General features: G+C 40.1%; 1 long non-coding RNA gene and 1 pseudogene across 2 annotated transcripts; both read left to right on the forward strand.

Annotated features, from left to right (window-relative positions):
- Positions 1-3,207: 3,207 nt before the first annotated feature.
- Positions 3,208-57,125, forward strand: LOC132640008 (uncharacterized). 2 transcript variants are annotated; one of them, XR_009582151.1, is made up of 3 exons: positions 3,208-4,651; positions 14,104-14,169; positions 56,803-57,125. It is a non-coding gene; the product is annotated as an uncharacterized LOC132640008 (long non-coding RNA). The 2 variants fall into 2 exon arrangements; XR_009582143.1 differs by lacking the exon at positions 56,803-57,125 and adding an exon at positions 19,954-20,226.
- Positions 21,657-21,774, forward strand: LOC132618989 (5S ribosomal RNA; annotated as a pseudogene).
- Positions 57,126-72,089: the final 14,964 nt, after the last annotated feature.

Below are 72,089 nucleotides of genomic sequence, written 5' to 3' on the forward strand. Positions count from 1 at the left end.
AGAACATGACCAGGACTTTTGAGTTGAGCAATCACGTTAGACATCACCCTAAGGTGTTGCTTGACATTGTGATCATGATGCTTCTTGTAAGTGTCAAATTTGAAAGTCAGTTGTCTAAGGCGGGTCACAGTGGTACCCCCATAAGTTTCTCGTATGTGTCCCCACATAGCATGAGCAGTAGGGTATTCTTCACATTCGTGAATGAGATCATCAACAATAGAACTCACAATAATTCCACGTGCAGTAGAATCTTTCTTTTTCCATGGGTTGTAAGTTTCTAGATCTCTTCTGTGTTGGGCAGCGTAACCCTCTTCTGGGTGAAGCAAAACATGATTAATACCATTCAATATGACAACATGTCTGAAATGGGAATAAGGAAACAATAAGAATGGAAATACCATTCAATATGGCAACATATGCCACATACGTAGAAAAAAAATATCAATGGAGGAATTAAGACGACAAATTTCTATGCTTAAGGAGACAGGGAGTTATATTTAGACCATTTTATAAACATGTACTCACGGCATGCACCAGATAAAACATTCATTCACTTCTAGAATTAATTTCACGCCAAAGCAACAAAAATAGTTTGTGACAATTTTAAGAACAAACCCAAGAAGGATTTTCACAACTGAATATTTAAAATAACGAACACATGGGCTGGAGGCTCTGATGCCATTGTTAGAAATCAGTAACAGGAACGAGAATCGTGTACCTGTTAACAACAGCGGAAAATTCACTGTTGAACTTGCCACCAAAATTACCCCAAGTCGAACTTTGAATCTCTTGGAAACAAAGTTATGTTTCACAAACTAGATGTCTTCTTTAGTGTGTCTTTCTTAAGAAGTAGAAGAGAAAACTCTTCCCTGTAAAAGAAGAAGAATGTGTATTTTTTCTTACTGAAGAGAGAGAGAGGAGCAGTTCCCTTTTTATTTTTTTCAATCCCACACTACACCTTTATTCACTACAAATATAGTGGTTGTATAGGCTTGTAACTTCTAAGGTAACTTGCCTGGTAACTCCTCAATCTTATCCTGTTCTAAATGGGTCGGGTCAGTCCACATGGGCGGAAGTTACAAGTCCAAACTGTCAACAAGTGAAAATCGAGCATCAAAAGCCAGAAGAATTATTGCAAGCAATGGAAATCCTAACTTGAAAATGGGAAGTGATCAACATGGATTTTATTGTGGGATTACCTCGTTCCCGAAGTAGATATGACTCCATATGGGTGATCGTGGACAGACTCACGAAAGCAGCTCATTTTCTTTCTGTCAGAACCACATATTTAGTAGAAGACTATACAAGGTTGTATCTCAAAGAGATTGTGCGACTCCACGGTATCCCAATGTCTATTATCACAGATAGAGGAGTACAATTTACAAAAAAGTTCTGAAAATCTTTCCAAGAAGGTTTGGGTACTCAAGTAAACCTTAGCACGACATTCCATCCTCAAACTGATGGGCAGGCCGAACGTACCATTCAGACCTTGGAGGATATGCTAAGAGCATGTGTTCTAGATTTCGGTGGTAGTTGGGATGACCACTTACCCCTTATTGAGTTTTCATACAGCAACAACTACCATTCCAGTATCCAAATGGCTCCGTATGAAGCTTTATATGGGAGGACGTGTAGATCCCACATTGGGTGGTTTGAAGTAGGAGAAGTACAACTAATAGGCACTTAATTGATTCAACAAGCAGTAGAAAAGGTCAAGGTCATTCGAGATCGGTTGTTGACAGCTCAGAGTCGCCAAAAATCATATGCGGACAACCGTCGATGAGACTTAGAATTTCAAGTTGATGATTGGGTATTCTTAAAGGTGTCACCAATGAAAGAGTGATGAGATTTGGTAAGAAAGGGAAGTTGAGTCCTCGATACATTGGACCTTATAAGATTGTCCGCAAGGTGGGTCAAGTAGCTTATGAATTGGACTTACCCTCGGAACTTGAATCAGTCCATCCGGTTTTTCATGTCTCAATACTCCGCAAGTGTGTTGGAGATCCTACGGGGATTGTTCCAATAGATGATGTTCAAGTGACAGAAAGGTTGGCTTATAAAGAAGTACCCATTGCCATACTAGATAGGCAAGTACAGAGGCTTAGAAATAAAGAAGTAGCCTCAGTTAAGGTCTTAGGGAGAAATAACAACCGAGAAGAAATGACTTGGGAAGCAGAAGAAAATATGAAGTCCAAGTACCCGTACTTATTCCATCCCCCGGAAGAGATCCAAGATGAAACATCAAGATTATGAGGTATGTATGTTTTCTTTTTATGCTTTTGGGTCGTGTGTGGCCAAATTCTATTGCTATTATGTTGTAGCCCTGTGAGGCATTGTTATTATGGGCTGTTGTGACAGGATGGTATTTCCATATTACAGGGAAAACTCTGGCGAAATTTTCGTAGAATTCCTGAGCGCTTAACATTCGAGGACGAATGTTCCAAAAGGGGGGAAGAATGTTACACCTCGAAATTTTTTCCGTTCATGCACAGTGAATAGACTAATGAAGGGCACGAAGTATACAATGTTTCAATAAGTAAGAGATAGCATTTTATGACCCTAATTGAGATTTCAAAGACATTCGAGGAAAGAAAAGAAAGTTTGTCGAGAAAGGCAAGGTATACGTTATGCATCGGAAAGGATTTACAAGTGACAAGTTAGTGATGACTTAATGATGTCTTGGAGAAGAATTATAATGTCCAATATATTATTAATGAGGTGTTAAACAAGTGTTAAGAAGGTTCCATAAGGATTGGAGATCAAACGAGTCGACGAGAACGAAATTCGGAAAGCTGGGCAATATACGGTCCAACATACGGGCCGTATAAAACATACTGGACGTATGTTCTGCCCAGAATGGGGACCTTCACTGGACCAAACATACTGTCAGACATACGGACCATATAAAAGATACGGACCGTATGTTGGTCCGTATGTTCGTGTCGGGACAGATTTTAAGTTGATATATGGAGGACCCAAGTTCATTATTTCATTTCATTTACTCACTCCACACCTCAAGAACCCTCTAGAAAGCTCTCCACACTTCTTCCACAAGAACCCAAGTGAGATTTGTGATCAACTTCATCAAACCAAGGAAACCAAGTGTAAGAAACTCATTGGAGTTCATCCAAGTCAAGAAATCTCATTGGAAGTGAACTAGGGTTTTGGCTCAAGTGAAGTATTTCCACTCAAAGATCATTCCTACACTATTTTTAGGTAAGTTTTATGATCATTCCATGCTGTTTAAGATATTGAGAGGTTGAAAGACTTAGATTATGAAGGGAGATAGAAAGTGGGTTAAGAAGATGAGAATAACGAGATTTTGAGTAGTAGCTTAGGATGAATCATGATTCTTGATATGTTATGATTATGATTATGTTATAAATGATATTAAGGACATGGGATAAGCATTATATGTGAGTAAATATAATAGTGAACTATGACCATGATTATGGAGGAATTGAAGTGAAATTGTGAAATTTGGATAATGTAGAGTGAATGAAGATTGTTGGTTATAATGTTGTGAATGTTATTATAGACGTTTGGGAGTTGATATATGATATGGGAAAGTTGTATAAACAAAGGAAATGCTGCCCAATTTCCTCTAGCTTTAGTTAAACATGTTCATGTGATCGATTAGCTAACGTTAATACGAATTCTCTTGAAGGTAGAAACGCGAGCATTGAAGGAGAATGATCAATCGATAGAATAGCTAAACGAAAAGGTATGTAAGGCTAGTCATTTCCTTCTAAGGTATGACTCCTATGGCATGAATCTTCCTATTTTTCCATGATCTTCTTATATATCGGAAATTATGAGTGTATGACTATAAAGAGCTATATATGTATAAGATAAAGAAAAGAGATACGACACGAGCATGATAATGATGATGATGAGTTTAAGTATAAAGAATCCTAAAGTAAGATATGATGTCCATGAGGTTAATGATCCCAAGTATGGTTCCATTGATGTTCTTCCTTGTGTACACTCACCTTAAATGTTACTTCCTTCAAGGTGAGATATGATGAATATATCACTCCGTAATGAAATCGGGGGTTCTCGACCTTATATCACCCCGATATAAATATAGATTGTCTTTAAGCTCTAATGCATGTTCTATGACAAATGTATGATGGTGAGAAGTTCATGATGAGTATATGATGATATGATTACACCGTGCCTAAATGGCCGAGTTTGTCACCGCGAAGGCGGGCTGTATACGATTCCACCGTGCCTAAATGGCCGGGCATGTCACCGCTAAGGCTAGCTGCTTATGATTAGACCGAGCCTAGAGGGCCGGGTATGACACCTCTAGTGGGCGGCGTATGATGATTGCCCGGACGCGAGTTAACGACGAGGGTGTACGTGATATGATATATGTGATATGATGATATATGTGGTTTCATGATTTATGTGATATGATTAAAAATGCTCACACTTAAAAGTCAAGCAGGTTATATCTATTCTTTACCTTATGTCTTATGATTTCTCTATTATGTTCATTTCATTCATGCCTTACATACTAGGTACAATGTTCGTACTGACATCCTTTTTCTTTAGACGCTGTATTCATGCCCACAGGTAGACAGGGAGGTGATCCAGACTTGTAGGAGCTATTAGCAGGCCTTGAGAGCACTCTATTGTTCCGGAGGTGCCATTGATTTATTCTTTTGTGTATATATGTTTTGGCACGACGGGTCCTGTCCCGTCCATATGTCTAGTACTCTAGTAGAGGCTCATAGATACGCATGTGTGGGTAGTATGGTCTCACGATTTTCCACGTGTATATATATTATTTTGATAGCCAAAGAGCTTATGTACATAAAAGATACTTATGTTTCGAATTGAAAAATGGTTTTTCTATTATTATGAGCATAAGATATAAGAATGACCGCAGGTTGAGTAATAGAACGAGCAGTGCTCGGTGGTTAGCCCCGGTACTCGTCATGGCCCTAGTCGGGTCGTGACAAAAGTGGTATTAGAGCAGTTCAGTCCTAGGAAGTGTCTACGAGCCGTGTCTAGTAAAGTCTTGTTTATGGTGTGTTGCGCGCCACACTAATAAACAGGAGGCTACAGGGCATTTAGGAAAAATGACCATTCTTCTTCTTATGAGATCGTGCGATAAAGCTGTGTTATAAGATTTTCCCTCCCTAATAGTGTGTTATGATTTCAGAGATTCCGCCAAAGAGAAAAGCTACAACCGCCCAGAAGGGCAAGACTATGATAGAAAGGCGGGTAGAAAGGGAGCCGCCAATGAATATAGAAGAGGGTGAACCACATAACGTGGCTCCATCTAATACTTCGCCTACTCCGCCTATTATAGAAGAACAAGAGGGGGCTTCAGCTCCTGCTCCTATGCCTCCAATTCCTCCCTCGGTTACTTCGGGTCAACAAATGATCGAGACTATTCATCTATTGACACAGTTAGTTCCCGCCCAGGCATAGCGGCAGAGTTCGGGTTCCAGTGACAGGGTAGTTAGTACTAGAGCCCGTGATTTCATGAGTTTGAATCCTCCAGAGTTTTTCGGGTCAAAGCCGAATGAAGACCCGCAAGGTTTTATTGATGAGATGTTGAGAATATTGAAGATTATTCATGCCTCCGAAACTAAGTCTGTGGATTTGGCATCTTATAGACTCCGGGATGTGGCGGTCTTATGATATAATAATTGGGTATCATCAAGAAAAGAGAATGTACCTCCTCCCATTTGGCAAGAATATGTAGATGCTTTCATCCGCCACTATTTGCCACCCGAGGTCCGCCGAGCTAGAGCGGACAGGTTCTTAAATCTAAAACAAGGAAATATGAGTGCCCGAGAGTATAGCCTTTAGTTTAGTTCATTGGCTAGATATGCTCCGACTATGGTGGCCGACATGGGAGATAGAGTGCACCGATTTGTGAGTGGTCTAGGGCCACATTTATTCAAAGATTGTTTAACGGCTTCATTGCAAGATGGGATGGATATTTCTAGCATTCAGGCCCATGCCCAGAACTTAGAAAAGCAGCAGTATCCGCTAAGGGGTGAGCGTGATATTGATAGAGGGCAAAGTAAGAGGGCCAGATCCATGGGTGCTGGTAGCGACTATAAAGGGGGATCGAGGTAGTCATATCCTAGACACTCAGGCCAGTCGGCGACTAGTGCAACCCCACGATTTGCAGGTAGGAGATTTGATCGCTCCATTCATTCAGGGCAGGATCAGAGCTCGAGAGCTTCAGGTTCCCAATTTAGGGGTGATTATAGCCAGAGGAGACCACCAGTACTGCGATGTAGTCAGTGCGTTAAGTTACATTCCGGACAATGTCGTCGAGGTTCAGATGCTTGCTATGCCTGTGGCCAGGTTGGGCATATGATGCGAGATTGCCCGTCGATGAGTGGTAGAGTTGGGGTTCAGCGGCTGGTTCTTCTTCTGTGCGCCTGACAGGGCAGACTCCCCAGATTCCAGCAGGTCGAGGTAGAGGCAGAGGGGGAGCATCTACTTCAGGTGCTACTCAGCCCCGTATCTATGCTTTAGCGGAACGACAGGATCTTGAGTCTTCCCCGGATATAGTTACAGGTATATTATCCGTATTTTCCCATGACATATATGCATTGATAGATCCAGGTTTTACGTTATCTTATATCACTCCATATATTGCTGGTCGTATTGGGGTTAAACGCGAGCTAGTTAAACCTTTTGAGGTATCTACTCCGGTTGGTGATCCCGTGATAGCTAGACAAGTGTACAAAAATTGTGTAATTGTGATATCTGACTGCCAGGCTAAAGTTGATTTAGTTGAGCTAGAAATGCTAGATTTCGATGTAATTAGGGGCATGGATTGGTTGGCCTCATGTTATGATAATATTGATTGCCGAATGAAAGTAGTTCGATTTCAATTTCCGAGAGAGCCTGTGCTCCAATAGAAGGGTAATACAGTATCCCCAAGCGGTAGGTTTATTTCCTAACTTAAGGCAAGAAAGATGATAGCAAAAGGCTATATCTATCACTTAGTCCGAGTTCATGACACCGAAGCAAAGCCACAAACTTTCCAATCCGTTCCGGCTGTGAATGAATTTCCGAATGTATTTCCAGACGAACTTCCAGGTCTTCCTCCGGAAAGAGAGATTGATTTCGCTATTGATGTGTTGCTGGACACCAAGCCAATTTCTATTCCTCCTTACCGAATGGCTCCGGCAGAATTGAAAGAGCTAAAGGCACAATTGAAAGCTTTACTTGAAAAAGGATTCATTAGGCCTAGTTCATCACCGTGGGGAGCACCAGTCCTATTTGTGAGAAAGAAAGATGGTTCTCTACGGATGTGCATCGATTATAGGCAATTGAATAAGGTGATGATAAAGAATAAATATCCTCTTTCGAGAATTGATGATTTGTTTGATCAATTACAGGGTGCCAAGTGGTTTTCCAAAATAGATTTGAGGTTAGGTTATCATCAAGTGAGCGTTAAAGAAGAAGATATTCCCAAAACAGCCTTCCGAACGAGATATGGCCATTATGAATTCCGAGTGATGTCATTCGGATAAACTAATGCTCCGCTAGTTTTCATGAATTTGATGAATAGTGTATTTAGGCCTCTCTTAGATCTATTCGTGATCGTGTTCATTGATGATATTCTGGTATATTCTCGGACAGAATCATAACATGCAGATCATTTACGTATTGTTCTTGGAATTCTTTGAACTCGAGAATTGTATGCAAAATTTTCAAAATGCGAGTTTTGGCTGAATTCCGTGACATTTTTGGGTCATGTTATTTCAGATGATGGCATTCGAGTGAATACTCAAAAAATTGAAGCTGTGAAAACTTGGCCAAGGCCTACAACGCCCACGGAAGTCCGTAGTTTTCTGGGATTGGCAGGTTATTATAGAAGATTAGTAGAAGGATTTTCCTCTATTTTAGCCCCATTGACAAAGCTAACCCAGAAGTCATCTAAATTTCAGTGAAATGATGCTTGTGAACGCAACTTCCAAAACTTAAAGGGCAGATTAACTTCAGCCCCAGTGTTGACACTCCCAGAAGGGATAGATGGTTATGTTGTATATTGCGATGCTTCTGGCGTTGGGTTAGGATGTGTATTGATGAAGCACGGTAAAGTCATTGCTTATGCTTCGAAACAGCTGCTGAAACATGAAAAGAACTACCCAACTCATGATCTCGAATTGGCTGCAGTTATTTATGCATTAAAGATGTGGAGACATTATTTGTATGGTGTTCATATTGATATCTATACAGATCATAAGAGTCTTCAATACATTTTCAAACTGAAGGAGTTAAATCGCGGTAGAGGCGGTGGTTAGAATTATTGAAAGATTATGATGTGAGTATTTTATACCACCCTGGGAAGGCAAATGTAGTAGCTGATGCGCTTAGCCGCAGATCAATGGGTAGCCTATGTGAAGCTCCTCCGGAGAAGAAGGAATTAATTCATGAGCTCCACCAACTAGCTCATCTTGGAGTTCGTTTAATTGACTCAGGCAGTGCAGGAATTGATGTCAATAATCCCACTGTTTCATCCTTGGACATAGAGGTGAAAGAGCGTCAATATGAAGATCCTCAGTTGAGCCACTATAGAGACACATTTCATGAAAAAGAGAAGTCTCCATTTGAAGCTTCTACAGATGAAATTCTTAGATCCGAGGCAGGCTATTTGTTCCGAACGTTGCAGAATTACGTTGTCTTTCTTCTAGAAGAAGCTCATTATTCTCGGTATTCTATTCATCCCGGTGCGACAAAGATGTATCATGATCTCAAGTTAATATATTGGTGGGATGGCATGAAGAAAGACATAGCAGAATTTGTAGCTCAATGTCCAAACTGTCAACAAGTGAAAATCGAGCATCAAAAGCCAGGAGGGTTATTGCAAGCAATGGAAATCCCTACTTGGAAATCGAAAGTGATCAACATAGATTTTATTGTGGGATTACCTCGTTCCCGAAGTAGATATGACTCCATATGGGTGATCGTGGACAGACTCACGAAAGCAGCTCATTTTCTTCCTGTCAGAACCACATATTCAGCAAAAGACTATGCAAGGTTGTATCTTAAAGAGATTGTGCGACTCCACGGTATCTCGATGTCTATTATCACAGATAGAGGAGCACAATTTACAGCTAAGTTCGGGAAATCTTTCCAAGAAGGTTTGGGTACTCAAGTAAACCTTAGCACGACATTCCATCCTCAGACTGATGGGTAGGCCGAACGTACCATTCAGACCTTGGAGGATATGCTAAGAGCATGTATTCTAGATTTCGGTGGTAGTTGGGATGACCACTTACCCCTTATTGACTTTGCATACAAGAACAACTACCATTTCAGTATCCAAATGGCTCCGTATGAAGCTCTATATGGGAGGAAGTGTAGATCCCACATTGGGTGGTTTGAAGTAGGAGAAGTACAACTAATAGGCACTGAATTGATTCAACAAGCAGTAGAAAAGGTCAAGGTCATTCGAGATCGGTTGTTGACAGCCCAGAGTCGCCAAAAATCATATGCGGACAACCGTCGATGAGACTTAGAATTTCATGTTGATGATTGGGTATTCTTAAAGGTGTCGCCAAAAATCATATGCTATGTCTTTCTTCTAGAAGAAGCTCATTATTCTCGGTATTCTATTCATCCCGGAGCGACAAAGATGTATCATGATCTCAAGTTAATATATTGGTGGGATGGCATGAAGAAAGACATAGCAGAATTTGTAGCTCAATGTCCAAACTGTCAACAAGTGAAAATCGAGCATCAAAAGCCAGGAGGGTTATTGCAAGCAATGGAAATCCCTACTTGGAAATCGGAAGTGATCAACATAGATTTTATTGTGGGATTACCTCGTTCCCGAAGTAGATATGACTCCATATGGGTGATCGTGGACAGACTCACGAAAACAGCTCATTTTCTTCCTGTCAGAACCACATATTCAGCAAAAGACTATGCAAGGTTGTATCTTAAAGAGATTGTGCGACTCCACGGTATCTCGATGTCTATTATCACAGATAGAGGAGCACAATTTACAGCTAAGTTCGGGAAATCTTTCCAAGAAGGTTTGGGTACTCAAGTAAACCTTAGCACGACATTCCATCCTCAGACTGATGGGTAGGCCGAACGTACCATTCAGACCTTGGAGGATATGCTAAGAGCATGTATTCTAGATTTCGGTGGTAGTTGGGATGACCACTTACCCCTTATTGACTTTGCATACAAGAACAACTACCATTTCAGTATCCAAATGGCTCCGTATGAAGCTCTATATGGGAGGAAGTGTAGATCCCACATTGGGTGGTTTGAAGTAGGAGAAGTACAACTAATAGGCACTGAATTGATTCAACAAGCAGTAGAAAAGGTCAAGGTCATTCGAGATCGGTTGTTGACAGCCCAGAGTCGCCAAAAATCATATGCGGACAACCGTCGATGAGACTTAGAATTTCATGTTGATGATTGGGTATTCTTAAAGGTGTCGCTAAAAATCATATGCTATGTCTTTCTTCTAGAAGAAGCTCATTATTCTCGGTATTCTATTCATCCCGGAGCGACAAAGATGTATCATGATCTCAAGTTAATATATTGGTGGGATGGCATGAAGAAAGACATAGCAGAATTTGTAGCTCAATGTCCAAACTGTCAACAAGTGAAAATCGAGCATCAAAAGCGAGGAGGGTTATTGCAAGCAATGGAAATCCCTACTTGGAAATCGGAAGTGATCAACATAGATTTTATTGTGGGATTACCTCGTTCCCGAAGTAGATATGACTCCATATGGGTGATCGTGGACAGACTCACGAAAACAGCTCATTTTCTTCCTGTCAGAACCACATATTCAGCAAAAGACTATGCAAGGTTGTATCTTAAAGAGATTGTGCGACTCCACGGTATCTCGATGTCTATTATCACAGATAGAGGAGCACAATTTACAGCTAAGTTCGGGAAATCTTTCCAAGAAGGTTTGGGTACTCAAGTAAACCTTAGCACGACATTCCATCCTCAGACTGATGGGTAGGCCGAACGTACCATTCAGACCTTGGAGGATATGCTAAGAGCATGTATTCTAGATTTCGGTGGTAGTTGGGATGACCACTTACCCCTTATTGACTTTGCATACAAGAACAACTACCATTTCAGTATCCAAATGGCTCCGTATGAAGCTTTATATGGGAGGAAGTGTAGATCCCACATTGGGTGGTTTGAAGTAGGAGAAGTACAACTAATAGGCACTGAATTGATTCAACAAGCAGTAGAAAAGGTCAAGGTCATTCGAGATCGGTTGTTGACAGCCCAGAGTCGCCAAAAATCATATGCGGACAACCGTCGATGAGACTTAGAATTTCATGTTGATGATTGGGTATTCTTAAAGGTGTCACCAATGAAAGAGTGATGAGATTTGGTAAGAAAGGGAAGTTGAGTCCTCGATACATTGGACCTTATAAGATTGTCCGCAAGGTGGGTCAAGTAGCTTATTAATTGGACTTACCCGCGAAACTTGAATCAGTCCATCCGGTTTTTCATGTCTCAATACTCCGCAAGTGTGTTGGAGATCCTACGAGGATTGTTCCAATAGATGATGTTCAAGTGACAGAAAGGCTGGCTTATAAAAAAGTATCCATTGCCATACTAGATAGGCAAGTACGGAGGCTTAGAAATAAAGAAGTAGCCTCAGTTAAGGTCTTATGGCGAAATAACAATCGAGAAGAAATGACTTGGGAAGCAGAAGAAAATATGAAGTCCAAGTACCCGTACTTATTCCAGCCCCCGGAAGAGATCCAAGATGAACATCAAGATTATGAGGTATGTATGTTTTCTTTTTATGCTTTTGGGTCGTGTGTGGCCAAATTCTATTGCTATTATGTTGTAGCCCTGTGAGGCATTGTTATTATGGGCTGTTGTGACAGGATGGTATTTCCATATTACAGGGGAAACTCTGGCGAAATTTTCGTAGAATTCCTGAGCGCTTAACATTCGAGGACGAATGTTCCAAAAGGGGGGAAGAATGTTACACCTCGAAATTTTTTTCGTTCGTGCACAGTGAATAGAATAATGAAGGGCACGAACTATACAATGTTTCAATAAGTAAGAGATAGCATTTTATGACCCTAATTGAGATTTCAAAGACATTCGAGGCAAGAGAAGCAAGTTTTCCGAGAAAGGCAAGGTATACGTTATGCATCAGAAATGATTTACAAGTGACAGGTTAGTGAAGACTTAATGATGTCTTGGAAATAGTTATAATGTCCCATATATTGTTAATGAGGTGTTAAACAATTGTTAAGAAGGTTCCATAAGGATTGAAGATCAAACGAGTCGACGAGAACGAAATTCGGAAAGCTACGCAATAGACGGTCCAACATACGGGCCGTATAAAACATACTGGTCGTATGTTAGGCCGTATGTTCTTCCCAGAATGGGGACCTTCACTGGTCCAAACATACGGTCAAACGCAGGTCCATATAAAATATACGGACTGAATGTTGGTCCGTATGTTCGCATAAAGACATATTTTAAGTTGATATAAGGAGGACCCAAGTTCATTATTTCATTTCATTTTCTCACTCCATACCTCAAGAACCCTCTAGAAAGCTCTCCATACTTCTTCCACAAGAACTCAGGAGAGATTTGTGATCAACATCATCAAACCAAGGAAACCAAGTGTAAGAAACTCATTGGAGTTCATCCAAGTCAAGAAATCACATTAGAAGTGAACTAGTGTTTTGGCTCAAGTGAAATATTTCCACTCAAAGCTCATTCCTACACTATCTAAGGTAAGTTTTATGATTATTCCATGTTGTTTAAGATACTGAGAGGTTGAAAGACTTAGATTATGAAGGGAGATAGAAAGTGGGTTACAAAGATGAGAGTAATGAGATTTTGAGTAGTAGCTTGAGATGAGTCATGATTCTTGATTTGTTGTGATTATGATTTATGTTATAAATTATATTAAGGACATGGGATAAGATTATATTTGAGTAAATGTAATAATGAACTATGACCATAATTATGGAGGAATTGAAGTGAAATTGTGAAATGTGGATAATGTAGAGTGAATGAAGATTGTTGGTTATAATGTTGTGAATGTTATTATAGACGTTTGGGAGTTGATATATGATATGGGAAAAGTTGTATAAACAAAGGAAATGCTGCCCAATTTCCTCTCGCTTTGGTTAAACATGTTCATGTGATCGATTAGCTAACGTTAATACGAACTCTCTTGAAGGTAGAAATACGTGCATTGAAGGAGAACGATCAAGCGATAGAATAGATAAACGAAAAGGTATGTAAGGCTAGTCCTTTCCTTCTAAGGCATGACTCCTACGGCATGAATCTTCCTATTTTTCCCTGATCTTCCTATATAACGAAATTATGAGTCTATGACTATAAAGAGCTGTATATGTATAAGATAAAGAAAAGAGATACGACACGAGCATGATAATGATGATGATGAGTTGAAGTATAAAGAATCCTAAAGTAAGATATGATGTCCATGAGGTTAATAATCCTAAGTATGGTTCCATTGATGTTGCTCCTTGTGTACACTCACCTTAAATGTTAGTTCCTTCAAGGTGAGATATGATGAATATGATCACTCCATAATGAAATCGGGGGTTCTCGACCTTATGGCACCCCGATATAAATATAGATTGTCTTTAAGATCTAGCGCATGTTCTATGACAAATGTATGATGATGAGAAGTTCATGATGAGTATATGATGATATGATTACACCGTGCCTAAATGGCCGGGCATGTCACTGCAAAGGCGGGCTGCATACGATTCCACCGTGCCTAAATGGCCGGGCACGTCACCGCTAAGGCGGGTTGCTTATGATTACACCAAGCCTAGAGGGTCGGGCATGACACCACTAGTGGGCGGCGTATGATGGTTACCCGGACGCCGGTTAACGACGAGGGTGTACGTTATGATATATGTGATATGACGATATATGTGATTTCATGATTTATGTGATATGATTAAAAATGCTCACACTCTTAAAAGCCAAGCAGGTTATATCTATTCTTTACCTTATGTCTTATGATTTCTCTATTATGTTCATTTCATTCATGCCTTACATACTCAGTACAATGTTCATACTAACGTCCTTTTTCTTTGGACGCTGTGTTCATGCCCACAGGTAGACAGGGAGGTGATCCTGACTCGTAGGAGCTATTAGCAGGTCTTGAGAGCACTCCATTATTCCGTAGGTGCCATTTATTTATTCTTTTGTGTATGTATGTTTTGGACACGACGTGGTCTTTTCTCGTCCATATGTCTAGTACTCTAGTAGAGGCTCGTAGATACGCATGTGTGGGTAGTATGGTCTCACGATTTCCCACGTGTATATATATTATTTTGATAGCCAAAGGGCTTATGTACATAAAAGGTACTTATGTTTCGAAATGTAAAATGGGTTTTCTATGATTATGAGCATAAGATATAAGAATGACCGCAAGATGAGTAATAGAATGAGCGGTGCTCGATGGTTAACTCCGAGTACCCGTCATGGCCCTAGTCGGGTCGTGATAGATACAAGGGCACTGTCTAGTAGAGTCTTGCGAGTGGGTACGAAGAGCTCTGTATCTATCTTCGAGAGACTATAGGACATTTAGAAAACTTCTATACTTTCACTCCTCGTTGTGCGTGTTTCATTCGGTTAAGGTCTAAACTTCATTATTCTAATTTCTCACTAATGGTGTGGACACGTTCTCGACATGCGAGCAGCTAGATGTGATGTCGCCTGGTATGGTTCGAGATATGCAACTGTAGTAGGGACACGTGATCAACTCCAGATTTCAGCTATGATTTGAAGACTTGATAGAGTGGGATTATGATTCAGATTCTCTGGTTCGGTGACATCCCTAGGAAATGGGAGTCAAGGAAGCACATTTATCGTATATCAAGTGATGGGAAGATAATGTCGATTCTAAAATAGTACGGTTAGCAGAATAACCATGTGATAATTTTTGTGGCTTTGAAGATTACGATCGAAGGGTTTCATCAGGACATAAAGGTTTCTTAGGATACAACAAGATGGGACATGTACAAATACTCTGAACACAAAGGAAAATTTGGAAAAATCAGTTGATTAGGAAAAAAAAAATAGCTGATGAGGTTGTGAAGAGAAGTTTGGAAGGCTTATAAATAGGAAAGATGACCTTTTATGGTAAATTATGAGGATTTGTGGACTTCGTTTTTGGATGCGTGCGGAGAGTCTTCAGCTACTTGACGGAACAGGGACGTAATTCGAATGGATCATTCTCAGTTATAAGACAAGCATAAGTGGTGGATGAGCTCGTCTGCAAATGGTTACTATGGGTGACTGAATCTTGTGGGAATAGTCGAGTATCATCTTCTAGTAAAGGGTTGTGTTTGCCGGTTCGATTGATATCTCGGGAATATGGTAACAAGGAGGAATTATTGTGAGCTTCGAGTTGGTTGATTATGTGAGACAACTTTCATTTATGAAAATATTTCTAAAGGATCATGGGTTAGTTGGTACGTGAGCTATGTCGTAGACTTCTGGGGGTAACAGTGGTCAACTAACAAGAATGAATCTAATGATGGATGAGTGTGAGGATTTGACTTCTAGGAGAGTTATTAATTGTTGCAACTAACTTAAAGAAAATGTGGATTCTGTAATTTTGGCTTTGGCACTACGGGTTCTGCGATTAGTAGCGGGTGTCAAATAATTCAAGTCGCAAAGTACATTTGAGCGGTTAAATTGAGGATCAGTGGAAATAGTCTAGGCAAGGGCAGTCATTTCACCAGAGGACTTTGGGTATTCGTGTGGAGTTGGTAAACACATGAACCAAGATGGAAGAACGATTCGCCTGTTAAGGAATTTTGACAAGGAAACTAGTGTGAGCTTTATGAGGTCGTAGGTAGAGAGTTATGTGTATTAGTCAAAGATCACCGACAGATTATGGACCACCTCATAGTGTTTGAGATGTTGCATCGGCAGTGATCAGTTTTTGGGATAACCAGCGTTGGTCAGGTATTTTGTGGTAGGAAGGAATCGTGAGGAATGGTATATGTGATGTGTTCGACTTAGAGGAACTGTTTGAGTGAGGCAAAGGAAACTCTCAGACTCTCTAGATCGGGGCTTACTACTATCTCTATGATTGATTTGGATATTTTATAATATTTATGATATTTCGATCCACCCCTTAGTAGGTTTGAGTAATTTCAGATTGATGATGATAAACTTGATCTTGAATGAAAGATAGAACTAGAGATTCGGGTAAAGGGCATCTTACTATCGGCTTCGAAGGATTTGGGTTCATAAGAATTGGATTGGTATCAGCGTGACTACTTAATCATGTTCAGGTTATGGTGGCATTATGTTATCCCATTCGGTTGGGTGGGGAAATGGTAAGTCTGATTGAGGAAGCCCGTGTACGATTTGATTTAGTGACTGGCAGGTGCCAGCGGGACCTTGTGATTAAATATTGATGAGAAGGTAAATTGCAATTTACCAAGAGGGGTATTTCTATAGCATACTGGAATGGACAAGTAAGAGTTGATTAATAGAGGGAAGTCTCTACGATGGAAAGTTGGAGTCATGATTTCGAGGTCAGACAATGTTAGCGGTAGTAGACGATATCGAAGTGTTGATGGTTAGGTAGTATGATTGAGTATTTCAAATATGGATGACTTGAGGGTATCATGCGAGGTAAGACTTATGGATTGTAAGATTGATACTTTGGGAATTGTTAATTGTTAAGAGCGTAATAAGTATAGTGCTCAGAGATTTTAGGGTTATGTACTGTGGAATATTTGAAAGGATGAACAAGTTAGTTGAAACATAATGAAGAGAGAGATCGATGTAATTAGATTCTTTAAAGTTTATCATATATGGGGTGAGTAGTGCGAGTTGACAGATATGAAGAATTAAAGTCTTAAGGTATAGCTCGTGGGTATTTGATTGACTACTTCGGCAAATCTCAGATTTTGAGGTTGGAAATGGCAGCGCGAGGTTGAGGAATCAGGAACAGCAGATTAGAATGGATCACCACAAACTTATGAAAAGCTTACTGTTCAATTATAGAGATTTGATAACGGTTTGGCTGATTATTGGTGACATTCAGGGTATGATGCATTTTAATCAGGCCAAGGCTGTTCATGTAATTGAGGGGACTTATGGATGTGTTACCAGGATATTTATGGCTATTCGAGTAATCTGTGTCTAACGATTTGATGGTTTTCCGTTTTAAACAGAGGTATCTCAGGTTGCCGAGCGTGTGCAGATTAAAAAGTGGTTTGATAACATTTGGTAACGGCGGCTTATGGGCAAATTTTATCGGTCTACGCAGATGCTTAGAGATGTTATATCCCAGAAAATTTCGCGTCACCAAGACTGTAGATGGCTTAGTATGAGCTCAAGGGAGAGTAAAGTTATACAAGGACTAGGGATGAAGATTATATGATCTGGGTATAAGAATATATATATATATATATATGACATTTGGAGACCGTAGGGAGTAAATCAGTTAACACGTTACTTGATGAGTGGCCCTCGCAACCGTAAGTAAGGCGGGGCCCACATGCCAGGGTTTTATAAAGGACATATGAAAAGTTACATGAGTAGTACATGGGAAGTTGAGCAAGTCTTAAGATGGATCGTTGGGCCGAATATGGGCATAAGCCCTCCAAAAGGATGATTTAAGGATACGTATTCGGATGATTTGACTTGGAGGGGCCAAAACGCCATTATAAGTTTGGAATTTGGAAATACACCAAAAATGAAAGTTGTACATAATTGAAATAGCTTACCAACCGTAGGTCGTGGGCCCTCATACCATATCGGGATCAAGAGTTATGACCTTTTTACAGAACGAACGCGCAGGCAGAGAAATTAAGCTTGCACGAACGCGCCCAAAGGTGGTGCAATCGCGCTGAACGATTATTGAGGCGGTGCAGGCAGATTCTGGAACTTTATTTAAGGGGGCTTAACCCCTCTTTCTTCATCATAACATACCAAAAACCCCTCCAAACCTCTAGAAATTTCCCCCAAACCTCCAACACCAAATCTTAGCCCAAATCAAGTTTAATTCCCGAATTCCGGTGCAGACAGCATATAGTTGCGATTATAAAATCGTATTGCAGCGAGTCTTGGTTTGAAGGCAAGTTGAAAAGTGAAGATATTGTTGTTCTAGCAGAGGTAAGGTATGAATCTTCCTTTATTGAGATTGATTTAAGTTTATTTACGGAGATAAGGTTATTAAATAATCGTCTAATGAATTTATGGGTTGAGAAATTGGACAAAACATCGTGCGGGATGTTTATGGAATATATTAGTATGATAATAGTGTTGTTGATGTTGGTATTGTTGTTGTTGTTGATTAGTTGCTGAATTGTGATTTCGGGCTAGGCATATAATTAGGGGAGGTGCTGCCCGAATTTCGGCAGATTCTAAATGGATTTAAATTGAAGGCTTAAGACAAGTGTATGATGGTGAGCCTAAAAATAGTGTGAATGGTTTTATATGTAGATTTCAAGACATGAGGTAGGTTGGAAAGTCAAGAACCGAGCTTCTAGGTATGTTAAGGCTAGTCCCTTTCTTTCTTTTGGCATGATCTTATGATATAAGCCAACAACGAGCAATCGAGTCTCTATATGACTCTACTCTTAGAAGTATTAGGAGTATCCCAGTTATTGATGATCCTATACCCCTGGTTATGATTGTTCCTTCTGTTCATAGGTCCTGAGTTTCGTATCATGACCATGTTAGTTCGTATTTATGCATTGCATTAATTTACATACATGTATATTGAACCGTGACCAGAAAGCGTTATATACGCGTATATTATATATATATATGGGGTATGGGAAAAGGGCGAGGCGTTATATACGCATTACCACCTGATCAGCTGGTGCACAGTGATAATAATTATGGAATATATTAGTATGATAATAGTGTTGTTGATGTTGGTATTGTTGTTGTTGTTGATTAGTTGCTGAATTGTGATTTCGGGCTAGGCATATAATTAGGGGAGGTGCTACCCGAATTTCGGCAGATTCTAAATGGATTTAAATTGAAGGCTTAAGACAAGTGTATGATGGTGAGCCTAACAATAGTATGAATGGTTTTATATGTATATTTCAAGATAGGAGGTAGGTTGGAAAGTCGAGAACCGAGCTTCCAGGTATGTTAAGGCTAGTCCCTTTCTTTCTTTTGGCATGATCTTATGATACAAGCGAACAACGAGTAATCGAGTCTCCATATGACTCTACTCTTAGAAGTATTAGGAGTATCCCAGTTATTGATGACCCTATACCTCTGGTTATGATTGTTCCTTCTGTTCATGGGTCCTAAGTTTCGTATCATGATCATATTAGTTCGTATTTATTCATTCCATTCATATACACACATGTATATTGACCCGTGACCAGAAGGCGTTATATACGCGTATATTATATATATATATGGGGTATGGGAAAAGGGCGAGGCGTTATATACGCATTACCACCTGATCATCTGGTGCACAGTGATAATAATTATTATGCCTGAAGGGACTGCCCGAAGGGGCCATTATGCTATTATGCCCGAAGGGGCCATTATACTATTATGCCCGAAGGGGCTACCCGAAGGGGCCATTATGCTATTATGCCCGAAGGGGCCATTATGCTATTTTGCCCGAAGGCGCCATTCTACTATTATGCCTGAAGGGGCCTATATGGGATAGGGATCGAGCCGAACGTCCCTTGGCACTATGACCTGTGCATATCGTACGCCCTCAGAGGCATTTTCGGTAATCAGAGATGTGCAGACATGTTCAAATAGCAGATATATATACACATGCATTCATACAGATATATTCAGATAGTCAGACATGCAGATGCACTCAGTCAGTCAGTATAGCTTGTGATTTCCAGATTTTCTTCATGATTCCTTTGTATATGTTACTCTTATTCCTTACATACTCAGTACATTACTCGTACTGACGTCCCTTTGCCTGGGGGCACTGCGTTTCATGCCACGCAGGTTTATACAGATGAGTAGAGGACATTGGCTATAGGATGTTCCCAGGCTATCGGCTGGATTGGTGAGCTCCATCTCAGTTCGGAGTGTTGCCGAATCAGAGTACTTATGTTATGGCATCTCGTGTATGTTAGAGACTTTTGCAGACAGTGTCCTGTGGACAGTGTGTCGAGGTGTCAACAGTTATGTAACGCGACCATATAGGTTGATGTGTTTTATGCTTTATTTTTAAGGACTTTATTGTGACCAAAGGCTTTCTTTGAATTAACGATAAGGGAGAAGTCCCTGATTTGACGAAAGAGTTTTATTGAAAAGTTTTTTTGTTTACCTGACGGAAGCATCATTTCGTATATTAAAGGTTCACAAAAAGTTGTGACTCCTTGATGGAATAGTAGTATGGCACTTAGCCGAGTAGGGTCTTGGGTATCATTCGCGGCCCTCCGATTTGGGTCGTGATAGAAGTGGTATCAAAGCAGTTCGTCTTAGGGATTGTTTGCAAAGTCGTGTCCAGTAGAGTCTTGTTTATGGTGTGTTGCGCGCCACATTTATAAACAGGAGGCTACAGGGCATTTAGGATAGTTACCCTTCTTTCATATCTAAGATCGTGCGATGAGAGCCAAGTCATAGGAAATTAAATTCCTTGCACTAACCCTTGATTTCAGCACAAGAATGGTACTGACAAAGGAAGTGAATGATGATATTGGGATTACAGGGACAATAGAAGTTGAAAGAATCAACACAGAGCTAAGTACTGGTAAGAAGGATTATAAGTCAGATATGGTAAGAATGTTGCAAGTATGATTGAAATGTATAGCTAATGAACGGAAGAGGAAGTGGCTAGGGAAGCATAAAAAGACAATCGATAATGGTTCAGGTATATTCTGAGTTGTGACGCTCGAGGTAAGTTTCGTCATCTTTACATTTCTATTCGATATTGAGAGCCCTGTATGGCTAAGGTGTGCTAAGTATGTATAAAATTGGCCCTGTAAGGCATTGTATGTATTTTCTGGGCTGCGTGCAAGTTTTGGATAGTAAGAAATATAAGGGGCACTCTGCTTAAATTTTCCTAAAATTTAAGGACAAGGGCTAAAGATTTAGGAGACCATGAAGATTATACGTCTATGATTGCTACAAATTGATTAATGGAAAAGTATGGGACAATTTGATATGGAATGTTAAGATGAAGATGTCGCTACAAGTGGACATTGGGCATTAGTTATCGGAATAAAAAGTACTATTCCGGCTGGACAGATAGTTGGGTACATTATTATTTCGAGTATCCCTAGGGATTATTATAGGCAAGATTTGAGATTTAAAGTAGTATTTTTGGGTAATGACAAGTAGGGAACGTGAAGGATTCATAAGTGAAAGAACAAAACTGAGGACGAAAGGATTATTATGGGATGAAATTTCGATCAAGAATGGCAATGAAATATAACACCATAAGGTTAAACATTTAAGGGGGGAAGCAAGTAAGCTTGAGTACGAGCACAAGAACTGACTAAGGTATTAGAGGAATTATGACACCCGACAATGGGAAAATCGAGAAGTAATAGGGAGTCCCAAAGACTAAAACAACATTTGCGTGGTCAGTAAAATAAGGGACTCTTCTAATTTGGAGGGAGATGCATGACCGAAATTTTTCTTGGGATCCGTTAGAACTTCAACTTATTTTAGGTCACGTGATGAAGGCCATGCAGTAGGGTGGATGTGATCATACCACCACTAATGCACCTGATCCCATCAGAACTTCGAGGTTAAGCGTGCTTGGGCCAGAGTAGTACTAGGATGGGTGACCCCCTGGGAAGTGTGCTAAGAAGTCTTACAGGTTTAGACATAAGAGAAGGATGAGGAACTAGAACATCTTGAGGGAAATTAGAAGCATATGAGCCTTGCGATAGGAATTTTTAAATGATCGCGAGGTATGAGTCTGGTGAGCTAGGCAAAAGAGGGGAGATGTATTGAAACCACGAATTCAGGACAATTTTAAACAACATTGGGATGTTCCGTAAGTGAGGTATTAATAAGCGATGTACATAATAACTCATGTATGGCCATATTAAATATTATGCGTGCCCTTATGATCGATCTGACAATATGTTAAAGTTACTGAATGAGTTGGGCATTGAAGTTCAGGTAGAAAGTGTTACAGGGCAGATTGATGTTGTTTTCTTCGAATGTTAAAGTTGGACAATCATGACGCAGTAATACCAGGGAGTAAAAAATATGTGTATATGAGAATAAGGAGACTATGATGTTGTGAGAAGAAGGGAGGTGTAAGCAAGGAAAGTATGTTTCTAGTAAAGATCAAGTAAGGTCTCCAAGAAAAGGGTTAAGGCAGCGGTAGAGGCGAAGGGCCGTTCAAATAAATTTTTTAAAGCAAGCAAGCAGGAAGGATAGAGTGTGGCAAAACGTGATATAGGATGGATGCGAAGATCTCGGAAACAAGTACAATAACGATAGGGCCAATGCTATGGAATGGCAAGTGGAGAAGAGCATTTTATGAGAAAGGAAAGTCAGGAAAGACCCGGAGGGCGAAGGTAAGAGAAGTGCATTAGTGAATCGGTTAAAGGAAGTTGTGTAACCATCAAGGACAAGAGGAAGCGTAATAAGCCAACCAGTCTGGCCAAAAGGCAAAACATTGATAACATAAGACAAGAATCTGGATAGGGAGTACAAAAATTCGATCATAAAAGGAATAGGATGAATGTACAAGGGACATGTATAAATACGAACAAGTTATGGCATCAGAACGGGAGATAAGAAAGGGATGAGAAGAGAAAAAATTGGAATTGTGAGTAGGACAAGGATCGACAAGATATTGGAATATCTATGACGCCAGACTATGGTACAACCATCTATTAAAAGAAAGATTACAAACAAAATGAATTGGGTAAATAAAAGAGCAGGTCGTGGAAAATAGATGTGACAGTGCATCGAATTACGATGGTATTAAAAAGGATAAATCAAATGCGGCTGGTTGCAAGATAAGATCAGTATAGAAACGGGAACAGACAGAGACCCTCAGTTGTAAAAGGCGAATATAGGAAATGAGTATTTAAGGACTTCGAACATCTGTGTGATCAATAAACTCAAACAGAAAATAGGGTATACCGAATTATAGGGAAAGATTTATTGGGTGAGAATCAAGCAAAGGTCAAGAGTCCAAGAAGAATCGCAAATGAGGGAATAAAAAGATGATGCGTCTGATTGGAACAAAGCTGGTGGCAATAAAACCGCATAGAGCGAGCAAATTAACGATTCTGCAAGATATTGATGATTGAAATTGTAGACCAAGGAACTGATGTGAACTCACTGCGTGGTAAGGAGCCCGGTTCACAGTTCGGCAAATTTCCAATTTTTTTTTATTCATCAGTCGGACTAAGGACTAACAACTTTAAGGATAAATTGGAAGAAAAAGATCACTGATGAAGAGATTCGAGATATTCTTGATGTAAGTACAAGAATTACCAATAGCAGGACCAACCATGAGAAATGTATTGATCGGTTCAGTTGATATGAGGAAGCAAGGGATACTATATTACCAGTTTCTGAGGGTATCCTTAAGGGGGAAAAATAAGTAAACTTCAAGAGGATGAAGGCATGGAATATCTGTGAAGCGTAAGAAGGATACATAAAGATCAAGAGAGTAAGAATTTCGGACATATTAAAAGGGCACAAAAAGGAAGATGGGGCCAAAAGTGAATAAGAGTATATGGTAAGTACTGGGTAAGCGAGCATATAAGGGTGTAAACGACAGAGGTCGGAGAGACGATGTGGATGATAGAGTATAAAGATTTAGTAGACAAACAATTGATAAGGAAAAAGGGATGACCGTGAGTAGGAGCATAAATTTCAGCCACAACAGAAAGAGGATAATATTCAAGAATCGAGTGGGTAGGAAATTCAGTGAACTCCCGAAATATACCCATTGGTGGTAAAACAACAGTAATCAAGTGATACCAAAGGAATTGTGAAGCCACGAATATAGGGTCTACATGTACGTAAGAATGATGAGCTAGTAATTCCGCAAGAAAGAACGGTATATATTAAGAACAAGGCATGTTATTGCCCAATTAAAGAAACCAAGGAATCCAAGAAAGATAAATCGTCAGAAGTTGAGGCGAACGCCAGTGTAAAGAGTTATCGAGTACTACTACAGTGAGACAGGGAATGCTAAAGATTCATTATAAGGAAAAATCCAAAAAGGGTTAAGGAAATATTAACTAGTTGAGCAGAACTGGGCGGTACGCAGATAAGAGATGGAGTAACATGTCACACCCTCATCTTGATAGGGCATGATGGGCACCGGACTCTCTTCAGAGTCGAGCGAACCCTTAAACGTTTGCTGTACCAAAACCTGTCATTTCAAAAACTTTTAAAAACATGGAACTTTCCAAATAAAGATCATTGTCTTTATACAGATTATGAAAACTTTCAATCAATTACGTAATTTTTACCAACTGAGTTCATCTGAAAATACATACTCTTTGAACATCTATAAACGATTCGCACTTCTCGACGCCCTATCCACAGGACACTGTCTGCAAAGTCTCTAACATATACAAAATACCATGACATAAGTACTTCGACCCGGCAACACTCCGAACTGAGATGGAGCTCGCCAATCCCGCTAGAACACCTTTAACAATATCCTCTACTCATCTGTATGCACCTGCGCGGCATGAAACGCAACCCCCGAAGAAAGGGGGTCAGTACAGAATATGTAAAGCATTACTGAATCATAAACAAGGAGAAGCATAACAGTAAACAAGTTTAGAAGCAACCCGAGAATACCTGGAACAACATTTTGAACCATGCCATATAGTACTTTGCACAATCTCTAGCATACACAATATTAACATAACATACATAAATTATAGAACCCACAGTATAAATATAATATCACAATAGTCCCTTCGGACAGCCGTTTCCGGCTCAATAATAATGATGGCCCCTTCGGGCAGCCGCTTCCGGCTCAATAATAATGATGGCCCCTTCGGGCAGCCGCTTCCAGCTCAATAATAATGATGGCCCCTTCGGGCAGCCGCTTCCGGCTCAATAATAATGACGGCCCCTTCGGGCAGCCGCTTCCGGCTCAATAATAATGATGGCCCCTTCGGGCATGCCGGTTCCGACATAATACTACCCTGGCCCCTTCGGGCATGCCGGTCCCGACATAATAATGATGATCCTGGCCCCTTCGGGCATAATAATAATAATGATGGCATGAAATGTAAACTTAAGTCATAAATGGAACGAAATAGTAAAACCTCGCACCCCGTTCAGAGTGGCTTTGAAAAATTAATTAGTAAAATCTCACACCCCCTTCGGAGTGGTTTTGAAAGTCTAAATAGTAAAATCTCGCACCCCCTTCGGAGTGGTTTTGGAAATCAAACTTTATATTTCCTTTAGTATAAAACTAGTTTTCTCGAAATCATTAGTAAAAATCATAAACACGTTTCAAGTCAATCCGAGTTAGCATAAGAAAGTTATGGACATTATTCAACTCTAACTTTATGTTTCCTTTAGTATAAAACTAATTTCCTCGAAATTATTAGTGAAACCATATGCACAACTCAATTGGTATAACGTAAACTGAGGCCATATGTTATACAGCACGCTCAGACATAAGCTGAGGCCATAGCGCACTCAGTGATCAGCTGAGGCCATAGCACACTCAGACTTAAGCCGAGGCCATACGTTATATAGCACGCTCAGTCGCGTCATGAAATCATAGAGAGAAAAAGAAAAGAAAAAAAACTATTATGGACGTCATGTATGCAATCAAACCCTTTTCATTTGTCTCCTTCGAGACTCACAAATATAAATGTAAAATACATAGTTAAGAGAAAGACCTTATGAACGTCCCCTTCGGGATTTAGACAACATTATGAAATCACACAACTTGAGAATGCCCCTTCGGGCTTAAGAGGTCAAAGAACTCAGGATATCCTACATCTAGGAATGGATTCATTATGGACATTGTTACGCTTCGTTTCCAAAACAATCCGAGTTAGAATATGAAAGTGAGGAACGTTATTCATTATAGAAACCTCTACGAACGCTTTAAAGCAATCCGAGACTGTCTACGAAAGTTTGGGACATTAATACTTATAAAACTCTTTTAAAAACAAGAACCCTTTATGCTTTGCTCGTTATTCAATCATATGATAATCTCGACTATACTAAGCATACTCATATCAAGAAGTGAATAAGAATCGTAAATAAGCTCGGAATCAAGAATAGAATTACCCCAAGATACGTATCATACCTTACTTAGCTCTAGGACATGCCAAAAGAAAGAAAGGTTAGGCTTTACATACCTGTCCTACGTCCAATTAGCTACGCTTATTCGTCCAAGCTTGCTAGTCTACATTCAAGAGATTTGGCATAATCATTAGACTCATCGACATATGCTTGTCTTAGTCCTTCAAATGAATTCATTTATATTCTGCCGAAATTTCGGCGGCATTTCCCCTGTAAATACACCATCCCCGAGAATTTAACTCGGCCAAATTATCAACAACAATCTGAGAATTCAACTCGGCCAAATTATCAACAACAATACCAACAGTCATTCTAACAATATCAACAACCTTTTCAAAACGCATCCCAACGTTAGCAACTTCTTTCTATAAACTTCGACGGCGTTTCATTTATGTTCAATTCATAATTGCTCACATATTCAAGTACTAATCCAAAACCATTCAAACAACATTCAAGAATACTTCAAACAATCCGCATAATATTCAAGATAGTCTAATCAATACTCCACTCCACCCGAAACCTTCCAAATTCAATAAGAACAATAACAACATATTTTCTTTCCTTCCAAATGCAACAACAATACATTTCTTTCTTTTAAATTCATGAACTACGTCAACAATCTACATATTAACAACATCATTCATACAATATAAGAATTCATGCTAGTGTTGCATTAACTTCTTCAACAATCCACAAACAATTAAAATTTCATTTCAAGCCATCAAACCTTCATTTTCTTCATGGAATCCACAACAACAACAATCCAAATACTAAAGAAAATCAATTCATCACATCCTATCAACATAGCCCTATTCGGCCACCACCACTACACACATACTTCATGAATTTCATCCATTTCTACATACTACAACACACACAACCATCCATAACATAAAAAGAAGATTAATTCTTACCTTTTTCCCTTAATTTCCCTCTTGGCTAGAATTATGGACTTGCAACAAAGAGAGGTCTTCTTGCTCCAACAATTATACCACTTTAAAGAGGACCTTCAAATTAGTAGGAATACTAGAAGAAAATATTTTTTGAGCAAGATTTCCAAGGGTTCCTTTTTCTTGCTCTATGGCCGAATGGCCCTCTCCATGTTTCCTCTCCAAGTTTCTTGAAATTTCCAAAAGATGAAGATGAAAAGTATGACCATTAAGTCATCTTTTGGGTCTTATTTATTTTAATTCCATGTGGGCCTTGGCCCACTTCAACATGGCCGGCCACTTTGGCCCAAATTATCCAAGCCCAATCTCTTTTTTTTTTCTTAATTCATGAAAATTTATTTTCCCCAATTCCAATTTTGCCCTTAGCCTTCCTCCGTATTTTCTATGAGCCATCTTGCGAATTTCCCTTTTTTCCCCTAGCCTTTCTTAATATTTCCACATCAAAACTTTCATGAACAACTTGTGTGCTAAACAAGATCAAAATATAGCCTTGCCCTTAACTCCCCGCAATTATCTTGAATTATTCGAATGTACAAAATGCGGGCTATAACATAACATCTCAGCAGGAGAGCTCTAGATACAGCTGTTAACTAACTGAGAAATAGAGGGTAAAGCTCAGAGAGGTAAGAAGGAAGGAAAAACTAAAAATCAGGTTGATCACAATTCATATGAATGGTGGGGCTAATGGATAAGTTCTCAGAGATCGCCAACAGAGTATGAGTAAAGATTGACTGGACCATAAATATAAAGGTTCAGACCCTAAAAATGAACGGGAGAGGATTGTCTCTTCAACAGATCGACATAGCGTCGTAAGTGTCACACCCTAATTCCGCTAGGGTGTGATGGGCACCCGACCCTTACCTAGGGCCAAGCGAACCCTCAGACTCTTGCTACACATAAAATCATGCCAAACTTTTCAAATCAAATGAGATGAAATACATCGTAATTTGTTTTTTCCAGAAATATTCTTTCACGTAGCTTCCAAGCATAACGAATCAATAATCGTACAAAATTCAGTACATAACACAGACCGACATTTTGGCTGACGGAGCCGCTTACAGACTGACAACCAATACCCACGACGCTGTCTGCAAAGTCTCTAACGTAATCCAGAAAGCATAACATACCAACTCTGACTCGGCAGCACTCCGGGAACAAATAGAGCTTGCCATCTGCACTGGAACATCTTCTATACTGTCTTCAACTCACCTGGGAGTACCTGCGCGGCATGAAACGCAGCCCCCCGAAAAGAGGGGGTCAGTACGAAATATGTACTGAGTATGTAAAGCATACAACACAGAAAGCAAAGTCACAACTGAAATATGATATATAGAAAGCGAGCACAATAGCCAGCATACTAAGGAGTCGTATCCGGCGTACAACAGGCAAAAGAAGTTCCGGAGAAATCAACACGGCAATCGGGATGACAAAATGTTTGCTTTGTTTTGGAAAACATATTTGTTTCACACACATAGAAGAATCAACGCACAATTTCCGCGGCCATAAGTCCAGTGGTCACAATCACACATACCGCGGTCAACTATCCAGCGGTTTTCTATCACAAGTTCGACATACCGCGGTCAAGGGTCCAGCGGTCTATGTCGGCATAATCACAAGTGCGGCAGACGCGGTCAAGGGTCCAGCAGTCAATGCCACACGTCCGGCATGACGCGGTCAAGGGTCCAGCAGTCAATGTCGGGCACGCCGCGGTCGAGGGTCCAGCGGCCAATATCACATATGCGCATATTCACATAACCGGCCCGGGACTCGGTAACACAGAAGATAACCAGACAAAATGCCAAATTATCACTTTCCAAACATAATCACACATGCCAGGATCATGCATCACACAGGACTCAGGTATACCAAAATCGTATATCGGAAAATAAAGAAAATAAGTAATTTGTCCAGAATCTCAGGGTAAGATTTTTAAAAACGCTTTAGATGTCAAAAACATTTTATAATGCTCATGAAGGTGGTCATAACACCTATCATATAGTGAACAACATAATAACCAGGAGTTACCTGCGAACTCCGGACAAGAGTACATTGGCTAAAGCCGTACATCACATGTCAGGGTTTCGGTCCCCACAATTGGGTCAATAATCATTAAAATCCGCCTCAGGATAGATAAAATATCTCCCGTTTAGTAGTCGGAACAATAACCATGAGTTTCTTTGACTTACCGTACGGGAATAAGACAAACAGAACAATAAGAGAGGCATCGGGGATAGCGGGCCCACCTCAGGCCAAGTCGAGGCGGCGGACGAGAATCACACCCATTAGACTCTACGGAGTCATCCAGGAAAGTTTTAGAACGATCGGGTTACATTTGTAAACGTTTTGGAAGTCCAACCACTTTTCTAGTAAAATGCACCTTTTATAATTCAATTCTATTGAATGAATAGTAACGAAAACTAATCTCGGGTTACGATGAGCAGGATGGTCCCCGAGGCCGAAATCTCAACCTAGTAGACCTAGGGCATGCCAAAGAAGGAAAGGATAAGCTTTACATACCTTTCGCGCTACTCACGCTTGTCCAAACTCAATCTCCGTTTCGCCCAAAACCTACAAATGGTCATTTTTACCAATTGTTAACTATAAGGCTTTTGGTATTCAATCTTTAACTCATCACTTGTCTACAAAAATTTGGGCAGCATTTCCCCTATAAACTCGTCTATCCGAATTTCCAATTGCTCTCCTGTTGACACAGAAATACCAACAATAACATATGGACACAACCATATCTTCAATTCTTTTATTTCAACAAGAACAACAACATATCAAAACAGCCCCCAACTGTAACATAACGATGCCCGAAATTCTAACGAACACTTGCAATACACCAAGCAGCCCATATGCACTTCTTATACCTTATTTCATGCAATATTTTCAGAAAATTTCAGGGAAATACAACAGCAGCCACTCGACACCACATCATCTACTCATGTGCAATAAAACCACATTATTATCTCTATAATCCTTACAACAACCCACAACAATTTAACTCCAACTCTAACCATTAAATTCCTTCACTCTCCTCACATAATCCATGATTACAACAACCAAAATATTAATTCAAATCAGTCCATCAATTTCAATTAAAACAGCCCCTCACCCATAAATTTCAACAAAATAACAAACGAGTTTATAATGTTGTTTTCTCCGTTCTAATTCGTTAAAACTCTAAATAAACACTTTAATAACATAAAAGGAATTTTATAAATACCTTATCAGAAGCTTCACCACGAAAATTCCATCCCCCAAGACCAATATTTATCTCAAATTGAAGGCAACGCAACGTACAACGTTTTTCTCTTCATGAGCTTCGAGATTCGGAGCTCGGATTTTGATCAAAATGGCTTCCTTAGCCCAGGATCTCTCTCTCTCTCTCTCTCTCTCTCTCTCTCTCTCTCTCTCTCTCTCTCTAATGTTTTTGGAGGATATTAGCTGAAAATGATCAGCCCTCAAGTGAATTTGCCATATATATTAACGTTAATGGGCCTCATGGGCCGAAACATTAGTGTTTGGGTCGGGTCCAAACTTGCTGCCCTGCCAGCCCAAATTGCATCGTCCATATTTCCTTATCCAAATATCATTTTGACAAGCGGTTTGTTGCGTTGGAAACTAGACTCGATGAACTTAATTTTAGGCTTTTGAAACACCTTAAAAATCCTCATATACTATATGCCCCCAACAATATGGGCTAAAAATCTGGTCCGAGATTTTACTGAAGTTGTTCCGATTCATTTTGTTTAGATTCTCCAACTCTCATGTAACCTCTTATACATACATATACATACCCATATACATACCCATATACATACATAACAATCCATACACGTCTCGAAGGGTCCGGAGAATCACCATAACCTTAAACGTAACTGGAGAACTTACGAAGCTTCAACGAAACTCCAATCGCAAAAATATATTCATATCTTTTATCCATCTTCTATATCATTACTAATAATCTCAAATACTTTAAAAGGGCACTCACATTACCTCATATACGCTCATAACGCGATTTCAAATCCTTTAGGTTACGATGTCACCTCGGGATACTTAAGGCAACCATATATATATAACGATATTCTTACTAACTCGATTAACTTTCCTTGAACTTTCTTAACTCATTCTTTCTTGTCTTAATTAAAATAGCACAGAATCTTACGGGGTGTAACAGTAAGCGGGCAAATTATGGTTATGTTCCTTTAACTAGGGTGTATCGTTTCCAAGCAACCGCGATGAGGATCATACATTGCGTAGTTTGAATAAGTTCAGTCCTAAAAATGTGACCAAGACTACAAGTCAGCAAAGTGAGTGCCAGCGGATGCAAGTAAGAATATTGACAATAGCATCAAAACGAGTTCTACTTCAACATTTGAGGACGAATGTTCCTAAGGGGGGAACCCGGAAAATTTCACGTCACCAAGACTGTAGACGGCTTAGTATGAGCTCAAGGGAGAGTAAAGTTATACAAGGACTAGGGATGAAGATTATATGATCTGGGTATAAGAATATATATATGACATTTGGAGACCGTAGGGAGTAAATCAGTTAACACGTTACTTGATGAGTGGCCCTCGCAACCGTAAGTAAGGCGGGGCCCACATGCCGAGGTTTTATAAAGGACATATGAAAAGTTATATGAGTAGTGCCTGGGAATTTGAGCAAGTCTTAAGATGGACCGTTGGGCCGAATATGGGCATAAGCCCTCCAAAAGGATGATTTAAGGATACGTTTTCGGATGATCTGATTTGGAGGGGCCAGAACGCCGTTATAAGTTTGGAATACGGAAACACACCAAAAATGAAAGTTGTAGTTAATTGAAATAGCTTTCCAACCGTATGTCGTGGGACCTCATACCATATCGGGATCAAGAGTTATGAACTTTTTACTGAACGAACGCGCAGGCAGAGAAATTAAGCCTGCGCGAACGCGCGCCACTGAACGATTTTTGAGGCGGTGCAGGCAAATTCTGGAACTTTATTTAAGGGGGATTAACCCCTCTTTCTTCATCCAAACATACCAAAAACCCCTCCAAACCTCTAGAAATTTCCCCCAAACCTCCAACACCAAATCTTAGCCCAAATCAAGTTTAATTCCCAAATTCCGGTCCAGACAGCGTATAGTTGCGATTATAAAATGGTATTGCAGCGAGTCTTGGTTTGAAGGCAAGTTGAAAAGTGAAGATATTGTGGTTCTAGCAGAGGTAAGGTATGAATCTTCCTTTATTGAGATTGATTTAAGTTTATTTATGGAGATAAGGTTATTAAATAATCGTCTAATGAATTTATGGGTTGAGAAACTGGACAAAACATTGTGTGGGATGTTTATGGAATATATTGGTATGGATAATAGTGTTGTTGACGTTGGTATTGTTGTTGTGTTTGATTAGTTACTGAATTGTGATTTCGGGCTAGGCATATAATCAGGAGAGGTGCTGCCCGAATTTTGGAATTTTGGCAGATTCTAAATGGATTTAAATTGAAGGCTTAAGACAAGTGTATGATGGTGAGCCTAACAATAGTATGAATGGTTTTATATGTATATTTCAAGATAGGAGGTAGGTTGGAAAGTCGAGAACCGAGCTTCCAGGTATGTTAAGGCTAGTCCCTTTCTTTCTTTTGGCATGATCTTATGATACAAGCGAACAACGAGTAATCGAGTCTCCATATGACTCTACTCTTAGAAGTATTAGGAGTATCCCAGTTATTGATGACCCTATACCTCTGGTTATGATTGTTCCTTCTGTTCATGGGTCCTAAGTTTCGTATCATGATCATATTAGTTCGTATTTATGCATTCCATTCATATACACACATGTATATTGACCCGTGACCAGAAGGCGTTATATACGCGTATATTATATATATATGGGGTATGGGAAAAGGGCAAGGCGTTATATACGCATTACCACCTGATCAGCTGGTGCACAGTGAAAATGATTATTATGCCCGAAGGGGCTATTATGTTATTATGCCCGAAGGGGCCATTATACTATTATGCCCGAAGGGGCTGCCCGAAGGGGCCATTATGATATTATTCCCGAAGGGGCCATTATACCGTTATGCCCGAAGGCGCTGCCCGACGGGGCCATTATGCTATTATGCCCGAAGGGGCCATTATACTATTATGCCTGAAGGGGCCTATATGGGATAGGGATCGAGCCGAACGTCCCTCGGCACTATGAACTATGCATATCATACGCCCTCAGAGGCATTTTCAGTAATCAGAGATATGCAGACCTGTTCAGATAGCCAGATATGTATACACATGCATTCATACGGATATATTCAGATAGTCAGACATGCAGATGCACTCAGTCAGTTAGTATAGCTTATGATTTCCAGATTTTCTTCATGATTCCTTTGTATATGTTACTCTTATGCCTTACATACTCAGTACATTACTCGTACTGGCGTCCCTTTACATGGGGGCGCTGCGTTTCATGCCACGCAGTTTTATACAGATGAGTAGAGGACATTGGCTATAGGATTTTCCCAGGCTGTCAGCTGGATTGGTGAGCTCCATCTCAGTTCGGAGTGTTGCCGAGTCAGAGTACTTATGTTATGGCATCTCGTGTATGTTAGAGACTTTTGCAGACAGTGTCCTGTGGAGAGTGTGTCGAGGTGTCGACAGTTATGTAAACCGACCATATAGGTCGATGTGTTTTATGCTTTATTTTTAAAGATTTTATTGTGACCAAAGGCTTTCTTTGAATTAACGATAAGGGAGAAGTCCCTGATTTGATGAAAGAGTTTTATTGAAAAGTTTTTTTGTTTACCTGACAGATGCGTCATTTCGTATATTAAAAGTTCACAAAAAGTTGTGACTCCTTGATGGAATAGTAGTATGGCACTCAGCTGAGTAGGGTCTTGGGTGTCAGTCGCGGCCCTCCGGTTTAGGTCGTGACAAGAGATGTGGAGGAGTTACAATGGATAAGGGAAGTTTTTGGAGTGATTAGTTGATTTTTACAGCACTAGCATGGCAACATATCTCGAGGATTATGTGCTCAGTATGTTACTTGAAGGATAACAAGATTCAGCTAGTGAGTGCTTATTCAATGGTTTTAACTCATCAAAATGAAACCATTAGATTCCAAAACTGCGTAATCGGCCTTAGATAAGGGTTGTTTTTTATGGGAATGCTTGGGATTTGCTCAGGATAAGCACAAATCCTTTTCTGGACAGACAGAGTCTTGATTTGTACTTGTGGTGTGTGATAGCGTGATTCTACGAATCCATGGTACTAAAGATGATTTTGGGAGGTGTGGAAGAAAGATAAATGGAATTATAGTACTTGGCGGGTACAGTTGACTATGGATGACAGTTTCAATTAGAAGATTGTGGAATCCACAGCATTGCGTCATAGTTATGGTTATAATCAAATTCACGTATTTTAGGTAAGGCCCGACCAAGTGTGCGAGGATCAAATTATTAGGTAAGTTAGAGGAAGGTTTGGCGAATCCAGCGGAGAAGCAAATTGCTATGGACTTATAGTAGGATTACCTTGGTAGTTAAGGAAATTTGATTCATATCTGGGTCTTTATAGACCGATGGATTAAGTGATCTCATAGTGTATCGATTCAGACTATTTGCAAATCAGAGAAATTGGCCAGGTTCGGCTTTCGAAAGTTGGTTTGCTTGTTTTGGGTGCTTATTTCTACCGTTACAGATCGAGGCACTTATTTCACATCTCATTCTAGAGATCTATGCAAAAAGAGTTGGATACTCGAGTGGAGCTTGGTACAGCATATCGCCTTCAGACTGATGGACTGTTCAAGCGCACTATTCGGCTTCATGAGGATATGTTAAGGGTTTGTGTGATAGATTTTAGCGGCCTTTGGGATCAATTTCTGCCTTTAGCGGAGTTTATCTACGACAGTTACCGTTCGAGCTTTGAGATGGCACCCTTGAGGCCTTATATGGTAGGAGGTGTCATTATCCAGTTGGTTGGTTTGATGCATTGAGGTGAGACCTCGGGGTACAAACTTGTTGTGGGACTCTTTCGACAAGGTCAGGTTGATTCAAGAAGGGCTTCTTACAACTCAGACTAGATAAAAGAGTTTTACGGGTCAGAAGGTTCGCGACTTTGAGGTCATGGTTGATGACCGAGTATTGCTGAAGGTTTCACCATGAAGGGTGTGATGAAGTTCGGAAGGAAGGGCAAGTTGGTCCTTAGGCTCATTGGTATGTTTGGGATCATTCAGCGTATTGGTGAGTTAGCCTATGAGTTGGATTTGCCTCCTGGTTTGTTGGGTATTTACCCCGTATTTCATATTTCAATGCTAAAGGAGTACCATTCGGACGGTTCTCATGTGATTAGATAGGATTTAGTAATACTTAATCAGTTATGCGGATTAGATATATCCAGTTTTTTAGTGATTCAGGTATCTCTTCTTTCTTTCATGTTTGAGGACGAACATGTGTTTAAGTGGTGGATGATGTTGATACGCTCAAATTACACCTATTAAATGATGTAAAGCGGACGATGTCAAATATAGTAACCCAACTAGGTTGGGGTCGAATCCCACAGGGAATATGGTGTGAAAAGGTTACTAAAATGTCGAATACTTTCTTTAGGTCTAATGTCGTATTTCGTTGGTTTTGTAGAAGATTGGTTGTTTATGACTAATTGCTTTGGATTGTAATATATGGTAAAAGAAACCAAGGTTGTGTCCCCCTTTAGATAAAGTGTATGCTATGGGATCATGATATAGGTCTAATGGATCGTTATTAGAATGCACTTAACCTTTACTTGAATCCCTAATGTTTCCCAACAGTTAAAGATTATTTCTCTTTATGATTTTACCAAATATAAAAGGGTGTATATGAAGAACGGTTAATTCATGCCAAGTAATTTTTTCTTATTCCTAAGTGAATTTATTAAACAAAGGTTAAAGCCTTAAGTTTGTCACGACTCAACCCCAGGGCCATGACGGGCACCCAAAGCTAACCTACTGAGCACCACATACATGAAACTCTTAGTCATAGCTGAGTGGGCCATAATGCTAACTCGTAGATACATCACTTGAATGGGATACAAGCCCAAAACATAACATACATACGTCATCAAACTAATCTCAAGTATACAAGCTGGACCAGACTGTCACATACATCTAACTGTACATATTGTATACAAGCCTCTACTGGGGTACATGACATAACATGGCCGGGACAGGGCCCCGCTATACCCATGCAAATGCATATACAGCCATACTGACTCAGAGAGCAACTCCGAAACAAGTGGAGTGCCACAACACTGTCTACTGAGTTGTTATCCTACTAGGAGATCCATCAACCTGTATCTCAAAAACTGCGGGCATGAATCGCAGCACCACCAGCAAAGAGACATCAGTACGAATAATGTACCGAGTATGTAAGACGGAAATGTAACATAATAAACATATATTGCAAAGAAGAAGGATAAGAATCAACCTGGCGTTTCTGACTTACCAATGAGAATCTAGCATGTATGTCTCTCTATACTCTCCTGTGCTTAACTACATCTATGTACAATACTGTATCGCTAACCTACTTATCACCATGGTGCTAACTACCCAACTGATCAGTCAATACTGCCCGACTAGCCGTAGCATGATGGTAACTGCCCATCCGATTATCGCCCGATGGTAGAGCGCACTGCCCGACTGATTAGTGGTAACTACCCAACCAGCGGTAGCTCAGTGGTTAGAACTGCCCAACCAGCCGTAGCATAGTGGTAAATATATATCTGCCCAACTGATTGTAGACCAGTGGTAAATATAAATGCATGTGTTGCGGAACGTGCAACCCGATCCAGATATGAAAGCATGTGTTGCGGAATGTGCAACCCGATCCAAATATCCCCTATAGGTACCCTTTATATACTTCTCATGTTCATTCTTTGTCTATTAGCTTCTATGCACTTCTCATGATCATTACTTATCCGTTAATGCCTACACGATTACATAAGACTTATAAACACATTTCCAGGACATTAAGACTTCTTCCCGATTAACTAACCTTAGTCAGTTCTTGGCTGCATTATAAGCCTATCTTCTAGCATTAAATACCTCGTTAGGGATCTCATAACTAGCATACTATTCATGTCTTACAAAACATTCCTTAAGAACACATTTCTAAATTCATCGGAGTGACATAAGGTCGATAAACCTCCGATTTCCATTATAGAGCTAACATCACTGGCATATCTCACTTTGAAGGAACAATAATAATAAGGTGAGACCAACATCAATAATATCGTAAGAACATCAAGAATGTAAGCTTCTGACATTTCTATGAGAGGAATCATTATGGACATCATTTGTGAAAGTTCATAACAATAGAATCATGCCTTAAGGAAAAAAGGGACAACCTTAACATACCTTACTGCTTACTTAGACACTCAAAGTCTACCTTTCGAGCCTGTAAATCTACATCCAAGATGATTCATACAACAATCAGGCCATAAGAACACTTACACACTCAAACTTAGCTAGTTAATAAGTATACGGAATTCGGACAACATTTCCCTTATATTATCTACTCCGAACCAATTCCAAAACAGCTTCCAAACATCAATAACAACATCAACAATAACATAATCAAGATACTACATGACAAACATATACATATCCGTCCAAGACTTCCTTCGAAAATCAGTCCATAAGTCAATAACATCAACATATCAAACTACAAACTTTATACTATGTTTTCCTTCACTTTAAACCATTAAAATCCTCCAAAACAACTCAATATTAAAGTCAAGATGAAGAACATACCTTATACTTGAAGAACTTCAACTCACACAACTTGATTCAAGACCAAACTCACCACAACATCAAGTAGAAGCAAGAACAATCACTTTTCATGAGCTAGTTTTGTGTAATCTTGTTGAATTCTTGATCTAAGGGACTATAAATGTTTAAGAAATATTTATGGAGGTTTCTAGAGCTCAAGGGAGTGTAGAATAATGATAAAATGAGGGGAATCAGGTATTTATACCCCTTGAAGTTAGGTTCCACCGCCTTCCAAATAGGTCCGGCGGAGAAGCCATTTGGCAGCCTTTCTTGAAACGCCCATAACTTTCTACTCTGATATCGTATTGACGAAGGGTTTGCTGCATTGGAAACTACACTCAATGAACGTTAATTTACATAGGTTATGCATTTGATAACTCCTCATATTCTAGGAGATACACCTCCCTCAAGCTGGACCAAAAATTCTGTCCAGAATTCTACCAAGTTTTTCCAAAATTTCGACAAACTTAATTTCTTTGATTCGCTTGATCCCGAAACCTTTAGACACTTGCTTAGCACTTGTTAAAATTATTCTTTAACCTTATAAGGGTTCCATCATTTCACGACCCAAACTAGCTAAGTCGCGCGGGCACCTACCTTTTCCATCTCGGTAGGCGAACCCTCATCACAATAATATCAAGTACATGAATTAATAAATAAATAAATAAATAAGAGGAAGAGATAGAAATACGTAAGTCTGACATAATAATAAAGATGGAATACGCGGAATGCATCAAACCTCCCCAAATATCTATCCATCAAACCTCCCCAGATATCTGTCTAATCATACAAGAGCAACTAACTATATACTACAAGTCTGAAAATAACAAAATACATCAATGTCTGAATATGTCTCGGAATGTAAATAAGACACAGAATAAGGAATAATTTCCCAGACGGCGGACGTCCCCATGTTCACCCTGTAAGACTCTGAGCAGCAACTCTCGCATAAAGATCAGCCACGAGAATCGAAGGTCGATCCTACCTGGAACTCTGCATTCATAAAAGAATGCAGCAAGTGCAGGTCAGTACAAACAACAAGTACTGGTAGGTATCATAGGCCGACTAAGTTTAGCTAACACATATCAAGTCAATAAAGTAAGATAAGCAGGTAATCAATCAAGGTATAAGTCAAACACAAGCCAGCAATTAAGTACACGTCATCACTTAGGCTATAGCATCTAAACCCAATTGTGTCAAGTCTCAAATACTCAGTCTGAATTCGTATATCACAAGTACATCACAAGAATATCACAACAGAAACCAAGTGCAATGCAATGCAATATTGAGTACACATGTACTCCGGATGAAAATATCGACGTCTCGGTAACAGAACCCATGGGGGACCCGTGGAGTCCATATACCTCACAGTGTCACGACCCAACTAGGGGCCGCGACGGGACCCGATATTACGATACCGAGCACCCCTTATCTCGCATCTTACTCTTACTATTGAGTGGGCCGTATGAACGATACCGTCATTTCTTTACTCGACACCATCATTAATAGCGTACTCGTAAACAAGTGGTAATAAACTTTACTAACATATTATACAGCGACAAGGACAAACAAGGTTGTGAAACATCTGACTATACATATCTGTCTACGAGCCTCTAAACAAGATACATATATTTACAAGAAGGGTCGGGTTCTGCCGTGCCCGAATACATACACAAAAGTAGTACCAATAAACTGAAGCTCCGGAACAACTGGAGCGCTCTCAATGTACCGCTGGTGGAGCTCCTAGGAATCGAACCCGTCTACCTGCTTACCTGCGTGGCATGAAACGCAGCGTCCACAAGAAGGGACGTCAGTACGAATCATGTATCGAGTATGTAAGGCATGAATAATAACATATGAGAGATACATAGCATGAACAATGACATAGGGGAAATATAGAGCATATCATGAGATAGAAGGGCAACCTGTACATATGAGTGCCTTTTTGGCGGGTACCATGCATGCTTAGTGCTGCGGAACGTGCAGCCCGATCCATATATATATATATACTATATTGCTGCGGAACGTGCAGCCCGATCCATACATATTATATTGCTGCGGAACGTGCAGCCCGATCCATATATACATATTATATTGCTGCGGAACGTGTAACCCGATCCATATACCCATATGTCCCACGTCCGGGACGATATCATATTTTACCAACTGATCACGTGGCTACGCGTATATAACGCTCTCACCTTTCCCCTTACCCCATATGCATAAACATATACATATATCATATATAACGCTCTTACCTTTCCCCTTACCCCATATGCTGCGGAACGTGCAGCATGCAGGAGAGTCCAAAGAAAGTCATGTATCTATCGGAGTGACGTAAGGTCGGTAACCTCCGAATATATTATGGAAGACTCGATGGACAAGTATGCTTACCGACATCTGGAGGCTCAGAAACGAGTTTCGAGTCAATCCGACTTAGTATAAGAAAGTTATGAGCGTTTGAAGTACAAAACCTTCTACGAGCGTTTCAGAGACTATTTTTTGGAAAATCAAAGCAACAATCATATCAAGTACCCCTCGGATATTGTTATGGATCCAATCAAATAGAGCTTTTGAAACCATATGTACGCATCAAAATATATCAATGACTCGATGGAATAATCAAACGTGCTATCATACTTACAGAACTCTTTTTAAAAACATGTCAAAAGTGAATAAGAATCATAGACAAACTCGGAATCACAGAATAGAATAATCCCCAAGATGCATATCATACCTTACTTGGCTCTAGGACATGCCAAAAGAAAGAAAGGGTAAGCCTTACATACCTGCTCCACGCCCTACTAGCTACGCTTATTTATCCAAGCTTGCTATTCTACATTCTAAAGAGTTCACACAATTATTAGATTCGTCGTCATACACTTGCCTTAGTTCTCAAATAAATTCACTTATGCTCTGTCGAAATTTCGGCTTCATTTCCTCTGTAAATACACCATCCCCGAGAATCTAACTCGGCCAATTCCATCAACAACAATCCGAGAATTCAACTCGGCCAAATTATCAACAACATTACCAACAATCACTAACAACTTCAACAATCAATCCAAAATATATTCTAACATTAGCAACCTTCGTCACACAATTCAACGACATTTCATTTATATTCAATTCACAATTGCTCACATATTCAAGCATTAATCCGAAACCATTCAAACAATATTCAAGAACACTTCAACAATCCGTTCTACATCCAAACGGCCAAACCACCATACCACCCAAAACCTTCCAAATTCAACAAGAACAATAACAACATATTTCCTTCTTTCAAATTCATAACTACACCAACAATCCACACACTAACAACATCATCTTCCATAAATGCAAGAAAACTATATTCAAATCACATTAACCCCTAAAACAAACTCTCCAACCATCACAACTTCGCTAGAATCATTAATCTTTCATTATCAACATAGCATCCACAACAACAACAACCAAACACTAGATAAAATAATCAAATCATTATTCCTACACATACACACATATGCACGGCCACAACATGCTTCCATATTTTCATAAATTTCATCCACTTTTACCTACTACAACATACATAATCATCCATAACATATAAGAAAATGATTAAACCTTACCTTTTTCCCTTAACTTCTCACTTGGCTAAGATTTGTAACTTGTAAGAATATGTGTTTTTCTTGCTCCAATGATCACTTCACTTTGCTAAGGACCCTTCAATGGATTGTTTAGCTAGAAGAAAATAATATTTGATAAAAAAAACTTCCAAGGTCCTTGTTGGTTTGGACATGGCCGAATGGCCTTTGGTTTTTTTTTTCTCCTTCTCTTTTGTTCTTTAAGGTTCTTGAAATTTCTAAAGATAAAGATGAATAAGATGACTTAGTCAACTTTTTATTTTGTCCATTAAGCTTCTAGGTGGGCCTAAGCCCACTCCAATTGGACGGCCCAAATGGCCCCTTTAATTCCAAGCCCATTTTTTTGTTTTGTTTTGCACTTCATGAAAATTTAATTTTTTTCCTAATTCCAAATTTGCCCTTTGTCTTCCTCCTTATTTCCATGAGTCATATCGCGAATTTCCCTTTTTACCCTTAACCTTTCTTAAACAAGACCAAAATATAGCCTTGTCCTTAACTCCTTGCAATTGTCTTGAATTATCCGAAGGTACGAAATGCGGGATATAACATCCTCCCCCCTTTAGAACATTCGTCCTCGAATGTTGGACTGGCCTCATGGTGTATTATAATACTTCGGGGAGGCCTCCTTTATAATTGTCACATACGATCACTTAGCATATCCGTTTTAGAAGCTTAGGTTGCCTGTAGGCCGTGGGCCGATCAACTTAGCTCTGCCAACATCGAACCACCCGATTGGTAACTTGCACTTCTTGCTATACCAAGCCTCATATTGTGCTGTCTCAGTTGTCCTTTTTATATTTGTTGACCTCTCCAGGTATCTTCTGTATGTTCTCCCTATATCTGCCTCACATTACACTCGTTGTCAATTTATGTCTACGTCCTTTCCTTCCTGCCCGTTCTTTATCTTTCATCCTGTTTTATTTATAATCGAACCTCTCGGTCTTTACATGAATCTCTCATTCCACATTATGGATTTTCTGATCAACTGCTCATTATCCTGGTCCTTTCTTTGATATTTCTGGCACTTCGAAGTTCCTTACTCTCTACGCACTCACTTTCTTTCTGTTCCCGAATATCACTGCATTAGGACTTTTCGGCCTTAACTAGTGTGGATCCAGTATCAGTTTTATCCTGTAACATCTGTACTTATGTCTATCACTCCGTCTCTTGAATTTCGTTCGGTTAGTGTCTTCTATATATCGCAACACTAGTTGCTGGGATTCCACAGTCACAAATGAGATGTCACATGCATATATATATTTACTACCATTTCACTTAAAAAATTTCCAAACGCTATTCGAACTTACTTTGATCTCAGAGTTGTGTTGCGCTTTCTTCCTTTTCACCAGTCTAGTCCGTCTCAACCTACGCGACCTCTATAAGGTTTCTAACCGCTCCACATACTCCAATTTCCTTTAGGTTGCCCTAATTTTACATTCGTCTCCTATACTTACATTTATGGAACTTTTAGTACACTTCTCAGGGGGGTCACCCATCCTAAAATTGCTCTCACCCTAGCACGCTTAACCTCGAAACTTTAATGTATTTCGGTGTCTTAATGCTGGTATATTTGCCTCCACTTCCCCGCACGGCCTTTATCACGTAATCTGGAGCAAATTGGGGTCCTGACAACTTCCGAGACACTTTCGTAACACATCTCTACTTTAACAATTACTATTTTAGCCTTCACAATTCCCAACAGTCACCTCTGACCTGTGCGTACGACTACCTTTCATCCTGGATCTCCGGATTCCCAATACGTTCAGGAATACAAGGATCAATATATGATAGAGTAGAATCTAGATCAATCAACACATACATATCGTAGGAAAATGCCGATAGTGTTCTGTCAATGCATGGATACGGTTCTGAGGACCACCTGAACTGGGTGCCCCTCCTCTGCCTCGAACACGGCTTGCTGGAGCCTGGGAAGTCTGTCCAGGAGGGCGCACAGACGATGATGAACCAATTGCCGACCCGGCGGGCTGAGCTCTATCTCCCTCATTCCTCAGTGGGCAATCACGCATCAGATGGCCAACTCGACCACAAGTAAAACAAGCACCTGTACCTGTGCGACACTCTCCAGAGTGTGGCCTGTCACACCGAGTACACCATGGTAGGGATGGCATCATCCTGCTAGAATCAGCTCTATACTGGGACCCTGGAACTTTGGCACTCTGATCTGGTCCTGAATAGGTAAGACGATCAAATTTTCTATTCGCAAATCGAGGAGGTGCGCTGGCCACTGATTGGCCCGAATACCTGGAATGCTGCTGTGCCTGTCCCCCTCTATACTCACTTCTAGTTTCAAAAGATTTGGCCCTTTTTCTGGAACCCCTATCAGAATAACGTTCATCTCTCTGTAGTTCATGTTGTTCCTCCAGGTTTTGGGCATGGGCCTGGATACGAGCAATAGTCATTCCATCCTGGAGTGAAGCCGTCAAGCAGTCCTTAACTAAATGTGGCCCCAACCCACTCACGAACCGATGTACACGATCTCCCATATCAGCCACCATGGCTGGGGCATACCTAGCTAAGGAGTTAAAACGGAGACTATATTCCCGGGCGCTCATATTTCCCTGTTTGAGATTCAAAAACATATCGGCTCGAGCCCGTCGAACCTCCGGTGGCAAGTAATGTCGCAGGAATGCTTCGGTGAACTCTTGCCAAACTGGGGGAGGTGCATTTGCTCCCCTTGAAGATATCCGATTGTTATACCACTGGACCGCTACATCCCGCAATCTATATGACGCCAACTATACTGACTCTGTATCCGAAGCATGTATTATCCTCAGTGTCCTCAGCATCTCGTCTATGAAACCTTGCGGGTCTTCCTCTGGTTTCGATCCAAAAAAACTCCGGAGGATTCAGGGTGATAAAATCACGGGCTCTTGCACTCACCGCCCTGGATCCTTGGCCCGCACCTTGCCGCTGAGCTTGTGCGGCAACTAACTGGGTCAGCAACTGAATAGCCTTTGTTATCTGCTGGCCCGAAGCTGTTGGCAGCGGAACTGGAGGTACTGGGGCTGGAGCTGGAACTCCTTCATGCTCTGCCGACATGGGGGGAGCATGAGAAGTCTGAGGAGGAGCTTCGTTGTGAGACTCACCTTCTTCTACTTCCGCCGGTGGCTCCCGTGCAATTCTTCTTTCAGCCACCATCTTGCCCTTCTGGGCCGCCGTAGCTTTCCTCTTCACCGACATTACTGAAACCATAACATATGATTAAGAAAAGAACATGGAAACCTGGTAACATAGCTCTATCGCATGATCTAGAGTACAAAGAAGGTCAGATTTCCTAAATGCCCCCCAGCCCCCTGTTTATAAGTGTGGCGCGCTTCACACCCATAAACAGGACTCTACTGGACACGGCTCGTAGACAACCCCTAGGACGAACTGCTCTGATACCACTTTTGTCACGACCTAACTAGGGGCCGCGACGGGACCTGATACTACTATACCGAGCACCCCGTATCTCGCATCTTACTCTTACTATTGAGTGGGCCGTATGAACGATACCGTCATTTCTTTACTCGACACCATCATTAATAGCGTACTCATAAACAAGTGGTAATAAACTTCACTAACATATTATACAACGACAAGGACAAACAAGGTTGTGAAACATCTGACTATGCATATGTGTCTACAAACCTCTAAACAAGATACATATATTTACAAGAAGGGTCGGGTTCTGCCGTGCCCGAATACATACACAAAAGTAGTACCAATAAATTGAAGCTCCGTAACAACTGGAGCGCTCTCAATGTACCGCTGGTGGAGCTCCTAGGAATCGAACCCGTCTACCTGCTTACCTGCGTGGCATGAAACGCAGCGTCCACAGGAAGGGACGTCAGTACGAATAATGTACCGAGTATGTAAGGCATGAATAATAACATATGAGAGATACATAGCATGAACAATGACATAGGGGAAATATAGAGCATATCATGAGATAGAAGGGCAACCTGTACATATGAGTGCCTTTTTGGCGGGTACCATGCATGCTTAGTGCTGCGGAACGTGCAGCCCGATCCATATATATACATTATATTGCTGCGGAACGTGCAGCCCGATCCGTACATATTATATTGCTGCGAAACGTGCAGCCCGATCCATATATACATATTATATTACTGCGGAACGTGCAGCCCGATCAGTATACCCATATATTCGCGTCCGGGACGATATCATATTTTACCAACTGATCAGGTGGCTACGCGTATATAACGCTCTCACCTTTCCCTTACCCCATATGCATATACATATACATATACATATACATATACATATACATATAGCAGCATGCAGGAGAGTCCAAAGACAGTCATGTATCTATCGGAGTGACGTAAGGTCGGTAACCTCCGAATATATTATGGAAGACTCGATGGACAAGTATGCTTACCGACATCTGGAGGCTCAGAAACAAGTTTCGAGTCAATAAACAGGACTCTGCTGGACACGGCTCGTAGACAACCCTTAGAACGAACTGCTCTGATACCACTTTTGTCACGACCTAACTAGGGGCCGCGACGGGACCCGATACTACTATACCGAGCACCCCGATACTACTATACCGAGCACCCCGTATCTCGCATCTTACTCTTACTACTGAGTGGGCCGTATGAACGATACCATCATTTCTTTACTCGACACCATCATTAATAGCGTACTCGTAAACAAGTGGTAATAAACTTTACTAACATATTATACATCGACAAGGACAAACAAGGTTGTGAAACATCTGACTATGCATATGTGTCTACGAACCTCTAAACAAGATACATATATTTACAAGAAGGGCCGGGTTCTGCCATGCCTGAATACATACACAAAAGTAGTACCAATAAATTGAAGCTCCGGAACAACTGGAGCGCTCTCAATGTACCGCTGGTGGAGCTCCTAGGAATCGAACCCGTCTACCTGCTTACCTGCGTGGCATGAAACGCAGCGTCCACAAGAAGGGACGTCAGTACGAATAACGTACCGAGTATGTAAGGCATGAATAATAACATATGAGAGATACATAGCATGAACAATGACATAGGGGAAATATAGAGCATATCGTGAGATAGAAGGGCAACCTGTACATATGAGTCCCTTTTTGGCGGGTACCATGCATGCTTAGTATTGCGGAACGTGCAGCCCAATCCATATATATATATATATATACTATATTGCTGCGGAACGTGCAGCCCGATCCATACATATTATATTGTTGCGGAACGTGCAGCCCGATCCATATATACATATTATATTGCTGCGGAACGTGCAACCCGATCAGTATACCCATATATCCCGCGTCCGGGCATCCCGCGTCCAGGACGATATCATATTTTACCAACTGATCAGGTGGCTACGCGTATATAACGCTATCACCTTTCCCCTTACCCCATATGCATATACATATACATATAGCAGCATGCAGGAGAGTCCAAAGACAGTCATGTATCTATCGGAGTGACGTAAGGTCGGTAACGTCTGAATATATTATGGAAGACTCGATGGACAAGTATGCTTACCGACATCTGGAGGCTCAGAAACAAGTTTCGAGTCAATCCGACTTAGTATAAGAAAGTTATGAGCGTTTGAAGTACAGAACCTTCTACGAGCGTTTCAGAGACTATTTTTTGGAAAATCGAAGCAACAATCATATCAAGTACCCCTCGGATATTGTTATGGATCCAATCAAATAGAGCTTTTGAAACCATATATACACATCAAAATATATCAAAGACTCGATGGAATAATCAAACGTGCTATCATACTTACAGAACTCTTTTTAAAAACATGTCAAAAGTGAATAAGAATCATAGACAAACTCGGAATCACAGAATAGAATAATCCCCAAGATGCATATCATACCTTACTTGGCTCTAGGACATGCCAAAACAAAGAAAGGGTAAGCCTTACATACCTGCTCTACGCCCTACTAGCTACGCTTATTTATCCAAGCTTGCTAGTCTACATTCAAAAGAGTTCACACAATTATTAGATTCGTCGTCATACACTTGCCTTAGTTCTCAAATAAATTCACTTATGCTCTGCCGAAATTTCGGCAGCATTTCCTCTGTAAATACACCATCCCTAAGAATCTAACTCGGCCAATTCCATCAACAACAATCCGAGAATTCAACTCGGCCAAATTATCAACAACATTACCAACAATCATACTAACAACTTCAACAATCAATCCAAAATATATTCTAACATTAGCAACCTTCGTCACACAATTCAACGACATTTCATTTATATTCAATTCACAATTGCTCACATATTCAAGCATTAATCCGAAACCATTCAAACAATATTCAAGAACACTTCAACAATCCGTTCTACATTCCAAACGGCCAAACCAACATACCATCCAAAACCTTCCAAATTCAACAAGAACAATAACAACATATTTCCTTCTTTCAAATTCATAACTACACCAACAATCCACACACTAACAGCATCATCTTCCATAAATACAAGAAAACTATATTCAAATCACATTAACCCCTAAAACAAACTCTCCAACCATCACAACTTTGCTAGAATCATTAAGCTTTCATTATCAACATAGCATCCACAACAACAACAACCAAACACTAGATAAAATAATTAAATCATTATTCCTACACATACACACATATGCACGGCCACAACATGCTTCCATATTTTCATGAATTTCGTCCACTTTTACCTACTACAACATACATAATCATCCATAACATATAAGAAAATGATTAAACCTTACCTTTTTCCCTTAACTTCTCACTTGGCTAAGATTTGTAACTTGTAAGAATATGTGTTTTTCTTGCTCCAATGATCACTTCACTTTGCTAAGGACCCTTCAATGGATTGTTTAGCTAGAAGAAAATAACTTTTGAAAAAAAAAATTCCAAGGTCCTTGTTGGTTTGGACATGGCCGAATGGCCTTTGGTTTTTTTTTTCTCCTTCTTTTTTGTTCTTTAAGGTTCTTGAAATTTCTAAAGATAAAGATGAATAAGATGACTTAGTCATGTTTTTATTTTGTCCATTAAGCTTCTAGGTGGGCCTAAGCCCACTCCAATTGGACGGCCCAAATGGCCCCTTTAATTCCAAGCCTATTTTTTTTTGTTTTGTTTTGCACTTCATGAAAATTTATTTTTTTTCCAAATTCCAAATTTGCCCTTTGTCTTCCTCCATATTTCCATGAGTCATATCGCGAATTTCCCTTTTTACCCTTAACCTTTCTTAATATTTCCACTTCAAAATTTTCATAAACAACTTGTGTCTTAAACAAGACAAAAATATAGCCTTGTCCTTAACCCCTTGCAATTGTCTTGAATTATCCGAAGGTACGAAATGCGGGATATAACATCCTCCCCCCCTTTAGAACATTCGTCCTCGAATGTTGGACTGGCCTCATGGTTTATTATAATACTTCGGGGAGGGCTCCTTTATAATTGTCACATACGATCACTTAGCATATCCGTTTTAGAAGCTTAGGTTGCCTGTAGGCCGTGGGCCAATCAACTTAGCTCCGCCAACATCGAACCAACCGATTGGTAACTTGCACTTCTTGCTATTCCAAGCCTCATATGGTGATGTCTCAGTTGTCCTTTTTATATTTGTTGAACTCTCCAGGTATCTTCTGTATGTTCTCCCTATATCTGCCTCACATTACACTCGTTGTCAATTTATTTCTACGTCCTTTCCTTCCTGCCCGTTCTTTATCTTTCATCCTGTTTTCTTTATAATCGAACCTCTCGATCTTTACATGAATCTCTCATTCCACATTATGGATTTTCTGATCAACTGCTTATTATCCTGGTCCTTTCTTTGATATTTCTGGCACTTCGAAGTTCCTTACTCTCTACGTACTCACTTTCTTTCTATTCCCGAATATCACTGTATTAGGACTTTTCGGCCTTAACTAGTGTGGATCCAGTATCAGTTTTATCCTGTAACATCTGTACTTATGTCTATAACTCCGTCTCTTCAATTCCGTTCGGTTAGTGTCTTCTATATATCGCAACACTAGTTGCTGGGATTCTACAGTCACAAATGAGATGTCACATGCATATATATATTTACTACCATTTCACTTACAAATTTTTCCAAACGCTATTCGAACTTACTTTGATCTCATAGCTGTGTTGCGCTTTCTTCCTTTTCACCAGTCTTGTCCGTCTCAACCTACGCGACCTCTATAAGGTTTCTAACCGCTCCACATACTCCAATTTCCTTTAAGTTGCCCTAATTTTACATTCGTCTCCTATACTTACATTTATGGAACTTTTAGTACACTTCTCAGGGGGGTCACCCATCCTAAAATTGCTCTCACCCTAGCACGCTTAAGCTCGAAACTTTAATGCATTTCGGTGTCTTAATGCAAGTATATTTGCCTCCACTTCCCCGCACGGCCTTTTATCACGTAATCTGGAGCAAGTTGGGGTCTTGACAACTTCCGAGACACTTTCGTAACACATCTCTCTTTTAACAATTACTATTTTAGCCTTCACAATTCCGAACATTCACCTCTGACCTGTGCGTATGACTACCTTTCATCATGGATCTCCGGATTCCCAATACGTTAAACAATACAAGGAGCAATATATGATAGAGTAGAATCTAGATCAATCAACACATACATATCGTAGGAAAATGCCGATAGTGTACCTATAGCCATGTCTGGGGGAGATTCAAGATCCTGCCGTCCTGTCAATGCATGGATACGGTTCTGAGGACCACCTGAACTGGGTGCCCCTCCTCTGCCTCGACCACGGCTTGCTGGAGCCTGGGAAGTCTGTCCAGGAGGGCGCACAGGCGATGATGAACCAATTGCCGACCCGGCGGGCGGAGCTCTATCTCCCTCATTCCTCAGTGGGCAATCACGCATCAGATGGCCAACTCGACCACAGGTAAAACAAGAACCTGTACCTGCTCGACACTCTCCAGAGTGTGGCCTGTCACACCGAGTACACCATGGTAGGGGTGGCATCATCCTGCTAGAATCAGCTCTATACTGGGACCCTGGAACTTTGGCACTCTGATCTGGTCCGGAATAGGTAGGACGATCAAATCTTCTATTCGCAAATCGAGGAGGTGCGCTGGCCGCTGATTGGCCCGAATACCTGGAATGCTGCTGTGCCTGTCCCCCTCTATACTCACTTCTAGTTTCGAAAGATTTGGCCCTTTTTTTGGAACCCCAATCAGAATAACGTTCATCTCTCTGTAGCTGATGTTGTTCCTCCAGGTTTTGTGCATGGGCCTGGATACGAGCAATAGTCATTCCATCCTGGAGTGAAGCCGTTAAGCAGTCCTTAACTAAATGTGGCCCCAACCCACTCACGAACCGATGTACACGATCTACCATATCAGCCACCATGGCTGGGGCATACCTAGCTAAGGAGTTAAAACGGAGACTATATTCCTGGGCGCTCATATTTCCCTGTTTGAGATTCAAAAACATATCGGCTCGAGCCCGTCGAACCTCCGGTGGCAAGTAATGTCGCAGGAATGCTTCGGTGAACTCTTGCCAAACTGGGGGAGGTGCATTTGCTCCCCCTGAAGATATCCGATTGTTATACCACTGGACCGCTACATCCCGCAATCTATATGACGCCAACTATACTGACTCTATATCCGAAGCATGTATTATCCTCAGTGTCCTCAGCATCTCGTCTATGAAACCTTGCGCGTCTTCCTCTGGTTTCGATCCAAAAAAACTCCGGAGGATTCAGGGTGATAAAATCACGGGCTCTTGCACTCACCGCCCTGTATCCTTGGCCCGCACCTTGCCGCTGAGCTTGTGCGGCAACTAACTGGGTCAGCAACTGAATAGCCTCTGTTATCTGCTGGCCCGAAGCTGTTGGCGACGGAACTGGAGGTACTGGGGCTGGAGCTGGAACTCTTTCCTGCTCTGCCGACATGGGGGGAGCATGAGAAGTCTGAGGAGGAGCTTCGTTGTGAGATTCACCTTCTTCTACTTCCGCCGGTGGCTCCCGTTCAACTCTTCTTTCAGCCACCGTCTTGCCCTTCTGGGCCGCCGTAGCTTTCCTCTTCACCGGCATTACTGAAACCATAACACATGATTAAGAAAAGAACATGGAAACCTGGTAACATAGCTCTATCGCATGATTTAGAGTACAAAGAAGGTAAGATTTCCTAAATGCCCCCAGCCCCCTGTTTATAAGTGTGGCGCGCTTCACACCCATAAACAGGACTCTGCTGGACACGGCTCGTAGACAACCCTTAGAACGAACTGCTCTGATACCACTTTTGTCACGACCTAACTAGGGGCCGCGACGGGACCCGATACTACTATACCGAGCACCCCGATACTACTATACCGAGCACCCCGTATCTCGCATCTTACTCTTACTACTGAGTGGGCCGTATGAACGATACCATCATTTCTTTACTCGACACCATCATTAATAGCGTACTCGTAAACAAGTGGTAATAAACTTTACTAACATATTATACAGCGACAAGGACAAACAAGGTTGTGAAACATCTGACTATGCATATGTGTCTACGAACCTCTAAACAAGATACATATATTTACAAGAAGGGCCGGGTTCTGCCATGCCCGAATACATACACAAAAGTAGTACCAATAAATTGAAGCTCCGGAACAACTGGAGCGCTCTCAATGTACCGCTGGTGGAGCTCCTAGGAATCGAACCCGTCTACCTGCTTACCTGCGTGGCATGAAACGCAGCGTCCACAAGAAGGGACGTCAGTACGAATAATGTACCGAGTATGTAAGGCATGAATAATAACATATGAGAGATACATAGCATGAACAATGACATAGGGGAAATATAGAGCATATCGTGAGATAGAAGGGCAACCTGTACATATGAGTCCCTTTTTGGCGGGTACCATGCATGCTTAGTGTTGCGGAACGTGCAGCCCAATCCATATATATATATATATATACTATATTGCTGCGGAACGTGCAGCCCGATCCATACATATTATATTGTTGCGGAACGTGCAGCCCGATCCATATATACATATTATATTGCTGCGGAACGTGCAACCCGATCAGTATACCCATATATCCCGCGTCCGGGCATCCCGCGTCCAGGACGATATCATATTTTACCAACTGATCAGGTGGCTACGCGTATATAACGCTATCACCTTTCCCCTTACCCCATATGCATATACATATACATATAGCAGCATGCAGGAGAGTCCAAAGACAGTCATGTATCTATCGGAGTGACGTAAGGTCGGTAACGTCCGAATATATTATGGAAGACTCGATGGACAAGTATGCTTACCGACATCTGGAGGCTCAGAAACAAGTTTCGAGTCAATCCGACTTAGTATAAGAAAGTTATGAGCGTTTGAAGTACAGAACCTTCTACGAGCGTTTCAGAGACTATTTTTTGGAAAATCGAAGCAACAATCATATCAAGTACCCCTCGGATATTGTTATGGATCCAATCAAATAGAGCTTTTGAAACCATATATACACATCAAAATATATCAAAGACTCGATGGAATAATCAAACGTGCTATCATACTTACAGAACTCTTTTTAAAAACATGTCAAAAGTGAATAAGAATCATAGACAAACTCGGAATCACAGAATAGAATAATCCCCAAGATGCATATCATACCTTACTTGGCTCTAGGACATGCCAAAAGAAAGAAAGGGTAAGCCTTACATACCTGCTCCACGCCCTACTAGCTACGCTTATTTATCCAAGCTTGCTAGTCTACATTCAAAAGAGTTCACACAATTATTAGATTCGTCGTCATACACTTGCCTTAATTCTCAAATAAATTCACTTATGCTCTGCCGAAATTTCGGCTTCATTTCCTCTGTAAATACACCATCCCCAAGAATCTAACTCGGCCAATTCCATCAACAACAATCTGAGAATTCAACTCGGCCAAATTATCAACAACATTACCAACAATCATACTAACAACTTCAACAATCAATCCAAAATATATTCTAACATTAGCAACCTTCGTCACGCAATTCAACGGCATTTCATTTATATTCAATTCACAATTGCTCACATATTCAAGCATTAATCCGAAACCATTCAAACAATATTCAAGAACACTTCAACAATCTGTTCTACATTCCAAACGGCCAAACCAACATACAACCCAAAACCTTCCAAATTCAACAAGAACAATAACAACATATTTCCTTCTTTCAAATTCATAACTACACCAACAATCCACACACTAACAGCATCATCTTCCATAAATACAAGAAAACTATATTCAAATCACATTAACCCCTAAAACAAACTCTCCAACCATCACAACTTCACTAGAATCACATTATCAACATAGCATCCACAACAACAACAACCAAACACTAGATAAAATATTTAAATCATTATTCCTACACATACACACATATGCACGGCCACAACACGTTTCCATATTTTCATGAATTTCGTCCACTTTTACCTAGTACAACATACATAATCATCCATAACATATAAGAAAATGATTAAACCTTACCTTTTTCCCTTAACTTCTCACTTGGCTAAGATTTGTAACTTGTAAGAATATGTGTTTTTCTTGCTCCAATGATCACTTCACTTTGCTAAGGACCCTTCAATGGATTGTTTAGCTAGAAGAAAATAATTTTTGGTAAAAAAAATTCCAAGGTCCTTGTTGGTTTGGACATGGCCGAATGGCCTTTGGTTTTTTTTTTTCTCCTTCTCTTTTGTTCTTTCTTGAAATTTCTAAAGATAAAGATGAATATGATGACTTAGTCATCTTTTTATTTTGTCCATTAAGCTTCTAGGTGGGCCTAAGCCCACTCCAATTGGACGGCCCAAATGGCCCCTTTAATTCCCAGCCCATTTTTTTTTGTTTTGTTTTGCACTTCATGAAAATTTAATTTTTTTCCAAATTCCAAATTTGCCCTTTGTCTTCCTCCATATTTCCATGAGTCATATCACGAATTTCCCTTTTTACCCTTAACCTTTCTTAATATTTCCACTTCAAAATTTTCATAAACAACTTGTGTCTTAAACAAGACCAAAATATAGCCTTGTCCTTAACTCCTTGCAATTGTCTTGAATTATCCGAAGGTACGAAATGCAGGATATAACACACAGCTCCAGCACAAACCTCGGCAACCGCTACCTCACGATTCCAGAAAAAAACCTCGACAATTGGTACGCACAACCTCGATTCTGGGACAACCATCGGATATGGGTCCTCACGTCACTCTCGTCCAACTGAGCCCAGCTCATCACAGTATTTGCACAAGTATCATCAGTGTGTCAACAGTATATCATGAAGGATGAGAATGCGTGCAATGTGTGAGTTCAATGTCAATAATCAGATCAATATCACAAGTACCAAGCATTGGTACTGTTGCACCTCAATTTTTTTTTTATTCGTTCATATCGTAAGTTGGTTAATGTAAGCTTGGGAATGAGACCATCCGTACAAAAAATGATGGAAAAATTGAGCCCTTGAAATAATTCCACTGGATGGACAGTACAGCGGATGAACAGTACACGGTGAACAGTAACCGAGTGAACAGTAAAAATCAAAAAATCAAAAATGGGAAATCTATTTTTTTCAATCATTTTTTTACCCCTCTCTACCAAGTTCATGAAGATCCAAGAGCAAATCCCAGCGTTTTCATCCAAGATTTACATTAAAGATTAGCTTAGGTGAGGGATAAAGCTTCTATGGTGTTTTGGTGACATTAAAGGTTGTTGTGAACTAAGGGATGCTTGGATTTCGGGTTGCAGTAGCTGTATAAGGTAAGTATATTATCTTTTTGCTTGTGCTTAAGTTAATTCAAGTGTTGGTTGAGTAGTTTGAATGAAAACTACAAGCTAGTGGTTGAAATAGCATGAGGTGTTGTTGTCTTCTTATGGACTGTTTTGGGGTTGTGTTCTTATGGTTTCTAATTGCTGGAAATTATGGAATATAACCTGACTATATTGTGGCTATTGTTTTTAAGATTATTCATGTTTTAACTGAAGGAAGTGAAAAAGGAAAACATGTAAACTAGGACTCGGAAGTGAAAGTTGAAGAATTAAAACATATGGACTCTTTAGAGATTATCTTTATGATGTTTTGGGTGGAAAAGACTATGGTAAACAAAAGTATAATGTTATGGAGGATGTGGACTGAACTATGAAAGAAGAAATTGCGTTTGAATTACGTTTTGTTATTCGTTAAACGAGCTTGCCGCTCGATATGATTCTTGAAGTAATCGAAGAGGTTATATTGGATTATATTGTAGTTGTTTCTATTGTTGGTTGTTGTTTTTGTTGTTGGGCTATTGATGACCTTTGGTTTCTTTTGGGATGTAGTATAAACAGGGGAAATGCTGCCCTTGTTTCCGTAGGTTATAAGATTAGCAAAATACGATAGTCATGACCCTATATGTTGACGACGATATCATTTCACTTATTGTATATGCAAGAGGATTATGTTAAGTTTTGTTGTGGATTGAGAAGGAGATTATCCAGGTATGTTAAGGCTATCCTTTCTTTCATTTTGGCATGATCCTTATGATATGAATGAACAACATATGAACAGACTTCCATATTACTCTACTCTTAAAAGCATTAGGAGTACTTTAATCTTTGATATTCCTGTACCTGTTTTATGATTATTCCTTCTGTTCATGGGTCTTGAGATTACGTATGTTGATGATGTTAGCTCAAAGATATTTATCGGAGGTAGCATGACTTTATGTCACTCCGAGAGTTCTAGTTATTCATCTTATTTATGCATTGCATTTATTTATACATATGCACATTGATCCATGACCAGAAGGCGTTATATACATGTATATTATATGTATATGGGGTATGGGAAAAAGGGATAGGCGTTATATACGCATTACCACCTGATCAGCTGTACACAGTGATGATGATGATATATGAATCGGGCCGTACATTCCTCAACACTATTATGTGATATATGGGTCGGGTCGTACGTTCTTCGGCACTAACATATGGGATATGGATCGGGCTGTACGTACCACAGCACTGACAGTTATAGTATGACCTATGCATAGCATACGCCCTCAGAGGCACTTTCAGTTATACAGAGTTATGCAGATATTTACAGATGTTAGTCACAGATGCATTTAGATATTCAGATTAGCTTTCATGTTTCAAATGTCTCTCATATTTTTTTTGTACTTGATCTTCTTATGCCTTACATACTCGATACATTATTCGTATTGACTCCCCTATTGCCTGGGGGGACTGTGTTTCATGCCCGCAGGTCTGCAGACACAGGTTGGTGATCCATCTAGTAAGATGTCAGCTCCGCGGTTAAGATTGTTACACTCCATTTACTTCGGCTATGCCAGGGGTTAGCATGATTATATATGCATGGGTATGGCAGGGCCTTGTCTCGGCCACGTTATGTTATGTTTTCCAGTAGAGGCTTGTAGACAGTTATGTACTGTTAGATAATGTCCAGTCATGTTGTTTCATATATTGCCACATAGATAATCATGACAGCCTTGTTGGCTCATATAGTATGTTCAACATATCCATATAGATGAGTCTTTCAGACTATTTAATACATACACGTTTTCCTTATGAGTCTATTGAGTATCATATGATGGCCCTACTGGCCCACCTATGTTTATGTTGATGTAACATATGTATTATATCAGATGGTGCTTAACTAGTACGGTCAGGTGCCCGTCATGGCCCTCCAGTTTAGGTCGTGACAGGTACGCCAACAATATCATAAAAAGGCTAGAAAGCCATATAGAATACTATCCTCGTATCAACATAAACAAGTAAGATACCACAACATCATGAACAAGATATATCTATAGTCTCCAATATTTACTATTGCCATGTGGAATCTAGCCAACAACAATAGAACAAATCAAGTCACAACACCATGGGGTGGCTAGGCCCAATCACACAACAGGACCCAACCTAAGACAATATCCAACCCAACTTCATACCCGAAGGTTTACATGCTTTCTCTGACAATATTGTCTAAATATATGCTTCACTACGCGAAATCTCACCATAGGGTAAACCGTAACCTACCTGGAAGGCCGAACAGTAATATCACCAACAATCACTCCTTAGCCTTTCCTTTCCTTTGGTTCTCGAGATCAAGAAAGTCTAAGCATATTTGAATCATAGAATTAGAATCAAGAAGAACACCAAACAAACCCTACTTCTATTCAATACCTAAATTCCCAACATATGGAATAGGGTTTATGAACTAGAAAGGTGAAATTAGGAAACCAAAGGTCCCAACATGAAATTAAACCTCTAGGTGATCAATTCCCATCAATAGCAAGCTAGAATAATCAACAATTCACTCAATTTCGGATTCTAGGAAATACCCCCAAATTTGGGTATAAACCCTAACTTCCAATTCCACAAATTAGCCTTTAATTCGGAAGAAATTATGAAATAAAGGATTCTAATCATCAATTCAATGTTTAAAGAAGCTAACTCAACCAACAAATCATGATTTAGGGGCCTAGAAAGAATATTCATTAAACCCACTTTTAATCATCTATCACTTAATGAACTAACAAGATAAAGGGATTCTAAGATGACTAGGAAAAATTGAATAGCAAAGAGATTAGAAGGACTTACCACCAAGAATCTTCTCCAAGAATATCCTAGATTTGCTCCCAAAAACTCAGATTTCAGAATTGTAATAAATGAGGGACTTCGGGCATTTAACACTTCATTTAATGAACTAACTGCCCGTCACCCGCGTCCGCGACTAGATTACCGATTTAGCGGTGTCGCTTCAGTGGTGCCGCTCCAGCGGTCCCATGACTGTTACAATAGTCATGCCCAAATGGCATAGGCCGCTTCAGCGGTAGGGTATAGCGGTACCGCTGCTGTGGTGCTGGTGCCGCCAAAGCGAGCACTAAACATGAGAAAAGATTCGAAGTTTTCACAACTCAACCCCAATTTCCGACTAACTCCCGAGGCCATCTACTCAAAAATCACACACATAAAAACAAGCTACGAATGCACTCGTGGCCTCGAAATTCCCAACGTATGTCTCATTGACCGAGTCAACCCCTGATACCTCATTTCAAATTTCCCAACCCAATCCCAAAATGCACCCGAGTGCATAGGGAACCAAACCAGATATGTACACAAGTTCTAAATGACCATCCGGACCTCTCGAAATTGACGAATTTCCGAAAAAATTCTGTTTACCCAAAAGTTCACTTTGAGTCAACTCTTTTTCGCTTTAAGTCCAAATTCAAAAAAAGTCCACGAATCAAATCTAAACATCTCGGCAAGCATGTCAATGGTCCCTTCGGGTCAAATGTGAGCTAAACAAGCTAGGGGAAGGGTCAAAAGTGTCGAAAAGACTATAACGACCAAGCGGGTCGTTACATCAGATACCAATTAAACCATAGCTCGTCCTCGAGCGAAGAAGGGAAAAGAATGGAGAAGTACCAGAATCAACGAACAACTAAGGATATTGGCTACGCATATCAGACTCTGTCTCCTAAGTAGCCTCCTCAATAAGATAATGCTTCCATTGCACCTTCACATAAGCAATCTCCTTCGACCTCAACTTTTGAACCTGCCTATCCATGATCGCAAAAGTCTCCTCCTCATAGGTCAAATTCTCATCAAGCAATATCGAATTCCAGTATAGAAACATGGAAAATCGTATGAACTCCCGCCAAGCCCGGCGGCATGGCTAACTCATAAGCAACATCGCCCATATGGTCAAGAATCTCAAATAGTCCAATATACCTCGGACTCAACTTGCCTCTCTTCCCAAACCTCATAACAACCTTCATGGGCGAAATCTTCAATAGAACCTGGTCACCAACAGCGAACTCTAAATCTAGAACCTTCTGATTCGCATACATCTTTTGTCGACTCTGAGCTGCCAAAAGCTTTACCTGAATACCCTTACTCTCTCAAGAGAATCTCTCAACAGGTCTGTACCCTAAGGTTGAACCTCAAAAGCATCAAACCAGCCAACCGGAGATCTACATCTCCTACCATACAAAGCCTCAAAAGGCACCATGCCGATACTCGAGTGATAACGGTTGTTGTATGAAAACTCTGCCAAAGGTAAGGGCTGATCCCAATGACTACCAAAATCAATAGCGCAAGCTCTCAACATATCCTCGAGCACCTAAATGGTCCGCTCGGACTGCTAATCGGTCTGGGGGTGAAAAGTTGTACTAAGATCCAATCGGGTACCCAGCTTCTCATGAAAAGCCTTCCATAAACAAGAAGTGAAGATAGTACCCCGATCAAATACGATAGAAATAGGAACCCCATGCAATCTCATCACGAATGTACAACTTGGCTAACTTCTCCGCGGTATAGGAAATTTGAACTGAAATGAGATGTGCGTACTTAGTCAACCGATCAACTATCACCCAAATCGAGTCAAACTTACCAAGGGTCTTTGGGAGACCCACAACAAAATCCATGGCAATCCGCTCCCACTTCCACTCGAGAATGGGCATCCTCTGAAGCTGTTACACCTCGTAGCTTCATACGTCGAGATTTATAAGTGTTGAAGTTTTTAAGTACGGATACTAGAGCTCCCTTCAAGAATATATGATATTATGTGAGCTAATCCTATGATTATGACGGTTTACGTTCATATATTAAGATATGGAAGGATTGGAGGGCAAGTGAAGAAAAAGAATTAAATTGTTGGAACTTTGGAAAAACATGAAGGACGACTTTGGTCTGAGTTGGAGGAAGAATATCTTATAGTATATGAAGAGTTGTGGAGCAAAACTATAGCCTAAATTGAAGTTCGTCGAGTCTAGTTTCCAACGCAACAAACCGCTCATCGATACGACATCGAAGTAGAGAATAATAGACGTTACAAGTTAGGCTGATAGAGCGAAAATGCACGCTATAGTAACTGCTACAGTAGCCGCACTGCTACAGTAATTGCTACAGTACCACCTACTTTAGAACTTTATAAAAGGGGTTTTACCCCTCATTTTTTAGCCCAAAAAAAATACTCCAAATATTTCCCAAATTTCTAGAAAAATCACCCAACTTTCATCCACTAGATTTGAACGCGCAGTTGCGATTATACTATCGTATCATAGTGAATCTTGGTTGGAATTCAAGGAAAATATTAGAGATATTGCGGTACTATCGACAATAAAGTAAGAATCTCTCCTTATTGATATGGATATAAGTTTATTTACGGAAGTAGAGTTGTTGAATAATTCTATAGTGGATTTGTTGGTGGAAAAATTGGACAAATGTCGTGTGGGATATTTTACGGAATATATTGGTATTGATAATATTGTGGTTGATGTTGGTATTGTTGTTATTGTTGTTGGTTGCTGGATTATGATTTCGGGCTAGGCATATAAACAAGAGAGATGTTGCCCGAATTTCCGCAAATTCTAAAAGGATTGCATTTGTATGCTTGAGACAAGTGTTTGATGTTGAGATTAATGATAATATGGTTGGTTTATGTGTATAGTTGTGAGCTTGGAAGAATAAACGTTGAACGACTAAGGCGACCGATATGTATGTTAAGGCTAGCCTTTTTCTTTCAAAGGCATGATTCTTAAGCTAGGATTCCGTCGATATTTATATGTCGTTCTTATTCCAAAAAGAAAGAATTCATGATTTCCAAAGTTCTTATGCTGTTAAATGAAAAATTTTCTATAATGATTGTGACGATGATGATGATTCTGTTCTAGAAATTCCGAAGCTATGATTTGAGAGCATTATGAAATTATTGAGCCCTTCTATGAATCCCTTGATCTTACTTATTGTTGATGGTCTCACCTCATGTTACCCGTTCCTTCGAGCTGAGATATAGCGAAGATAATGATTCTATTTTCAATGCTATCTAAGGTCATGACTCTCGAGACACCCATGACATCGTCGACTTCACCTTACAATAGTTGATCTTCTAAGGAAGGATATAGTGATGACGATAATGTTAATTATGATGTTGACTTCATTTATGTAGTATTTTTATGTATATGTATGTATGTATGCATTGCATCCCACTGATCAGTTGGGGATAACACCGAGTCCCAAAAGGGCCGGGTATGGATGACATCGAGTCCCGAAAGGACCAGGTACGGATGACACCAAGTCCCAAAAGGGCCGGGTACGGATGACACCGAGTCCCCACAGGGCCGGGTACGGATGACACCGAGTCCCGAAAGGGCCGGGTACGGATATGACAGATGTATGTATAGTAAATATATGTGAATGCAAATGTGTGTATATTGTGTATGGATGTGTATGAAATGTTTTTCCTATGGACAAGTTAATTTACGTGATAGAAATCTTAGAAAGTGTACGAGGTATAGTTACTCACTTTACCTTATGTCATCATCATTCTTGTATCATGTTACTATTCATGCCTTACATACTCGGTACATTGCTCGTACTGACGTCCCTTCCTGTGGACGCTGCATTCATGCCCGCAGGTGTAGATAGACGAGACAAGGATCTTCCACAGTAGGCTGCCTTCAGGTACCAGTTCTGATTGGTGAGCTCCACTTTTTCCTAGAGCACTGCCGAGTCTGGATATATATATATATATATATATATATATATATGTATGATTTTTGTTCAGGGTATGTCAGGGGCCCTGTCCCGACTTGTATACTTCAGTCATGTTCATAGAGGCTTTGCAGACAGTTCCTGTGTATAACTTAGTCATAGTATGACGATAGTAATGTCGGCATCATGGGTCCATTGTACATATACTTATGCATGATATTATGTTCGTATTTAGCCTCTTGATCTTATTGTTTCCATTTGAGACACGAATGATGTAAGTTATAAGTTGGTTCGCTCGGTTTCCGTAAGGTGCCGGGTGCCAATCATGCCTTACCAAGGGTGCTGTGTGACAAGTTGGTATCAGAGCAGTTCTGTCCTAGGGTTGTCTGCAAGCCATGTCTAGCAGAGTCCTATTTATGGGTGTGAAGTCAGCCACACTTATAAACAGGAGGCTACAAGGCATTTAGGAATGACTGACCCATCTTTCTCATCTTAGATCGTGTCGTAGAGCTAAATTATGGGATGTGATGTCCCTGATTCTAATCCTAAATGTTTTGATGATGGATAAGCAGTTGATTATGTCGCTACGATGCAATTGCTGAGAATTGAAGTTGTTCATTTGAAAGGTATGTTTCTTATTTATTTAATATGGATAGACGTTAATATAAAAACTTAAGCAAGATATCATGGGTATTTGCGATTGCCCTGTGGGGCATTAGATGTGTTTTCTGGGCTATGTATAGGAATGAGGTAGTAAGAATTATAGAGGAAACTCTGCTGAAATTTTTACAAATTGAATTGTTTGCATGTTTATAGAGAAAGAGTAAAGGAAAAATGTGACCATCAGCCGTTTGGCAAGTCATGATTGAAGGAACAACTATGAGATGCTTTCAAGGAGAAGTTTTAGAATGATTTTAATTTAATTTAAAGGAGGAACCCTGGAGGAAAAAATGATTAGCAATTAAAGAAACTGGAATGAGTTGCATCCGAGATTTCGGGGGATTGAGACCTATTGGAAATATAAAAAATGTTGGCATTAGGAACTCAAATAAGGTATTACGATTTATAGATTAGATTGGTTAGTAAGAGGTAACAAAGAAATACTGATATGGAGAAGGAAGTTAATGAGTACGGGAAAGTTTTACCCTAGAACTATATATACATCTATACGAGATCAAGATGGGTTTGTACTCATAGTAGAATGTTTTTCAGATTTCTAGGTAGATATTATTAAGTGGCAGATGGGAAAGAGCACTTTAAAAGCAAAGGAAATCAAAGAGGACAAAAGTACGAGAAAGTGCGATTATAAATTGATTAAACGAAGTTTTGTGACCATCGACGATAAGACAAAGTTTAATAAATTAGTAAGGTTGGCCAAAGGTAGACAGTGATGGAATAAGACAGTGGACTTGGAATAGAGATACGATTATAAAGAAAACAGGATGAAAATACGAGGACTATACATACGTACGAGCAAGCTATGATATCGTAAAGGGAAATGAGAAGTGAATGACAGGATGCACTTTATAGGTATTTCATGACGAAGGCAATGATTGACTAGATAAGGTATTGGAGGAATTATGACACCCGACAAGGGGGCAATAGAAAAGTAATAGGGAGCTATGAAGCAAGATGAGCTAAGGAAATGCTAGGAGAAGTCATGAAAGTAGACGGAGATAAGATCGCAAGAAAACGATTCAAGGATATAAATAGAGGAGACGAGCATTTAAGGAATTAAGAGATCCGCTTGACTGATAAACCGAAATAACAAATAAGTGCGTTAGACTTATCAAGTGAGAGTCAGTCAAAGGTCAAAAATAAAGGGAGAACCCTAAAGGAAATGATCAAAGGATATTGCGTTTGGTCGAAACAAGCTGGTGATAATGAACCCTCGTGGAACAAGTAATATAATGGCTTCCCTTAAAAAGGGGGGGGGGGGGGGGAGGAATGAAGGTTACAGACAAGGAAAGAACGAAAAGATTTGAATTCGCTGCAGGACAAAGACCCTTAGTTAAGAGTTCACCCCTAGTTTATTAGCCGAACTAAGGAATAAGAAACTTTAAGGGTAAATTGAAGGAAAGGAATCATTAAGGAAGAGATTTGAGATGTTTGATATAAGTTCAAGAACAAGTGTCAGCAAGCACAAATGCAGGAAATCTAAATAAAGGAAAGAGGAATTAAGCAAAAAAATTCGCTATTAAGCTAATACCACAAAGATTAATTCAACTGCTATGGAAAGCAAAGGATACTACAATATGACTAGTCTTGAGAATATCTAAAAGGGGAAGAATAAGAATAAATTAAACTTCAAGGAGACGAAGGTATAAAATAGCGGTGTAATATAAGAAGGATATGTAGAGATAGAAGAAAACAAGAGTTTCTGAATAAAAAGAAGATTGAGAAGAATAAATTGCGCAATTCGAATAAGTTTTGTTTTAATAGAGCAAGTAAGCAAAGTAGTTGCCAGTAAATGCAGGTAAGAACATTGTGTTATATCCCGCATTTTGTACATTCAGATAATTTAAGATAATTGCGGGAAGTTAAGATCCAAGCTATATTTTTAATTTTGTTTAGCACACAAGTTGCTTATGAAAATTTTGATGTGGAAATATTAAGAGAGGCTAGGGGTAAAAAGGGGAAATTCGGAAGATGGCTCATAAAAATATTGCGGAAGCCTAAGGGCAAATTTGGAATTTGGAGAATAATTTTTCATGAACTACAAAAGCATAAAACAAAATGGGCTTGGACATAAAAAGGCCAAGTTTGGCCGTCCAAAAAAATATATGGGCCAAGGCCCATGTGGAGACTTAATACAATTAATAAAAGATGACCCATTCTTCATTTTTCATTCTTCAACATAAGAAGAATCAAGAAGCTTGGAGAAAAAAAAAACAAAGACCATCCCACTCGGCCAAGGAGCCAAAAATTGAACACCAAGGATCTTGATCCAAAAAAAAATATTTTCTTCTAGTATTTCCACTAATTCAAGGGTCCTCTTTAACGTGGTATAATTGTTGAAGCAAGAATCCCTCTTATTGTTGCAAGTTCACAACTCTAGCTAAGTGATAAGTTGAAGGAAAAAGGTAAGATTTAATCTTCATTTATATATCATGGATGGTTTTGTATGTTGTGGTATGTGACAATGAATGAAATTCATGAAAATATGAATGTTAGGTGTAGCCGTGTACATGTATGTGTGTGGCCGTATGTATGAAAAATTAAGGGACCAATTTTGCTTAGTATTTTGGGCTGTTGTTGTTATGGATTCCATGTTGATAATGAAAGTTTAATGATCCTAGTGAAGTTTTAATGGTTAGAGACTTTTTCTAGAAATTAATGTGGATTGAAAATAGTGTTCTTGTATTTATGGAAGAGAATGTTGTTAGTGTGTAAATTGTTGGAGTAGTTCATGAATTTGAATGAAGGAAATGTGTTGTTATAGTTCTTGTAGCATTTGGAAGGTTTCGGATGAAGTAGAGTGTTGGTTGAATTGTTTAAATAGTGTATGGATTGTTTGAAGTATTCTTGGATGTTATTTGAATGGTTGCGGATTAGTGTTTGAATATGTAAATAATTATGAATTGAACGTAAATGGAAAGTCGTCAAGTTTGTGGGAAGAAGTTGTTAATGTTAGTATGCTTTTTGAACTTATTGTGGATATTGTTGGAATAATTGTTGGCATTGTTGTTGCTAAGTTGGCCGAGTTAAATTCTCGGATTTGTTGTTGTATTTTTGGCCGGGTTGAATTCTCGGGGATGTTGTATTTACAGGGGAAATGCTGCCGAAATTTCTGTAGCAAAAGTGTTGGTTTGGAATTGGATTCTAAGTGTTTATGACTAATGTTTGGTATATGTGAATATTGTTGTAGATCTTGTGGAACCAAAGACTTAAGTTCGGGTTAGCGTAGGAAGCGGGCGAGGTATGTAAGGCTTAACCTTTTCTTCTTTGGCATGATTCTTATGAAATAAGTATACGACGTATATGTATGACTTCAGAAAGAATTCTTATTCTTAGAGTCACTAGAATGGCTAACGTTCTTGATTTCCCATAAGCTGTTCCGTATGCTTTTGATATGTATCCATGATGTCCGAAGTTTGGCCAATATGTTTCCGAATAGCATTTGAGAAACAAATGATATGACTATAGTTTTGACCTTCCAAATGTTAACTCATTCGATTGTTCCATCGAGCCTTTGATATGTTTTGATACGTACATAAGATTCCAAAGGTTCTATTTGATTTGATCCATAACGATATCCAAAAGATTTTTGACATGATTATGGCTTTGATTTTCCAAGAAAGATGGCTTCTGAAACGCTTATAGAACGTTCAGTACTTCAAACGCTCGTAACTTTCTCATACTAATTCCGATTGACCCGAAACTTGTTTCTGAGCCTTCAGGGGTCGGTGAGTATACTTGTTCATTGGGTCTTAGAATTGATTTATATACATATGGTTCTTGATACTCCGCTCGTGCGTGCTACTGTTATTTCGTCTGCCAAGCCTCGGGCCGGTTATATCATTGTGGGCACTATATTATACTCGCCACTAGCATGTTATGTTATATATGGATCGGAGCCGACGCCTCGGCAACGTGATAAGTTCTATTTTCTGTATATATATAAACAAGAAATGTTTTTCAAAGGAAGTGTTACTATGGGTATGTATATGTTATATATATATGTTATATGTATGGATCGGGCTGCACATTCTGCAGCAATATATATATGTATGGATCGGGTTGCACCTTCCGCAGCAGTATATATATTTATGGATCGGGCTGCACGTTCCGCAGCAGTATATATATTTATGGATCGGGCTGCACGTTCCGCAACAATATATATATTTATGGATCGGGTTGCACGTTCCGCAGCAGTATATATATTTATGGATCGGGCTGCACGTTCCGCAACAGTATATATATTTATGGATCGGGCCGAGCGTTCCTCGGCAGTATATGTTATATGTATATGGATTGGGCCGAACGTTCCTCGGCAGTATATGTTATATGTATATGGATCGGGCCGAACGTTCCTCGGCAGTATATGTTATATGTATATGGATCGGGCCGAACGTTCCTCGGCAGTATATGTTATATGTATATGGATCGGGCCGAACGTTCCTCAGCAGTATATGTTATATGTATATGGATCGGGCCGAACGTTCCTTGGCAGTATATGTTATACATGTATATGGATCGAGCCGTACGTTCCTCGGCACTAATATGTTATATATATGGATCGGGTCGTACGTTCCTCGGCATTATCACATTACATATGGATCGGTTATATGTATACGTATATGATGGCATCTGATGTCGGCACGTATGATCTATGCTTGGAATGTAAGTATTTTGGTACTTTTCTGACACATGACATTGGTAAGCATGATTTACGTTCGGAAAGTAAACACCTTGGCGTTCTGACTAATGCACTTACTTTTTGTACCATTGTTCCAGTTATGTTTCTATTTTTTTTTTGTATTCCATGCCTTACATACTCAGTACATATTCCGTACTGACCCCCTTTCTTCGGGGGCTGCGTTTCATGCCCGCAGGTACAGACGCGCGTGTGAGTGGTCCGCCAGCTTAGGACATCCATCTTGTTGTGTTGAAGTGCTCCCTCGTTCCGGAGCCCACACTTTTGGTACAGATCTTGCTGTTGTACATATTTATATATATATATATATGACTATTTCAGGGGTACGACGGGGCCCTGTCCCGTCATATGGTTCTGTTATGTTTGTTAGAGGCCTGTAGACATATATGTGGGTCATGGGTCGTTATTGTCCGGTTATGTCAGTGATTTGCGTCTAAGCGGTCCTATTTGCTAAGACAGCCTTAACGGCTTGTATGTACATTTATTTATGTATATGTTTTGGATAATATGTTCCACGATAGCCTTGGCGGCTTCTATATGACATGTATGACATATATGACCGCTTAAGACGGCATTTGTTTCCAGTATCCATATAACCTGATATATGTTCGATATGAATGAGTTATGGATATAACGATTTGGTAAGTACGTGTGTATGGGTGTCCAGCTCGGGCACTACTCACGGCCCACGGGGCTGGGTCGTGACACATTGATATCCATCTCAGAGCGAATCCTACTTCAACATTTGAGGACGAATGTTTTTGAAGGGAGGGGGGGAGAATGTTACACCCCGTAGTTTCGTACGTTGATATTTATAAGTGTTGAAGGTTTTTTAAGTACGGATACTAGAGTTCCCTTCAAGGATATATGATATTATGTGAGCTAATCCTATGGTTATGACGGTTTACGTTCATATAGTAAGTTATGGAAAGATTGGAGGGCAAGTGAAGCAAAAGAATTAAATTGTTGGAACTTTGGAAAAACATGAAGGGTGACTTTGGTACGAGTTGGAGGAAGACTATCTTATAGTATACGAAGAGTTTTGGAGCAAAACTATAGCCTAAACTGAAGTTCGTCGAATCTAGTTTCCAATGCAACAAATCGCTCGTCGATACGACATCAGAGTAGAGAATTATAAACGTTACAAGTTAGGCTGATAGAGCGGAAACACGCGCTACAGTAACTGCTACAGTACTGCTGCAGTAACACCGACTTTAGAACTTTATAAAAGGGGTTTTACCCCTCATTTTTCAGCCCAAAAAAAATACTCCAAATATTTCCCAAATTTTCTAGAAAATTCTCCCAACTTTCGTCCACTAGATTTGAACGCGTAGTTGCGATTATACTATCGTATCGCAGTGAATCTTGGTTGGAATTCAAGAAAAATATTAGAGATATTGCGGCACTATCGAGAATAAGGTAAGAATCTCTCCTTATTGATATGGATATAAGTTTATATACGGAAGTACAGTTGTTGAATAATTCTATAGTGGATTTGTTGGTGGAAAAATTGGACAAATGTCGTGTGGGATATTTTATGGAATATATTGGTATTGATAATATTGTGGTTGATGTTGGTATTGTTGTTATTGTTGTTGGTTGCTGGATTATGATTTCGGACTAGGCATATAAACAAGAAAGATGCTACCCGAATTTCCGCAGATTCTAAAAGGATTTCATTTGTATGCTTGAGACAAGTGTTTGATGTTGAGCTTAATGATAATATGGTTGGTTTATGTGTAGAGTTGTGAGCTTGGAAGAATAAACGTTGAACGACTAAGGCGACCGAAATGTATGTTAAGGCTAGCCTCTTTCTTTCAAAGGCATGATTCTTAAGCTAGGATTCCGTCGATATTTATATGTCGTTCTTATTCCAAAAAGAAAGAATTCAAGATTTCCAAAGTTCTTATGCTGTTAAATGAAAAATGTTCTATAATGATTGTGACGATGATGATGATTCTGTTCTAGAAATTCCGAAGCTATGATTTGAGAGCATTATGAAATTATTGAGCCCTTCTATGAATCCCTTGATCTTACTTATTGTTGATGGTCTCACCTCATGTTACCCGTTCCTTCGAGCTGAGATATAGCGAAGATAATGATTCTATTTTCAATGCTATCTAAGGTCATGACTCTCGAGACACCCATGACATCGTCGACTTCACCTTACAATAGTTGATCTTCTAAGGAAGGATATAGTGATGACGATAATGCTACTGATCAGTTGGGGATAACACCGAGTCCCGAAAGGGCCGGGTACGGATGACACCGAGTCCCGAAAGGGCCGGGTACGGATATGACAGATGTATGTATAGTAAATATATGTGAATGCAAATGTGTGTATATTGTGTATGGATGTGTATGAAATGTTTTCCCTATAGACAAGTTAATTTACGTGACAGAAATCTTATAAAGCGTACGAGGTATAGTTACTCACTTTACCTTGTGTCATCATCATTCTTATATCATGTTACTATTCATGCCTTACATACTCGGTACATTGCTCGTACTGATGTTCCTTCCTGCGGACGCTGCGTTCATGTCCGCAGGTGTAGATAGACGAGACAAGGATCTTCCATAGTAGGCTGCCTTCAGGTACCAGTTTTGATTGGTGAGCTCCACCTTTTCCTAGAGCACTGCCAAGTCTGGATATATATATGTATGATTTTTTTTCAAGGTATGTCGGGGGCCCTGTCCCAACTTGTATACTTCAGTCATGTTCATAGAGGCTTTGCAGACAGTTCATGTGTATATCTTAGCCATAGTGTGATGATAGTAATAGCGGCATCATTGGTCCATTGTACATATACTTATTCATGCTATTATGTTCGTATTTAGCCTCTTTATCCTATTGTTTCCATTTGAGACACGAAGGATGTAAGTTATAAGTTAGTTCGCTCGGTTTCCGTAAGGCGTCGGGTGCCAATCATGCCTTACCAAGGGTGGGGTGTGACAGAAGCACACCACCGAGTTGCTGGTGCTCATACTTTACTTGCTGAAAATTACCACACTTAACCATGAAATCAACTATATCCCTCTTCATCAGATGCCACCAATAGTGTTGCCTCAAACGACGATACATCTTAGTCGCCCTTGGATGAATGGAATATCGTGAGCTATGAGCCTCAGTTAACCTTGCCTGGGGCTGAAATATCAATGCGAACGAAACTGTTGGCCAGAGTGTGAACCTCCATGGCCAACGGACGCTCGAAAAAAATAAAACTAGATAAACATCCCATACTCACTACCTTGTGACTCAAGGCATCAACCACAACATTGGCTTTCCCTGGATGATAAAGAATAGTGATGTCATAGTCCTTCAGAAGCTCCCTCCATCAGCGCTGCCTGGAATTGAGATCTCTCTAGGTAAATACATGCTGAAGGCTACGGTGATCGGTGAAAACCTCACAATAGACACCATACAAGTAATGCCTCTAAATCTTCAAAGCATAGACCACGGCCAACAACTCTAAATCAAGGGTAGGTTAATTCTTCTCATGGATCTTCAGCTGATGGGAAGCATAGGCTATAACTCTACCTTCCCGGATCAACACAGCACCCAAACCCAAACGAGATGCATCACAATAAACCGAGAAATCCTTACCCTCTATGGGCAATGTTAGAATCGGGGCTGAAGTCAAAAGAGTCTTGAGCTTTTCAAAACTCTCCTCACAATCATCAGACCACTGGAAGGGAACATCCTTCTGAGTCAATGTGGTCAAAGACGAAGCAATAGAAGCAAAACCCTTCATAAACCGGCGGTAGTAGTTGGCCAAACCCACAAAACTACGGATCTCTATCACAGTAGTGGGCCTCGCCCAACCCCTCACAAACTCAATCTTCTGTTGATCAACCATAATCCCATCCTAGACACAAGGTGGCCCAAGAACACCACAGAGTCCAACCAAAAATCACACTTCGAAAACTTATCAAACAAGTTATTCTTCTTCAACAACCCAAGTACAGTGTGAAGATGGCTCTCATTGTCCTCTTTACTCTTGGAGTACACCAAGATATCATCAATAAACACAATCACAAAGGAATCAAGGAATGGCCTAAAGATTCTGTTAATCAAAGTCATGAACGCAGCGGGGGCATTGGTAAGCCCAAATGACATCACCAGAAACTCATAATGACCATATCTCGTTTAAAAGGCTGTCTTCCGAATATCCTCAGCCCTGATCCTCAACTAATGGTAGTCTGAACGCAAATCAATCTTCAAAAATACTGATGCACCCTGAAGCTGGTCAAATAAACCATCAGTACGAGACATATGACACTTGTTGTAAATAGTAACCTTTTTCAGCTAGCGATAATCAATATACATCCTCATGACTCCATCTTTCTTCTTCACAAACAACACAGGAGCACCCCAAGGGGAGACACTCGGTCTAATGAACCCCTTGCTCAATAAATCCTACAACTGCTCCTTAAGCTCTCTCAACTCGGCCGGTGCCATCCGATGTGGCAGAATAGAAATAGGGTGAGTGCCTGGATCCAAATAAATACAGATGTCAATATCTCGATCAGGTGGCATACCCAGCGGATCCGATGGGAATACCTCCGTGAACTCGCTCACAATAGGAATGGACTCAAGGGGTGGAGATGCAACAGTAGGGTCACGCACATTGGCCAGATAAGCTAAACACTCCTTGTTG

The sequence above is a fragment of the Lycium barbarum genome, chromosome 1 (genome assembly GCF_019175385.1).
Source record: "Lycium barbarum isolate Lr01 chromosome 1, ASM1917538v2, whole genome shotgun sequence".
Classification (NCBI taxonomy): Eukaryota; Viridiplantae; Streptophyta; class Magnoliopsida; order Solanales; family Solanaceae; genus Lycium; species Lycium barbarum.